The sequence below is a fragment of the Sander vitreus genome, chromosome 1 (assembly GCF_031162955.1).
Source record: "Sander vitreus isolate 19-12246 chromosome 1, sanVit1, whole genome shotgun sequence".
NCBI lineage: Eukaryota > Metazoa > Chordata > Actinopteri > Perciformes > Percidae > Sander > Sander vitreus.
The window spans coordinates 20,566,490-20,638,578 of NC_135855.1; the positions used below are offsets into that span (position 1 = coordinate 20,566,490).

At 39.7% G+C, this 72,089-nt stretch overlaps 3 protein-coding genes across 5 annotated transcripts; all 3 read right to left on the reverse strand.

The window, feature by feature from the left end:
* Nucleotides 1-4,265: 4,265 nt before the first annotated feature.
* On the reverse strand, nucleotides 4,266-17,644 carry ctdspl2b (CTD (carboxy-terminal domain, RNA polymerase II, polypeptide A) small phosphatase like 2b). Its single transcript, XM_078247507.1, has 13 exons — nucleotides 17,447-17,644; nucleotides 12,878-13,068; nucleotides 9,025-9,163; nucleotides 8,783-8,932; nucleotides 8,378-8,626; nucleotides 8,165-8,261; nucleotides 6,598-6,709; nucleotides 6,377-6,463; nucleotides 6,054-6,116; nucleotides 5,800-5,879; nucleotides 5,433-5,559; nucleotides 4,625-4,720; nucleotides 4,266-4,494 (listed from the first exon to the last, which is right to left on the reverse strand). Exons 2-13 carry the CDS (start codon nucleotides 13,043-13,045, stop codon nucleotides 4,429-4,431), a joined length of 1,434 nt encoding a protein of 477 aa, XP_078103633.1. The 5' UTR covers nucleotides 13,046-13,068; nucleotides 17,447-17,644; the 3' UTR covers nucleotides 4,266-4,428.
* A 581-nt stretch (nucleotides 17,645-18,225) lies between these two features.
* Nucleotides 18,226-31,159, reverse strand: golm2 (golgi membrane protein 2). Of its 3 annotated transcripts, none has more exons than XM_078247526.1 (10): nucleotides 30,042-31,159; nucleotides 25,375-25,429; nucleotides 24,648-24,750; nucleotides 24,202-24,292; nucleotides 23,804-23,927; nucleotides 23,471-23,554; nucleotides 22,751-23,029; nucleotides 22,201-22,338; nucleotides 20,600-20,686; nucleotides 18,226-19,287 (listed from the first exon to the last, which is right to left on the reverse strand). In XM_078247526.1, the coding sequence occupies exons 1-10, from the start codon at nucleotides 30,366-30,368 to the stop codon at nucleotides 19,214-19,216; spliced, it is 1,362 nt and encodes a 453-aa protein (XP_078103652.1). In that variant the 5' UTR covers nucleotides 30,369-31,159; the 3' UTR covers nucleotides 18,226-19,213. The 3 variants fall into 3 exon arrangements, with proteins under 3 accessions (XP_078103652.1, XP_078103645.1, XP_078103659.1); XM_078247519.1 differs by having other exon boundaries at nucleotides 20,519-20,686; XM_078247533.1 differs by lacking the exon at nucleotides 20,600-20,686 and having other exon boundaries at nucleotides 30,042-31,158.
* Nucleotides 31,160-41,055: 9,896 nt separating this feature from the next.
* Nucleotides 41,056-60,408, reverse strand: fam189a1 (family with sequence similarity 189 member A1). Its single transcript, XM_078257349.1, has 10 exons — nucleotides 60,298-60,408; nucleotides 56,888-57,052; nucleotides 50,186-50,293; nucleotides 47,623-47,783; nucleotides 45,475-45,610; nucleotides 43,731-43,809; nucleotides 42,865-43,623; nucleotides 42,317-42,388; nucleotides 41,510-41,832; nucleotides 41,056-41,253 (listed from the first exon to the last, which is right to left on the reverse strand). The coding sequence occupies exons 1-10, from the start codon at nucleotides 60,394-60,396 to the stop codon at nucleotides 41,056-41,058; spliced, it is 2,100 nt and encodes a 699-aa protein (XP_078113475.1). The 5' UTR covers nucleotides 60,397-60,408.
* Nucleotides 60,409-72,089: the final 11,681 nt, after the last annotated feature.

Consider the following 72,089-nt stretch of genomic DNA (forward strand, 5'->3'; position numbering starts at 1 on the left):
AGGCTAATATTGCCATCTCAGTGGAAATGTTCTGTATTACCACATTTCTTATTTAGACAATACAGCCTGAAAGTTTTCTGAAATATTATTTTGTAGCCTACTTACCAAACAGGATGCACATGCATGCAGCTGGTGTCGACCACATTTTAAGTGCCCTCAATCAAATGGAAGCAGGCAACCACTCCAGATAATAATAGAAGTAATAAAATACAATACAATAATCCACGTTGTTTTATCCTGTGGCTATAGTAGTGATGTTCAGCTGAGGCAGAAGAACTGGGTTGAGGACAGGCTTCATATTGGTGAACTGTACGGAGTCAGGATTCAACAAGCTGTCGCTCATCCTTCTAACTTCATGGTCGCTCGGCAGGCTGAGGTGATGCCACTCTGCTCTCAGAGGCCGTGGAGCTCCGTGTCTGCCTGCAACTCTACACCTGCTCTTAGAGCAGCGTCATTACGGACACCGGTAAAGGGGGAAAAGTAGGTGCGAAATGAGGGCTGTGAAACGCAGAAGGGATTTCGGCAACAAGCCCGGCCATCGGTGCTGAATTATTAATGGAGTGTGTTGATCAACTCCTGCGAATGAAAGCTGAGTCCTCTCGGAGGAGTCAGAAGATACCAAACTAACTGCTGGAGGACTTACAAGACATCTGCTGCAAATACTATTGTGGACTACTTACAGTCACCCACTTACAGAGCCTGATGGTGCTGTGAGGTGGCTCAGATTGTCAAAGAGCGTTTATTTACTCAAGACGAAGGTCATAGCAAACAAAACATATTGGAACCCCCCCCAACGATAACTCCTTTAAATAGCATAATCAGTTGAAATTAAATGAATAATTAAAACATAGTAATTCCTTTTAATGGTTACCTTTCCTACATATTAAGATATTAAGTTTTTAAACAAATAACATTTACACCTTAAATGAAAATATCTAATTATTCTAATCCCTTTAACAAAAGTTACACATTCAGGACTAAGTGTTTTTCTTCCGAACCTCATTAAAATACAATCAATTAATAAAATCATTATCATTGGAAGAAGTTGATGCTAGGAGTCAAAATTATAAAATACTATTAATACAAATTATACAGTATGAACCCTGGTGAAATGAATACTTATCAGTTAAGGGCCTTTTAATGCTACAATTGATAAAGTGACCCTGTGTCTATTATTTTAGGAAAAGATGGGGACATAGATTCTACAAATATCTCTTTACTCATAAGCATAAAGTGTACCACTAAACTATAACATTCCTCTTTTATCGCATGAATTGTCCCACATCGTCAGCATCATCTCAGACAAGAGAAATAAAAACAAAGGGCATGCAAGAGGTTTTTAACTTTAAAAACTTTGTTTCAGAAATTCAATGTAACTGTATATATACACTTTACAATAGCATATAGCCTGACGGCTAACAAAGATGTCTTAAAACATGTTTTAATACATCTAAAGCACAAATAGCAATTCTTGCAAGTAAAATGGCTTGATGGATATTGGAGAAAAAAATAAATCATTAACACGATTGCTCTTTTCTGCAGAAAAAGTGCCATGATTAAAATTTAATTCAGGACTTTCCCACAAAGCAAGCGGTATTCTCTACATGCTAAATTTAACAGTTCAGTGACATTGCGCTAAACTAAACATACAGATATTTGTAAGAAAAAAAAAACACTCCATCTGATGTAAAGTTAAATCTTCATTAATACATTTAAAAAGTAGATACGACATGCCTTTTGAAATCAAAAATACAAAAGATTTTCCTTACTTTAAGGATTTTTTTTTTTTTTTAAACATGAAGCTGCATGTATTGTACAACACTCAAGTGTACAATAAACTGGTAATGCACACAAAAAGGAGCTTGATGAAAAGTATCAAATGCCTCCCACCGACCCTTCAGACACAAGCAATGACTGATAACTATAATCACACTGAGGGGATGAGCCCACCTGGGCTACATCACACACTCAAGATTAGGCTTGGAGACGGTAGTCAGGGTGGTGAGAGCTCATAGGGGTAGGGAGGGGGCTACCATGGTGGGACCTCAAGACATGTTTCCTCTTCCGTGCACATTGTTCTTGCCTCCTCTCTAACATGTGAACGGTAGATACGAGCTACCATCCCTCCCTCATCGGTTTGCTTTAGTTGAGGAAAGAACAAAACAAGGAATTGGGAAAGACACTTAAGACTTCACCCCCATGTACAATTTACATTCATAGTCTGGACATGTGTACCCATAACATTATGTCTGAGCAAACACCATTGTGCCCTGTAACAAACTTGAATACAAACTAATCCTAATTTCTGGAGAGCTACTAACTTTTGGGTGAAAAAAAAAAAAAAAAAAGAGGCAAAGACAGACAGGCGCTGAAAAGATGGAAACCATCTCTGATGCACAACCTGCATTAAGTGAGCAGCAGGGATTGTTTGGGCAGGGCACAGCAGGATTCACCTGGCAACTTAACTCATGGGGGGGGGGGGGAAACCGAGGTACAACTCAATGGAATCACAGTACGCAATACATACAGCACACCGGAAAAAAAAAAAAAAAAAAGTCTGGGTGTCTCCAGGTATCTGCAAAGCTTTGAGGTCTGATTGTCTCTTTCCATCTAAGCATTTTAGGGGTGAGAGTGTAGGAAATGCTATTTTGGGGGGGGGGGGGGGCGAGATTTCTAAGGAGGGGAATCGTATGGCACTGTACAGGCAACCCAGACAAATCCAAACACTCATATTTGCTTTAACATAAAATGCACTTTGATTTAAACTGAACAAGAACTGAAAAAGGTTCAACAGTGCATACCAAATTCAGGCAGAGATTCAAGTCAACTCTCGAGGGTTTGGGCAATGACAGAAGACAGTCAGGCATTTGAGCTTTCGGTCTTTATCACCCAGGTTTAGGCTTGTAAGGATGCAAACAAAAACATCTACATTTCTGCCTACTGTTTGTCTCCATTAAATAAATTAAGTTGAAACAACAGAGGAGTAAAATGTCAGTTTGGCTTGAGTGTCCAGGCTGATGTCAGGCAGAAACACATTCATAGAGTTACCATTCTTAAACACGTTTTAAACTGCACTAAACATAAAAAATAAAGTATGTAAGTAAAAAAATATGAAACGGGTAGAGTAGCAGTCAGTGAAGCTGACTGTTAAAACAGTATGTTGCTGGTGCCAGATATGGCTGATACAGGGTCTGGCCATAGGTTTCTACCATGGGTAGACTTTATGACACACTGGCAGAGATGTGCTACATTAGTCATAATGCTACTGCCATCACATTACAACTAAAAGAAAGAGCTCTGATTTTAGCCAGAATACTTGATTAGGAGTAAAAGACAATACTGATTATAGACAAATCAAATACTATTATTAAAGAAAGGTTAACATTGACACATATCACTTTGAAAATGAATAACCCTCAAACCTTTACAATATGTCAGATTTACAGGTAAGGAGATTTTTGATCCTAACATTTAAATAAGGAGCCATGTGTCCACAGTGAAGCCAACACATCGATTTAAACCTCTATTTGTTAGAACAAGAACAAACTATACTTTAAGTCCTGGAGTAATTCCATTTCGTTTGACTATGCAGTGGACTGTCATTAATATGCACCCATGTTCTCCTAATAGAAAAAAAGGATTACAATAAAATCTTACACGACCCCTTTTAAAACATTATATCTTACAAACAGAAGTAAAACATTTTGAAACGCTATCTTTTTTTTTCCTTTTCTTTTTTTAAACAATGAAACACCAGTTTTACCAGAAAAAAAAAAAAAAAAAACTGCAACCAACAATAGAAACTTGACTCAGCTACGGAGGAATGCATATGATTTTAAAGGCTACAGATTGTAGGTTTGCCAAACACCAAATCAGTGTGTGTGTGTGTGTGTGTGTGTGTGTGTGTGTGTGTGTGTGTGGCTAGGAGTAAACATACACACATGCACAGATTGATTTACAGGCCAGTCATTCCCGCTGAAAATGGTCTGTAGCCACAGAGCATAGTTATTCTTCAGCGCCAACAGCGTGAGCACCAGGGGTTGGTTTGGGCTCAGGGACTCGGCCGGGCTGGAGCTCCTCTTTACCAGGCGGCTTTTCTATAGCCACTAAACCAGCACCAAGACGTTAGAATTTATGGTGGAGGAGATATATCCGGTTCCACAGCTTGAGAGTCAGTCAAAAAGAGGAGTTCACCTGGGCTTGTTCATAGCGTGTGTAATTTTATCTATACATTTAGAAAATTTCACCCAGATCTTTAAAAAATGTTTTTAAAAGCAACGGTGGATTTAAAAACAAAAAAAATTAGAAAAAAAGGCTAAAATTTTAACAGTAATGGCAATGTAGTTTGTAATCCAAAGAGGGGCTTTTTACACGCATGTTCTTTTCAGTCATTTCATGTTGTCCCGTTCTGAGAGTCTGTGGTCAAGTTCAATCAGGGGGCAACAAGTCGTGAAGCCGGAACCTCTCCCGAACGTGCGGCCGCACATCCTCATTCTGACGAGTTCAGCAGGCAAGTGAACCATGAAAGGAAGGGATTAAAAGATCAAATTAAACTTACATTTACAAAAATATTACTTTGATGTAGCCGTTCCCACAATAGCTGTAGAACAGTAGGACATCTTACCATCTCAACCAACTTCTCCAGGAAGGGCACCAGCTTCAGCAGTTCATTGTCATTCTTGTCCATGAACCAGCTTTCTATGGGAATACCATTGGACAACTGTAGGGAAAAAAAAAAAAAAAAGAAGTCAATTGCAATCAAATCAGTAACGTCTTTGTATTTTTTAACCGACCTCACGTGTCTCTCAAATGTAACAAGAGAGCTGACATCAAAACCCCTGTGGGTTTCCCACACTAATGTCACAAGACATTCTTACACTTTAATGAACTATAGTATTAAGCTTCAGGGAAAACAAGCCAAGGAGCTGCCACATGTCTAATGAGTGAGGCCATTGGTTAGACAGTAATCTGGTAATTAAATGATTAAATCACTAGATGTGTCAGAATCTGTCCTTTTCAGCTCAGCAGGTTGCAATGATTAATCATGTCCTACTTTTGCTTCCTGGTAATTAATCAGAGCAGCACATGGAAATGTCGGGGATTTCCAATGGGGAAAAAGTCAGTCCCCGCAGGTTGGGGGTGTTTGAGAAAAAACACGTTTTCCAGTCAGATACCAGACTAAAGTCAGTTTAATAATCACTACCACACATAGTACACATGTGGGGCACGCATTTTACCCAATCAAAACCATATTGAGTTTTAAGTTTGTTGTAGCCAGGTGTATTTGTTTAGAAGCTCCATGTTGTTTGCATCAACGACTTAGGAGTTATTTAAAAAAAGAGCTGGTTGACTTTGGTGACAATTACTGATGCCTGTCGATAACCAGATGACACAAAACCCCCCAGTGATCCATTTTGTTTAGGTGTTCACACCTGATATGCAAAGGCTTGCGGTGAATTGTCGATAATGATGGTCTTTGACAGATCTCTGCCCAAGATGTTGAGGTCCTTGATGTAGTTTCCCTGGACACAGACACAATGCTCACGAAACAACCTGTGTCTACAGTTACAGTAGGGAATGAAAGGAAAGAGGGAGAGAAAAAAAAAAGAAAAGCAATCAATGACAAGGTCAGAGCAATCAATTATTTAGAAAAACCACAACACTGACACCACAACGAAAGCACATGTCAACACCGGTGCTGCACACAGCTTTTGGAGCGCCGCCTCTTTTCATACAGGCTCTTATCAGCTTTTTAGTTTATCGTGCAATTATAACAGACTAATACAAAACATACCGTACCTCACAAGCTGCTTTTTAGGATCCAAGATGTTGAGCAGTTTGTCTGCATATACCTTTTTAGAGGCTGTAAAAAGGATGATCTGGGAAAGGGAGACATTTTAAAAAAGGTAAAGTTATTCATTTAATTATATAATATATATATATATATATATATATATATATATATATATATATATATATACATACATACACACACACATTTTTTTCTGATGCAGTAATTGGATAAATTAACAGAGTCAAGAGGTTACATTTACCTCATAGATTTGAGACATGCGTTCCAGAAACTCTCTAAAGAACGGCCTCAGGCGCACATACACCTGCATATGACAACAGACATAAGCAAACATTTAAGATCAACACAGACAATGTTTACTGCAGGTCAACATACGTTTTATCAAAATAGTATTTATTTAGGCTTGTCTATTGAATTGGATAGTTCTCCAATTGTATGACAAGTTTGTCTATTTTTGCAAGTATACCATCCTCAAAGTAAGGCTTTTTACAAATGCCACTTCATCCCCCTCTAGTGGCATGATGAAATACACCTAGAGAAACATTCCTGTAAGACAGCACTCACCTGGTAAATGACATCTTGAAAGAGGACAGGGAAGGTAAGTGCTGCGTCCTCCAGCTCATTTAAACTGCAGTGAACTAACGTTTCATCCTAATGAACATAACAGAGAAAATACTAGGAAACTCTTCTCAATCTTATGATATTTCAAAATTTCTATAGAGCTTTAAAAAAAAATAAAAAAAAAATCAACGAATAAATTATTTGTTGTTGCAACTATAACTGACCAGGTCGAGGACCAGAGAGAATTCAGGCGTGCTGCGTGTCTTCAGTGGCAAGGCTGGCTTACGAGTGAGCTGCTCTTCTGTGAGAGGAGGGACGTGCTTGATGAAGAAATACCTACAAATCAAAACATCACACATACTTTTAGATAATTAAAACCACAATATTCTAACAAAAGTGGAATACTTTGTTGGCTCAAACTGTCAGTTCTGCTGCTGGCTTTATTACTTTGTTGTAGGTTAGGGGATCAGGTTGGTGGTCTGGATATCATTTACCTTAAAGGTGATCTATTATATAGCATTTTCAGGTTTATACTTGTATTTTGTGTTTGTACTATAACATGCTTTAATTTAAAAAAATAACCCCACTATTTTTACCATACTGCCCATGGCTGCTGCACCTGTATTTACCCTCTATCTGAGACGCTCTGTTGGAGCGTCTGTCTCTTTAAGCCACCTCTCGAAAAAGCCTAGTCTGCTCTGATTGGTCAGCAGTCAGCATCTCGTTCCTGTTGTTGTCGCCGTACAGTCGGTGTCCAGCTTCAACAAGTATACAGCAGGACTTTGTACCATAAAAACACCTATAAAAGGCTTAGAAACCAAATACGACACAACCGGACACGTTTCAGCAGCTGTGCGACCCGAAATTGAGCAGAAATTAACAACATTGGCAGCCAAGATTACAGGTTTCCCTGGCGTTAGCACGCAGCTACTATAGCTAGCAGTGCACAGCAATAGAATATAGCAAAACTTTCTTTCTACCTGGTTCCTGGTAGCTTAAAAAAAACAACACTCCAGTCCTGCCTACCTGGATCAGATGACCAATCATAGAAGGCCGGAGAAGGCCGGCTCAGTGTCACGTAAAGGCCGATTTATGCTTCTGCGGAGGCTCCATGCAAAGATTTCGCTGTAGCCTACATAAGTGGCCTGAAGTTTATGCGTTGGTGTGCGCGCCGATGTCTTTAAGAGAATAGCAGTGATTAGCTTCGGTGCGAGTACCAACTCCAGAGTCATAGTGGGAGAAATAAAGTGTCTCCCCTGTGCTTTCTGACCACGGTCGGAAAGCTGTAGCAGGAAAAGTTAACCCTCTCATTGATTTCACGTTGTTTATGGAGAAGGAGAACAAGGAAATGAGTAGGGGGAAATGTGACGCTACGCTACCAAGCCACGGCCAAGCAGACCAATCACAGCTGTTGCGGTCTGAACAGTGGGAAATCGTTTTAGCTCATGGGGATTTCTCTGAAATACGTTTACCTCATTATTTGAAGCTCTGGCCACGCTTAACATGAAAATCTGACATAACATTATTGATATGACAGAAAATACAGAAAAGCATAATAGTTCACCTTTAATTGTGACTTGGACAAATCAAATGTCTCCCCATGCTACAAACAATGCTCCCATTTGCAGAGAATAACGTTTGTCCCACACCTTTGCTTACCCCTCATGCTTGTTTAAACTATCCCACTACCCCTTGCTTTCCAAATACAGGAATTCTGGTTTTGTTGTAAATGCTGTTCAATGGGGTCTGGCTATTGGACTACGCATTTTATGAGTGCAGTGTTTTACTCACGGATCAAAGACTTCCCAGTCTTCCTCATAGGTTGCCTCTGGTGGTACTGCGGTGGGAGGAGCGTCCACATATGCCATATCTGGACTGGAGCCTGGAGCTTGGACCACAACAGGAACAAAATTAGAAACACAAACACAAAGTAGCAAGATATTATTACCTCAACATGAATTAAAACATGTTTCAGGACCACGTGTTCCTAGCTGCAGTATCTACCTGTGAGGGGTGGAAGGTCAGCATCAGCACAGAGCTCTCCATCCCTTGCTGTGGGAGATACCTCGGGGATGTGTGGAGGTCGCATAGGTGGCAGCTGTGATACACTAGAGTAGAAGTTAGTGGTGGCACACAGTTCCTGTGTAGAAGTGGCTGTGCTGGTGGGCGTCTCCACAGCTTGCTCTATGTCCAGCTGCTTGACTATCTCCTCGGCCTCTAATGCCTGGTCTGGGGAGTCTGAGCCAGAGGAGGCTAAAAAACACATACAAAGAGTTTGAGCTGCGTACTAACCTGACACAAAAGACATACATCACCAGTATGATGCCAACATTTTTGAGTACAGATATGCTATAGGTTTGAGCATGATGCTAGCCATGAATCAAACAGGCCGCCTCAGGATCTGCTTACCATTTTTAGCTGGTGAGAAGAAGTTGAAAACAGGGGAGAAGATGGTCCCAAGAAGGGTGGTTCTGGGAGGGCTGGTGGGTAGCTCAACAGCCGTCGTCTCCTCCAGACTGCCATTGGGCTTCTCCTTACTCCTGTCGTGATTGGTTGCTTCTGCAGAGGAGAAGTGACAGGTTTAGGAGAGTTAACGGAGAAAAGTGGAAAATAAAGACTGTGATTGGTGGTGTTCTTTGAGAGCCACTCACGTCCATTAAGGGAGCCTCTCCTGCCAACCCTGCTGATAGGCCGGCTGGGGGTGTTGGTGTTCGGGGTTGTAGAGGTGATCAGGTTGTTGTCCACATCACAGTGGATGCGTGTCTTCTTGGCTGGGCTCTCCTGCTGCACCTTAAGGAGACAGGACATCATGCACAGGGTTTTTGCAGGTTTCACCAAGTCAAATCTGAGACTTTTTAAGACCATTATGAATGAAATGTAAGACCTATATCACAACATAAAAAAACATGAGATGTCAGAGTCCGGAAAAATCTTCTGATACAATTCCCCGATTTCCTCATTCGCATTATAGGACTGGTGTCTAGTCACCGTGTGGAGGACCCAGCTCTTAGTGTTGGCTCTGATCCAAAAGCGATACAGGAGGTCGCTTACGGGAGTTGTGGAGCAGCTGTGTGGGTCTGGCCCAGGCAGCGTGGAGGTAGTGCTGCAATCAGGGCTGTCGTCTGCTGGAGACCCCTCACAGCAGCTAGATGTTAAACATTCTAAAGCACTGCGGGAGCATTATAATGACCATTAGCATCACCATCCAGTTTGACAAGTTCAGCCTTTTGTTAAGCCTACCTGTCGCTATTATGACTACAAACGGGTAAAAAAAGGGGAAGCTGTTTAGATTAAATGACTGCCATGGTTGTTATTTACTAGCAATTTTAAAACAAATGAATCCCTTTTGTGAGTAGGAATGGCATATTTCACGTATCTCCATCATTAATGCAAACACTTGAGTTCAGTCCAAAATGGCGGCGGCGCGGCGACTGCCTGCAGATGTTGTATTGGAGTGTCGCCTCTTATTATATAACCTCTTTTCCTCTGTTCATGTTGCTAGCAGCTAATATAAGTGTCGGGGCGGAACTCTCGCTTGTGAACTTTGGTTCCACATTACCTGCACCAATCTACGTACAAAATAAAAAATGCTAAATCGGCGACTAGAAAGAATTATTGTCAATCTCCCGATCGCATATTTTTTACTGAATATCGGCCGATAACGATCTGTGGGCGATTAATCATTTTTAGTAGAGATGCAACGATTGACCGGCCGGTGACCGGAATTGGCCGATTTTCACGTCACCGGCCATGACGGGCGACCTGCCGGTCAGTCTGACATATGCCGCTTTTATGCCGGTCAAATTCACTCAGGTGCCGTGTAATTTACATCACGCAACATCAGCGCCACACGTGCACATGCAGGGTTTCCGCTATATGCATGTAGCAGCGGCGCACTGCCGCTCAATCAGCCGTTTATGAAATGTCATAAAGTCGTAATTGTACACGGCTCTGCTGATCTCAGGTGAACAGTACGGCTGGGCGATATGGCCTAAAAATAAAATCCCAGATTTAAAAAAAATTCCGATTTAAATCGATTTTTCTCCCCCTACTTAAAATCAATCTGCAGATGACAAAGAAATTGTTCAAAACAAGTTTTAACTTTATTTAGTTTTGACACACACACAATGTATACCATTAGGATTATTCATGCCAATTTTGTGGAAATATAAATTGGTTTGAGTGTTTTCCCTACCATTGTTTGTTTTTTGGAGGGGGGAGGGGGCTATATATTCAACAACAACAACAACAAAACGGATGCGTGAGATAAAGCTGTTTTCACACATACAGGTAATTAACTTCTCCTTCCTCGCTAAAAGTTCAAGTCATTTTAACGTTATTGCGCATTAATGCGCAACCTTGTCCCTGTTTTCACCTGTTGCCGAGTAACGTACATTAACATCCCATGGTCTCTTGAATGTAGCATACCTGTAGCAAGCTCCTTCATAGTAGCTAACAAGCGGTAAAAAACAAACGTCGAAGAGGAGCTCCGTGCTACAGATCGGCGACTGCTAGTTGTTTAAGCCGCTACAGACCTCCGTCACAGCTCGGTCGTATCAGCGGCATTTAGTAGATGTGTTGAGCCGCAAAAGAGTTCCTCAACACCGCCTCTGGTGCCCTTGCATGGTGCTCCTTCAGGTCAGCGGTAGCTGGTGGTTCAGTTATCCGAGAATAGGTGACTCTCAACCAGGGACAGAGCACCGCAAGCTGCCGGTCTTTTCGGCGGAGATTACGGATAAGTAAGTAATGAAACGACTAGTTACGAAAAGAATTAATGTTAGTCCCTGTCGCTGCCATGTTGTTTGTGTATCTCTATGGCAAACTTGCGGGGGGAGGGCTGAGCCCGTTCGAAGCTACGGGAGCGTCGGCGGATGTTAAGGAGAAAATCGATTTTCATTTAAACAAATCGACGTTAACTACACATTCGAGTTAATCGATAAAATTGATGCATCTCCCAGCCCTAGTTCTCGTTCTCTCTCTCAAACTGCACTCGGGTCCCGTGAAATATGACAGCTAGTTTATCGGAAAATAGCGTCGGGCACACTGACTTTGATGAATTTACTGTTTATCAGACGACCCCAGATGAGACAAGAAGCTAACGTTAGCAAACACTGTGGTCCCTTTGATGCCCCGCTGGCCGCTGTAGGAGATGCTGTGTGTGTGTGTGTGTGTGTGTGTGTGTGTGTGTGTGTGTGTGTGTGTGTATATATATATATATATATATATATATATATAAAAAAAAAAGGGAGACGCTGTATTAATGTTACTGTTTAAAACGATTTCCAGGTTAGTGGGGATGCATACCGCTCAAAACAAACATTAAAAACGTAGTAATCGTCCCTCTGTGTTTAGTTTTGTTGCTAAACTGTGTGTAAAATGAGCGGTGACGTTAAATCATCTGTTTCAGGTAACGGCACTCTAGGGTACCGTCTATTTCTTTGATTGTTCTGAGGTAACAGTCGGTAGCTAACGTTAGCAGATAAGCCTGTTGACAGCAACGGTAGTGTTCATATTTATGCACAATGACACATAAAAAAAATAAATAATAATAATAAAAAAAAAAGAACTACACGCTGTTTTCAGTTAACGTTACTGTTGACGTTCAAACAGGCCTGTGTGTGTTTTGAGAAATATCTTTATACTGCAAGGCTATATTTATTTTATATTTGTTATTTATATATTATTTTATTGCCATTACCAGTTTTCATACAAACAGAAGTATAGTTTAATAAATATATATCACATTTTTTTATTTGGATATTGGATGTGAAAAGAAGGAAATGGTTCTTCCATAACATTGCACTTTAGATGTGTGTGAATTTCCAACACCAGGAGTAATTTATATAGTTCTATTTTATAGCGATCGATTATCTATTCAAAAAATGTTCTATGCAAAATGTAAAATTTTCTATTAAAGAAAACATAGAAAATAAATATTTGTGTGTGTTTAAAGTGGTTAGAAAACAATGAAATCAGAATTGGCTAAAATCAGTATCGTATCGATAAAATTGTAATCGGTGCATCTCTAAATTTTAGTAGATTAGTAATATGCTACAAGTCTTAATTTAGGAATTATGAGGAAATGCAGGGAGGACCATGAAAACATCTCAAAGCCCCTGTCTCTTTCTAGAGGAAAAGCCTCTTTTACCCAGGTTGAATTTTCCACTTGTTACAGCCTCCTGTTCCTGCACACCAACTCTGCGAGCCAGAAGCTAAAATTAGAACCAAGTCCGAGTTCTCAGACAAGCTGCTGCATTCCTCCAGACATTTCCTGGGAAACATGACACTCTGCATTAAGAAACACTGTATTTAACTCTGCGACCTGGAGAGCACATTGCTACATGCAGTTTTTTTAAACAGAAGTGCCTTAGGTAGCACTGTAAAAACCAAACACACGGAGAGGAGGACCATTTTTCAATGCTTCCAGAAGGGGCACCACACTCATATTTGCATTGAAGTCAACTACAAAGCAGAGTCATTTGATGTGATCAATGATGTAGTTACCTTAACAGCATTTCCTCTGATGAACTTCTTGATGGTGGAGAATATGCCCCTCCCTCCACTAGTAGGAGTGTCCTCTTCTACTTCTGAATGCCTCCGCTTGGTACGGGATGGGCGGCTTGCCAGACTGGGGTTTGGCTGCTGAGACGCCTTACGCATTCTCAGCCTCATTGTTTTAGCAGTCACATGTAAGGCTGTTTTTCAGAACATCAGACACAGGAAAAGATGGCAGAGGGAGGAAATCAATACGACAGTACAGTCAAGGAAACTCATTTAAGCAAATACTCAAGTGTTAAGATGGACAAACGGGTTGTTCCAACAGTCTAAACGGTTTTCCATTTTAAAATGTCCAAGTCTGTGGGGTATATCTATCTGTAGTGGTGGTGCATTTTCTGCTAACATCTGGATGCATTCAAGATCCCATTTCACTTACATCACAGTGGATCACGGCAGCCACAGCTAGCTTGCCTTCCATTCGTACAGTAAAAAAAGAAAAAAAGAAAAAAAAAGAACACTGCCCAGGAACACACACACACGAAGTAGAGACAACAAAATACAGTAACTGAAAAACTGTAAACATAGACAAAGGTTTTTAAATGTACCTAATCTGAGGTGAAACCTATTTGAAGAAGACTCCTTATTCTCTTAAACTGAGGGATTTAATTGGTCAGTATTGTCCTCCACAATGCACGAGGAAAACTTAAGAACTATTCGCAGTGAACATGAATTGTCTGTCAGTCAAGCATGCCAGCATCTTGTGCTTATGTAACAGCAGCTGGCTGAAAATGTGTCTGGACATATCCACAACCTGTCAGGGACCCTAAACACACAATAGCACCCTCAATACACATTGTAAATCGTACATACTGTAAATGTCCTTCTCTACATCTGCTTTGCATTTACACAGGGGTGTATCCATGAACACACCAGAGGTGCATGCACGAAAACACCAACGGGCGATTCAACAGCTTCAGAGTACATGGTAACATTAAAGTAACAGGCAGGCAGGAAAAGTGGGGCAAGCCTGAAAGTGAATTTACCTGAATGTCAATGTACTAGTTTGAGACGAAAACACACTGATATTATAGCACCCAACATTGTCCTCAAATAAAAAGTTTTTGATTGGAGGGGTGCTACTGAAAAACGTCAGCTACACCAAAAAAAAAAAATCTATCTAGGAGATTGTTTGAGGGCTGTCCCAAATACAGTTTTTTTTGGGCTTAAAAATGTGTGGCTGATCTGGACTCAGGGCACGTTCAGACCAACAAAAGCGAACGGGGCAGGGTTGTGCGGCAGTGCGAGTGTCACTTTAATGGCTCATTTGTGTGATGTCCTGTTGTAGTATTTACCCCCCCCAAATGTAGCATAAGTAAACTTTATATTTCACCATTTTTGTTTTCCGTCAGATCGTTTATAAATCTCGACATTTTGGACCACAATTGAAGGCAGCTTGATTCCACAGAGAAAGAGAAAAGAGACGGAGCACTGTGCTTTGTTGTTGCATGAACAGGCAGCTGTTAAACCAACTACTGGGCAGTCCAATGCACGAGTTTAATTTTTTTAACCTCAGTGTTTTAAAACTTCCTTGTGGCAAAAAGAGGCAGTGATGCTTCCCGTTTACTGTACGGAACTCTCACACCTCCTCAAAACGGACTGACAAGTCTGATCGCCGGTTACATGACCATACTTGGCCACCGCAGCATGACGCCGGGTTGCATTTCTCCAAAGGTTTTTTTCTGTCTCAGCTTTATTACAGTATCGAAGGAAAAAACAAAACAAAAAACGAATATTTGAATCCCAAAACTTAAAACTGAACAGCTACCTAACAAACAGATATCCGAATATTCGGATCCAGCCCGAGAAAGTTGGGGGGAAAAAATGATAATCTAATAAAATTTAAGATTCTCGGAGATCATTTTAGAAAATACAAACGGTGCACGTGTACTTTTGCGAGTCAAGAAACTGATGTTTTTGCCGTGTTTTTTTTATTATTTTTTTTAGATCAAGTTCACAGACAAACTTGTGAGTACAACTTTGGGCTTTTATTGTATTTATTTTGCCATGCAATAAAATTGTTATACTATAATAGAAGAGGGTAGAAATGAGTTCCCTCTTCCCGGTCACAGTATTCTGACTTGACAGAAAACTACACAAAGTATTGCCAGTTGATTTAACATCCCATTAAATCATCCATCAACCTGTTATTTTGGATCGGCTGACTATAAGTTATAACATTGTTTAAAACTATGTTTTACACAATGTCTTTAGGGCTTCTATTCTTAAGCCACTGTGGTAGAGGACCTCTCTTGATGCCTTTGTGATTTTGGAAATGATTTAACCCTTAAGCAAAACCATTTACAATTTGGATAAAGACATAACAGTACTGACACGGTCCTTCATATATTTTCTATAAAATTATATATATAAAAAGTAACTAGCAAGATCATAATACTTCTGCAGTTCAGTGCTGTATTACTCACAGTACTATTTTACAGACCAGACAACAGTTCCTTGTCAAATCAGTAATTGGTTCAAAACCAACTTGAAAAATGACTTTGCCCTACTAAATCTCTTCCTGCTCCTATTATATTATGAAAGCCTAGTAAAAAAATAAAATAAAATAAAAAGTAAATATGTCGATGAACCTCGTGTTTGTTTTTGTGAAGCGGTCAGAGGTATTGCTGAACTAATTGGATATTTTAGGCTCCGTATTAAGTTATGTTGAGCAAAAATATCCCCCAGGTTGTCTTAAATCAGTATTGCTGATGGTCTCTGTATGACCACTGCTTGTCTTTGCAGGTGCAATGTTTGTATTTGATTGGTGAATATCATCATTTTTTTAAACTTAAAAACAGTTTTTTGTAACTGATGCCTCAACAATTCAAACTAATTATTTGAACTCCTTTGCATTTCTCTGAAAGCTCATGGGTCAAAACTGACAGATTCTCAGGCATTCTAACTGTGAATGTGATTAACTTAAGTCTATTATAAACATTTTTACAGATGTTCACAGAAATACTACTACAGTAATGAAACTCTTCGTATGTTCCGTCTTTCCTGTGCTGCTTTTGTACATTGCATAAGTTAGTATATACAACACACACGTTTATTTCTGTTTCTGCTAAATAAAAAAAATAAAGTGCCTGATATTTACTATGTGCTTTAATCTCTCCATGGCTTGCATGGCAACAACACCGTGGCTGCTAGACGTCCACCTCTCTAGGAAGTCACCCACTAAACAAGGATCATGCACATAACTAGGTACGAGCAAGTGAGCGGGAAATAAGAACATGCATGCCACTGAGCCTGCATGAGCGAGCTAGCAAACGGAGAAACAAGCAGGGCCTCGCTTGCTCGACAACTCGTTCCCTCTGCAAAAATTACTCAGACGCTAATGTTAGCTAACTGGCTCAAGAAGTGGCTAAATCATATATACTAGCTAACTGTAAACAAAATATTTAGGCAGATGACACATTTAGTCCAGATGCATAACTCGTGCCTAAATCAACGTTTGTAAAAGTTGTCCGAAATCACGACTATCAAGCTTTTGCACTGCTGCGCTTAACTTACCTAAACTAACTAACGTTACGAGAGGTCGTGTGTTACGAGTCTGGGTTATGAAGGTGTGCAACATAGCTGTGTATAACGTTACATGTAGTTTCTTTTAACAGTCAGATTTAACAAGTGGCGCCTATAGGCAACGCTACACTGTTAATACAACTCGGTAATGTTAGCATTTCACCAGAGTGATGCATTTCACCAAGGCGAGACCCAATAGGCTAACTTGGCGTAAGTAAGCCAGTGCGGTACCTTAAATTGAACCAAAAAAACGTTAAAATGATTAACTAAAGTAAGGAACATTAACTTAGGTCACTGGCGTTAAGTGTGCTGAGCGGGTTGACTCAAGGTTATCCTTTGAGTTTCATGGGAGTGAAATTCGTCAGACATCGTTAATCAAAACAGCTAACGGTAGTTAGCTAGCTAGCTAACACAGTAACGTTATCTAGCTAAATCATCTGTCGATCCCGTCGACGTTATCTTTAGCTAACAATGCAGTTGATGAGATTTCAGTCATCAATTGCGGGGACATTACACGAGCACTTCTAGCTCAACATTCACTAGAAGGATATTAAAATAGAAAAGACAGTGTTAGCTAGCTATGTAAACCTAGCGTTAACACAGTTCAGTTGCGGAATGCTACTTAACATTCTTGGTTTTAACAAGATGAAAACAGTTAACGTTGTACCTAATATGATTAACGTTAATATGCTAGCGAATATTTAGTGAATGGCGTTAGCTTGAGCCCAAATAATCTAAAACGTCGAGTCGACCAGGGGTTAGCCAGGTCCGTGGTAGGCCGTGTTTTAGCTGCCCTTAGCTGTGTAACGTTAACTTAGCTTAGCACCGCTAGCTTAGCGTTAACCCTACCTAGCATTCTTGAAAACTGCTTCGGGCTAACAGATGTGCACAGGCAGGGAAAGAAAACATTTATCCTGGTTAGCCAACGTTACATTAACCGCAAGCCAAAGAAGACAGATGAACGAACAATGTTGGTTAACGTTACCGACTTACTTTACAGTGATCCGCAGTGTCTGGCGATAACGACTCAAGACCGATTGACCATCACAACAGAGGCAGTGGTTGTTTTCGTGATCTGAGCCGACTTTTTCTGTAGATCTACTCAAGGGCCGTCTTCGAAACGACACATCGTTGTGTTACCAGGCGCCATTTCCCGCCTCTGCTCAGTCTCTCCGAGGCAGATACCCGTATGGGACACAGACACACCCCCTTACCTCTGAAAAACACCAGCCAGTCTACAGCGAACACTACCACTTGCCTTTTTTTTTATACAGGTTTCATTAAGGCTGGGAGCCAACGTCCGCCAATGTGACTAAAAAAAAAGAATTTAATTCATCATGAGAATCTCTCGAAAAACAATGACTTAGTATCTCAAAATAATGAGAAACTTTCTCAAAATTAGTTAGTATCTCAAAAATAATTACTTAGAATATTTTGAGAGAAACTTCGTTATTTTGAGAGTTTCTCATGACTGGATCTTTTTTCCAACAAAATAGCAGAAATGGGCTTCCATACCTGTTTTTGTGGTAGTAAATAACTAAATATTGAAAAGGTCATTTATGCATTTCTTGCTGAATATACTCAACATGTTTATCACAACTGAAAAGAAAAGCACAGGATATTACAATTATAAACTAAAGACATGCAGGCGCTAACCATCCAATCACCTTTGCGATTAGATTAAAACAGCTAACCAACATTAAAAACTTGAGTTATCCACTCACTACTGATGACAAACATCTGCATTGACTCTCAAGCACATAACTGACAAATGACGAAGCATCACCTTTAATAAAATTAAATTACATTCAATGTGCCATCCCATGAGATATTTTCCTGGTTGCACAAACAGAACGGATTTCATTTTCACGGATTTTCCTAAAAGATGAGGCATTAGGTTTCCTCAGTACAAATGGTAACAGTTCAACTACTTTATGTACAAGAGACCTCATTAATGGAAGCATGTGTACAGTATGTCAGTTCTATATATGCTTGGTTATTCTTTGCACACTGTGGAGGATACCTACGTCGCTCTAAGTATTGCTTAAGCATCAGTATTTTGCTGTTTGATTAATAAAAAGTTTCAAATGCATGCAATGGCATTATTTAAAAAAACAAAAACCAGAACGAGGAGCACTTTCGAGTGTCTGTCACAAAGAAAGAAAATGATTTAATAGGCCATAAGCAAAGTCCTTGGCATTGGCAATCTATTCCAACTCCTGTAAATGAAAAAATGTCCTCCAATGTCTTCCATGTAAAAGTCCCAAAATTATGTTAGAAAGAAGAATGCTGAATAAGTCTCATTGATAAACATCTCAGACAAAGAGTTTGTTTAAATCAAGCAACAGCAACCTGAAAAGAAAAGTAGAAAAAAACAAAACAGTTCGACCTTGTAGTTCAGCTGTGAGTCAACAGGGCTCGTTCAGATCACTCCATTACGAACTGAGGCAAGTATCAAATAACAAAACCCGACAGTCAGTGTACAGTATATCATCTCTACTGCCATAACTTAGAATCATTAGCAAATCAACAGCAGCTCTGGACAATGCCATGATTATTTTCTTCTTTGTGATATTGTACATTATTCAGAATGAATTCATTAGTTGCAATGTCTGTTTTTCAAAATAGTCCATGACATTGAGGATGCACTCTATAAATTCTTAAACATACTGATGTTCAAACTATTTTCTCAAGAAAAGACCTCGGCTGTAGAGTAAGGTCTGAATATTTTTGATGAGTTATGATTGTGTGAGTTCCCATTCAAAGAATGTCAATGGCTTGATGTCTTTTCCCATAATCTACAGCCCGGTCTGCCTGCATTTCTCGATCATCATCTGGTGAAAAAAAGAAGAAAAAAAACACAAAACATTAGAGATTACATAATAGACAATACACTTAATAAAGTGCTGTAACAATACTCCATTGTCAGATAAGAAAACTGATATTTTTGCATTAAGTTATATGAATTATCTTAACTATGTCCTCCTTATCAGTCCAATCACACCAATAGCTTGATTCCAAACTGTTACAGTGTACATCCATAAAAGAAATATTCACATACAGTGCAGTCAGGAAGTATTAGTTGTTAAGTATATTTTGGATATACTTCAGCACACTGGATATGAAATTAAACAATGACTCCAGGTTAAAGTGCTGACTTTCAGCTTTCAAAGGTGTTCGAGGATGTTCATGTCCATTTTGCGTGAACAGTGTAGGAGTCACAGCCCTTTTTGTACAAAATTGGCCTGATTTTGCATCAATGTAGAAGAAATGTATTGAGAGGACACATCTAATTTTGGTAGGAATGCTTCCTACATCCAGCATATTATTAGCTTCCTTGTTGGTCATTATAATAAACAAGGACATCCAAGATTTTTATTGAAATCAGACTGTACACAAACTAAACCGTTTAACGCAGATAAACATTACAAATCACAGCCCAAAAAACAAAATAGTATTCTACAAATGTAGTATTGTTACACTCTTTCAAATCCAGTAGGCAATCAGGAATTAATGGCAGGAAACAAAAACAAAGAAAAAAACATGTACATGCATTTCAATATTTCAAGGAGAACACAGACACATGAACAAACACAGTGAGCTATATTTATCTACTGGTCTAGATGTGGGTCAGATGTTTGGTGAGCACAGACAGGTGGTATAGCTAAAAAGAAACAGGCAGGAGAGAAAATACTAGATGGCAACTCAATTACTCTCACAGAACCGTAAGTTCCTGGGTCAAGTTTTCCCCATACATAGGAGAATAAGGTGCAAAGGTTGTTTACTGTGCCTACACAGTAAACAATGCCTGACACAATTCAGTTACTCATCCTGAGCTGCATACATAGCAGTCCTGCTTTGACCCAGAAGGTGTTTTGATCAGGATTCTTAGTTATCTGTAGTTTATAGTGGATTCAAGGACCAAACTCAGGGTACTGTGAGCTACTCTAAACTGTCGGGACAAATGCAGGGGGGCGGCAGCAGGACAGGGGTGGAGGGAGGGAGCAAGGGAGGAATGGTGGATACACATCTGGACAGGCAGTCCAGTCCCCCGGCCTGGCTCACCTTGAACGTCTTCCTCCCCACCATCACCATCCTCTTCCTCATTGTAGGCCAGCTCGGCCTGCTTGTCGGCCTCATACTCACCCACGTTACCATCATCCCCATTGTAGTCCGCTAGCTTAGAGCCGTGTTGCGGATCTACTGGGGACTCGTTCTCATCAAAGAACCGGCCTGCAGGAGGCAGAAAAGGGCCTCATCAGGAAGGGAGGGAAGCGGAGGCAGTTGTAGGAAGACAGGGAGGAATGGGTGAAATACTGCATAATGAATGCATGAAGGAATAAGTGATTGCATGAAGAGGATGAGGTGAATGGATACATACATGTTACTGAAGAGTAAAGGAAAGTCAATCATGGACTTGAAAGCAGAGCGCCAAGTGGAAACAAATGTAGTTCCCTTTGTAATAATGGACTGGTTAAAGTCTGGAGAGCACCGAGTTCTTATTGAGTTACCGCTTTAATCATCTTTATAATCCAATCAATCAAATTCAATAGCCCTGCAGTAAATACTATCTTGTGTTTAGCTTTTGTTGGTACTGTGAGAAGTGTTGATTCAACTCAAGGGTCATTTTTAAGCCACTTAAGGCCGAAGATACAGTGTGGTGTGTTTTTTTTAACTCCATTTAAGTTTTTCTAACATGTAGCTTCAGATACAGAGGCCTGTTTTGTATGGCCAGTTTAACCTTGTTAAACATGTTTGTTTTTTTTTGTTGTTTTTTTTAAATTACTTGTTTGATTGGAGGTTTCTAAAATTGCCAATCAGAAAAAAACTGATCATAAAATATGCACAATGCATAAATAAACTTAACTCAAATGTGTTTTTGTCCTCTGATCTATACTGCCTGCCCAATCTCTATCACACAGGCATCTGAAGCAGTTTATGTTCCTATCGGATTTCAGATGGCACTGTTGATCACAACAGCACTGGGTGGGACACGAGATTCTGAGTCAGGCAGTGTCTTCGAGCTGCAAGTGTCTAGTGAGCACCAGGCACTGCCAAAAACGAGACATCTGGTGGGTGTTAATTTGCCATAAAAGGATGCATAGTATAATGAAATCAAAAGGCAGAAAATTAAAAGAAAAACGGAACGAAGACGTGAACGGAATGCATTCAGTGTTTTGAGCTACAGGATGGGAGGTGCATGTATGTAAGGGAGATGAAAGAATAGAACATATGAAAACAGGGGGAGGAGGGAGAAAAGGCAGCAGAGCAGGAGCCAGGCAGCAAGAATAGGATCATCTGGGAGCCAGGTGTGTGTCATGTGTCTCCTCTCCTCTGCAACTGAGCCCTCTCTCTCCTCCCTTATAGTGCTCCTAGCCATTTTCAAACATGACTTACATTCAATTAACTTCCATGAAAGTTAGGTAGAAATGTGTGGGTGTAACAAGTTAGTAATGGGCAAAATTCACACAAGATGGCATGACTCCAAATTGTATTTTACTCTGTGTTGACACACATCACAGAGAGCTGGCAGGCAGCAGCTAAGCACAAGGGCAGAGCTAACAAGAATAGCTGTGATTGTACTTTTTCATGTGTAATGTTTTTTTCCCCCACTCCTTCACAAATCAACAAGTTAATAATAATAATAATAATAATAATAATAATAATAATAGAAAAAACACCTCCTACCAGAACCTCTCTTGCAAATTACAGTATTATCTTTTTCAAAGTGTTGAGGAGGAACTCACTTTGGCGGTGGTGTACTGGCTCTGCTGGAATTTGGTCTTTGGCGTGGTGAGGCTGGATGGGGTTGGGCACCTGGGCAGGGTTGGGGGGCAGAGGAATCCCCTTCAAGTGTTCGCTCTCACCCTTGACATTATCAGGAGCTGACAATAAGAGAGGGTTAGGTTGTTGTAAACCACCTCCTCACCTGCTATGTCTAAATCTCCTGAGCTACAACACGACTACTTCACAAACAAGGGCAAATTAATGCCTTTTTATAATCGCTATTATTTATAAAGCACGGTGTGGTAAACCTAATATATTTGTGTTCTTTAACACCTGAAGTTTTTAAAAGATGTTACACAAGACTTTCAATAACTGCTAAAAAAGTGTACCAAGATAACAGTGCTCTGCTCTTGCCTTCACTTGACTACACATATATACTAGACAATAATAAACATACTTGAAAGAATTAAGTTTGAATGAATCCTGATAATGAATTATCGCATGCCTAAAGGCTCAAAAGACAGACTATCATAAATAATACCAATTAAATAAATGTGGTGCATTCTGTACCTTGAAGTTGTCTTTGCTGTTCTCCCAGTTCGTCTGCCTTGATAGCCGCCTTGTTGTCTTCTTCAAACACTATGGGTTTGTCTGCCTGTTTGATGACAGCTGGAGGGGCAACCACTGCTGCTTGGCCCTCCACTCGGTCCTGCTGGAGCCTGGGTTGGTCCAGGGACAGGCCCTGGCCCCCGGGGCCATCCGCTGCCCCGACTCCAGGTCCCGCACCAGCTCCCACAACCACGTCGGGGGCCTCATCATGCTTCTGAGTGATGGCTGGTTTCTTCAAGGCTGTAGATAAATGGAGTGGCAAAGTGAGAAAGCTTGGAAAGTAAGAATGTTTGTGTTTAACTTGCCACAAGGACAGAAAAGCTCTTTTTTTTAGACATCACATTCAGTGACATACAAGCGAGTGGACCCAGTTTTTAAACGGTAAACTCATGTGTTTGAACAGGCTGACTTTTATTCTCTCACTCTTAGCAGTTTGTAGTCTTCTCAACAAGTCACAGATTCAAAATCATAAGGCAGCCAATGAGTCCATCTTTAAAACCAAATCAATCTACACTGGCATTGGGAACATCTTTATTACGGTTTTAGTTTACCTTATTCTGTCAATACTGCCTTAAGAAATGCCACAGTAAATGTATATTCCTTCTACATAATTTTCGCCACTCATTACATCACTGGGTTTGCCAACCGAACAATTACTCACTTATAAGGGCTACTGCTTACCAAATTGCACATCATCGATTTTTCCCACCTCACTGTCTTCAATACCAGGCATGCCAGCATCACTGCCGGGCTTACCCATCTCTTCTGTAACAGAGCAAAGGGAAAGTGATTTGAGCAGTGGGTTGATGGGTTACAATTGTTTTGACAGGTTCCCTTTTACACAATAACAGGAATAACATACACAGGAAACTGACAGATTGAATTATGATATCAATTAAATTCTTGAAAGATTTATATGAGCAACTGGTGCATTTTCTGCTAGCAATCAAATACTACATTTAGCGTAGCTAAGGCAGTATAAACCTTTGGTTGACATGGTCACGTCCACTGTACCTTTTAAATCTGGACTGTCATGCCGTTGAGTGGCCACTGTATGGCGCTCTCTAACCATCTCCACCCCAGGTGCTCCCTCTGCATGTCTACCTGCCACTGCACCTTTTTGGCCATCCATTACACTCTGAAGAATTAAAAGGTGAATTAGAAAAAGGAGCATATGGGAAATGGAGAGAAGAAGAGCTTTAACAGGAAAAGACACACAGAGGACAATTAAATGAGTTTGACTGCTACTGTCAGTACATCTGTGTTAAAAAATCTGGGAGTACTGAATAAATGCTTCAGTGCTGAATAAAGGCAATGCGTACCGGAGGGCAGGGGCCACAACCTTTCACCATTTACTAAAGAGTCACAACAATGATCACTATCTTGTTTGTTGAGATTGTATCAATACTGACCTGTCTTAGCTTTGATGCTTCTTCCTCCAGCGTCTTTTTTGTTTCTTCATACTCGTCTTTCAGTTGTGCAATTTGACGTCCACACTGTAAACTAGTTATAGGACATATTCCTTGTTAGTTTCAAAACTGAGCTAAGTAAAAAAATCTATTCTAAAAACCTTATGACACCCAATATAAGTGAAACATCACTGGGATCAGATCAGCCTTATAACAAGGCAAGTAAACAGGAAATTAAGAATAGAACCAATGACCTAATATATATATATATATATCACCAAATATTAGTGAATATTCCATTCAAAAACCATATCATAATAATGGATAATTAGAAGCACAAGTTCATATTTTGAGAAGTGTTTCAGACATCATGTCACAGATCCTTGAAGTAGGGAAAACCCCAAGGGCAATCACTAAGGCTGACAAGAAATTGTAAAGATTTAACATACCTCTCATACTCCAGTTTTCTTTCCAAGGTAGTGCTATTTTTCTTCACTTCTCTTAGCTGCTCTTCCTGTTTCATGAACTCCTGCTTCAGCTCCTTAAGCTGCTCTGTTTGCAGCAACACAAACACGTATACACAATATTTTAGAGACTCAGTTAACGTCTGTTAAATCAGGGGTCTTCAACATTTTTTAGCCAAGGACCCCTTATCTGAAAGAGAGATGGAGCAGGGACCCCCTACTAAATATATTGTATAGAATTAAGTTGCATATTAAACTGGGCCTACAATAACTTGTAGGGCGGCCTAAAGCCTCTATACATGCGTTTTTTGCATAGAACACTAAGCTATTCAAATAGCTTAATACCTAATAATTGTTGGCTTGATTTTTTAAATCATGGTTTAATGTTAAACATACATGTGGCAAACATCTGTGGATGGCCTTAGTGACTATCTTGACTATAGGCCAGTAAGCAGTGGGGATTTGTATTTGCTAACAATATGTTGGATTCATGTTAAGACTTTTTACATTTTTGAAAAAACTTTCAAAAATTAACAATAATTTTGAGGCCCCCCTGCATTGACTCTGAGGGGCCCCTAGAGGTCCCGGACCCCCTGTTGAAGATCCCTGTGTTAAATGAAATGTTTCCAGAAGACACTTTCTATGATTACAAATCCTCTATGGAGGGATTTTGTGTTGGAGAGTGCCCTCTGCTGGTCAGACAGGCTCGTACCTTTCAGGCGCTGGATTTCTGTCATTTGGGCTGTGACATCACCCTGCACCTTCATCTGTACAGAAGAGAAAGAAAAAGGAGTTTTATTATCTGAAGAGCTACATACATTTGAATTCTTCTACACCTTAAAACAACAAAAGCCTACTAAGAGTAGGGTTGGGCATCGTTTTGATTTTAACGATTCTGATTCCGATTCTTCCTTTCGATTCCGGTTCTTATCGATTCCGATTTTTTGAGGGGTGGAGTTTAAACGGGTCACATGCTTATTTTCACAAATAAGAGGAAAGTTTTATTTTGAGTCAGTGGTGGTTTGCAGTTTTACCGCTTTTTCAACGTAAAATAATGCCCCACTAGAGCGCTGCTTACTGTGTTCCATTGTGATTCAGATGAAATCGTAATTTTTGAAACGATTCCAAGTAGGAATCGGTTCTTGATGCCCAACCCTAACTAAGAGTTTCCCTTCCCAGGTTATGTAATTAGTAGTGCTGTCAAACGATTAAAATATTTAATGTCATAGTTAACTCGCAATTAATTGCACATTTTTATCTATTCTAAATGTCCCTAGATTTCTTTTTGTCCAATTATTTTGTTCTCGTTTTAATGCTCTTATCAACACGGAAAAGTGTTCGCATCTAGCTGTGTGCTTGGCCATCAAGTGGTATTTCAGACTGGACATGCTGCGATGATAGCTCAGTTCACAACGACAAAACACACAGATCACTTTGGTCTTGTCAATGGAACCATTTGGCAACTTTTTAAAAGTAAACTTTCCATTCAGAATCTTTTTGGCATCCATTTCGGCGTCTCGCGCTCGCCATCCACTCAAAACGTAACGTTAGCCTACTACTCTTTGGCCGGCTCGCAAGCCCAAAAGTGTGTGTGCGGCGTGCCTGTTGTTTTGTTTCCAGTCTAGCTAGATCCAGTGTGGTGTTGTAGTTTTTCTAACGTTACTAGTTGTTGCAACAGCATGTGAAAAAAACTACAACGTTTGCTAGGCCAAAAAGAACGTTAATCTCGCGATAAAAAACATGTACGCCGTTAAAATGGGTTTGCGTTAACGCCGTTAATAACGCCCTTAACTGACAGCACTAGTAATTAGTTGACAGTGCAATGAAAACAAGGGGGCACAGGTTTGTCTTGTTTTTCTGTGTAACGAGTAGGGATGTAATGATACAATAATACTTTTAACAGAATGTAGCGACTGAAGAATATTCCTTTATTTATATAAACTGTGCAAAACAGCAGATGTGTCCTCTTATCAAAAGAACAACTTAAATAGTATTTTATCTTAAATAAAAAAAATGTAAAAATAAAGATTAGAGAAAGGCTTGTTTATTGCTATGGCCATATGGTTAAATGTAAATTATTTATTTAAAATGTAACAACAATAACTTCTAACAACATCTTTTTTTATTACCAGTCGTTTGCTGTTAAACGACAAAAAGAAAAAACACTAGATGGCTGAAGGGGTTACGGAGTCGGACCCAAACGCAACATTACAGTCCCGTCACTGTTTATCCATATGAAGTTTAGTTTCTGTATTATAGTCTATATCCTTGACGTTCCACTTCCGGGATTGCTCCGGTGCTGCAGGAAATTCCACCGGATGCATGCATTTTCCGTTTCCTTCTGCTTTCTTTGTGTTTGGTGGATTAATGAGGACCATTAACTGCTCCTCAGATCTCTGCAGGGTAAATTGAGACAGCTAGCTAGACTATCTGTCCAATCTGAGTTTTCTCTCGCACTACAATTTTGCACCGACTCTTTGCGGAGCTTAGCACCGCCCATGACGATTCTGATTGATTTAAAGAAATACCAATAAACCAGAACACGTTTTCCTCCCATCCCCGAATGCTGTGTGGAGTAGCCAGACCCTCCTTCAGCGCGCTTTGGAGGAGGGTCTGGCAAAGCGAGACTACTATAACTGCTTTATTTTACTTTTCACGTTTGCCTATAGGAGTTTTGTTACGTTACTGCTGATGAAGACCTAACATTTCCTGATTTAGCTGGTTCACAATAAAAGCATTTAAATAAAATAACGGGGGACTTTTATTGTGAAGAACTTATAGGAAATTAAACCGTTGGCCGTTCAGCCGCTGCTTTGACCCCTCAGTTTGCAGCTTACTCCAGCCAGTGCTGTGTAGCTCTCGTAATGCAAGGCTAATAAATTACAGAAGGAGACGACACAAGAGCAGGAAGTTTTGTAGTAATAGCCTACATAATGATGAATTCAGAAACTAAAAATAACGTGCTTTCTTTTTAAGGCAACAGTGCTGCAGAGAGCTCTGACAGCCAAGAGTAGGCAGCACCCAGCAGGGGGGGAGAGTACCACAGAAAAAACAGTGCATTTAGCCATATTTTGGTAAAACAATGACTAACATACTGAACATATCAATGGACAATGGTGAAGTAAGCTGTGCCACAGGAGGGGTTTAAGAGATTTCTATGAATCCAATATGATTTTTTTTTCTTCCCTTTTCCCAAAAACCTGTCACTTTTGGAGTCCATTAGGATTGTCTGTAGTTCTTGAAAGAGTTCTAATTGACTGAGACGGGAGGCAGCGGGCAAAGAGCAGACAGGAAATGTGGTTAACAGCTTCACCCTGCAGCCTGCTGACATTGGCTGTATAGACGACAACACGACCAGACTGTTTACAGACTGTATGAAGAACTATAAGCTGACATGATGCATTCTTGCACCTAATAGATACAAGGCTGTATATAGCCTACTGTACTGTATCGAAGCCATTAAAGACTCAACTGTCCCTATTTTGTCTGCATTGCAGGCCTCTCACTGTATAGCATGTATCTAACAGGGTTAGTCTTGTCTGTTGAAACGGGGTTGGGCTGTTGACAAAAGAAAGGAGTGGTGCAACTGCTATTAAACACCTACCCTTATCCTGATTACGGAAACAGGGAGCCGGATACTAAAGTTACCACCAAGAAGCTTCTTTATTCCACCAATGACCATCTATACTCACCTCAACAACAAGAAAAAAATTGTTGTATCTCTTACACAAACAGCGTAACAGTGTTTAACTATTTAGATGCCAAAATGGATTTTAGCGTCACAAATGATGAATACATTTTTGGAATACAAACGTGAAATGGTCTGTGGCTCACAAACACAGTGTGTGATGGTGAGCAGAAGAAACGATTCGGTATGAAAGTTTTCCTTATTAGGTAGGCTGATGACACTTGTTGATTTAGCCATCCAATATTATTTTGTACTAATGGATGTTCTTTGGTGTTCACTGGCTGGTTTTAATTTCAGAACTTGTTTGCTGAGCATGTATAACCATTATGTATGTGTGTGGTTCATTATAAGCAGCATTATCTCCCTGGTCACAAAGTAACTACCTCCACTCAAAAAGATGGGAGGAAGCTTGATGTGTCGTAGTCAAGGACAGCTTGTCAGCTGATGTTGAGCAAAACAAAGTGTTTATTAAGTGTACAACTCATTATCAATGGGTAGTGATACGTTTGTCTATTCAGGATCTAACCTTTTCTCACATTTAGCCAGTAATCTTGCAGAAAGTCATAAAGTCACCTTCTGCTTTTAGTCAAAATGATGTCTTATGTGTCCTAGTTTAGGTCTACTGGATGGACATTGCAGAGCAGCAGTGGTTTGACTGTTACACAACACCACACATAGGATAACCATAAATTAAACAAATGTAAGCCTGTCCAAGAGAAATAAGCAAGTCAGACTGAACGCAAATAACAGGAAACCCTCCGCCTCCATCTGTTGTCTGATTGTCTCCCAGGGCAGCTGGACACACAGTTCAGAGGGTGCTGGGACACAAAACATAGCGAATTGCTGGTTGGTCTACTGCACAGAACAGGAGGTGGGAATAGCCTTGTAGAGCAGAAACTTGTATAACTTGTACAGACATGCCACACTTAAATACATTAAGTGGCTTAGAGGCATAGGCACAGTGAAATAACACTATTAACCTTTTTTTCTTCAAAAAACCTAAAGGGATATATATTAAAACACTTGGGAGAGATATGAGGTACTAAAGAAAAGAAGTTGGTGGCGCAGAACTCAGGTTCTGAGACGAATGAATGACTCTCAGCCAAGAACGAGTTGATGTATCTGCCTTGGTACCATGTACTACTGGAGACCAACCATTGCCCTCTTTATATCATGAGTTATCCAGGTTTCCACGTACATGCTCCATCTGATATAGAGTGGGGAGATCACAGCAACGTAATGTAGATATTGTGACAAGACTAAATGTGGTGTGATGATTTAGGTTATTGTAATATGTGATCAGTTATGTGATACTTGTATTAACTTAACTGAAATGAGCAATGAACCTGCTTTGTCTCCACATATCCATTACTATTTGTGCACCCCACCACCCACCCCTATATTACATATTGTTTGAGAGCATTAACCCTTTACAGTCATAACCGAAATATAGACACACGATTGATACAGAGCTAGAGTCTAAAAACCCACTATGATGCTTGACTTTGCTACTGTGTTATTGTCACCTAGCTTTACCTGAGAATAGTTTAGTCAGAGGTCTTATCCCAGTCTGTGAAACCGTTTCTACGTGTAGCATAACGTGTAGCCTCTGATCATTCTCCTACTACTAGATTTCAGTTAATACAGTATCAGTGAAATAAAACCGGGGTTGGGATCAGCTGCTACTCTACCTTTTCATCAGTGCACTTTTTGATGAACGCCTCCCGGGCCTGCAGCTTGCCCTCCAGGACGCTGTAGTCTCCATCCTTTTGGTCGATCTGCTTCCTGTTCGTGTCCACCTGCATCATCAGCTCAGAGTTCCGCTTCTCCAGGCGGTTCCGCGCCGCGTCCGTGCGCTTCACCTGCGTTTGTACCTCCGCCAGCTCATCCAGCAAGTGGCTGTGCTTGTTGGACACCGTCCAGTAGTTGAAAGACAGTATGGCGATGATCAACATCAAGAAGATGAGGATGAAGGACGGGAGGCGGCCTCCCCGTCGGTTTGCACCAAACCCAACCATTTCAAAATCAAAGTGCAACGTTACTTCAGGTTGTTACCGCAACCTACAGAGCTCAATGAGAGTAGTCTCCCGCTGTAAAACACATCCGTCTACGTGACATGCCGTGTATATGCGGCAACCAGTCGAAAAAGCAAACACTACACAGACAGTCAGTCGTGAATGTGAATGAAGACTTTTCACATTTCTACTGATCTTTACACTCCTTCCTCCTTCCGCACTCTAGACATCTTCTCTGCAATTCGTCCAATGTTAGTAGGTTAGATGAAATACGCCCGCAGGGACGTGGCCTAGCTCAGCTGGCAACGTTCAACACAGCAGACTACACTCGACGTGGACAGCTACACGGCACCGTGGCAGTGAGGAGTGCAAATACAAACCATACAGCTAGTAGCTAACGTTATATAGCCTAACGTTGGCCTTCAGCTAGTAATTTGTCATGGTCCTCTGGTAAGCCGCCGTAGGGTTGCATATACTGACGTTTGGAGCTATTTTGATCATATAATCGCCGTCAAACAAGACGACTGATGATTTTCGATTCCGACCTGACGTTAACGTTAGCTCCTATTGATGTTAAAACGCTGTCCAGCTAACCACTTCACACTAGCTAGCAAGAACGGTAGATGCGAGAACACAATTAGCGACTGTCAGACAAAGGTATTGTCTCCTCTTGCGGAGAATGGATGTAATTATTGTAATATAACTAACCACATCCTAACAAACTAAGGACACAGGCTTTGTACTCTCCACCTTTCGCTGCCTATCAAACATGATTTATGCGTTGTGTGAAGCTAGCTGCAATCCGTCTGCGCAGCTTCCGCTCTCTGCTATCAAAGCGCAAATACATTTCAAAACAAAGGTCCGAATCGAGCGTAGCAGTACAAAGAAAGCGTGTTATTCATCTCTTGGTTGCATTGCCTTTACAGGTGCTGGTCATATAATTAGAATATCATGAAAAAGTTGGTTTATTTCAGTAATTCCATTCAAAAAGTGAAACTTGTATAATGTATACATTAATTCCACACAGACTGATATATTTCAAGTGTTTTTTAATTTTGATGATTAGAACTGACAACTAATGAAAACCCCAAATTCAGTATCTCAGAAAATTAGAATATTAAGACCAATACAATACAATTTTGCCTGAATTACTGCAGCAATGCGGCGTGGCATGGAGTGGATCAGTCTGTGGCACTGCTCAGGTGTTATGAGAGCCCAGGTTGCTCTGATAGTGGCCTTCAGCTCTTCTGCATTGTTGGGTCTGGCGCATCGCATCTTCACAATACCCCCATAGATTTTCTATAGGGTTAAGGTCAGGCGAGTTTGCTGGCCAATTAAGAACAGGGATGCCATGGTCCTTAAACCAGGTACTGGTAGCTTTGGCACTGTGTGCAGGTGCCAAGTCCTGTTGGAAAATGAAATCTGCATCTCCATAAAGTTGGTCAGCAGCAGGAAGCATGAAGTGCTCTAAAACTTCCTGGTAGACGGCTGCGTTGACCTTGGACCTCAGAAAACACAGTGGACCAACACCAGCAGATGACATGGCACCCCAAACCATCACTGACTGTGGAAACTTTACACTGGACTTCAAGCAACGTGGATTATGTGCCTCTCCTGTCTTCCTCCAGACTCTGGGACCTTGATTTCCAAAGGAAAAGCAAAATGTACTTTCATCAGAACATAATTTTGGACCACTCAGCAGCAGTCCAGTCCTTTTTGTCTTTAGCCCAGGCGAGACGCTTCTGACGCCGTGTCTTGTTCAGGAGTGGCTTGACACAAGGAATGGGACAGCTGAAACCCATGTCTTGCTTACGTCTGTGCGTGGTGGTTCTTGAAGCACTGACTCCAGCTGCAGTCCACTCTTTGTGAATCTCCCCCACATTTTTGAATGGGTTTTGTTTCACAATCCTCTCCAGGGTGCGGTTATCCCTATTGCTTGTACACTTTTTTTCTACCACATCTTTTCCTTCCCTTCGCCTCTCTCTAATGTGCTTGGACACAGAGCTCTGTGAACAGCCAGCCTCTTTAGCAATGACCTTTTGTGTCTTGCCCTCCTTGTGCAAAGTATCAATGGTCGTCTTTTGGACAGCTGTCAAGTCAGCAGTCTTCCCCATGATTGTGTAGCCTACAGAACTAGACTGAGAGACCAATTAAAGGCCTTTGCAGGTGTTTTGAGTTAATTAGCTGATTAGAGTGTGACACCAGGTCAATATTCAATATTGAACCTTGTCACAATATTCTAATTTTCTGAGATACTGAATTTGGGGTTTTCATTAGTTGTCAGTTCTAATCATCAAAAGTAAAAGAAATAAACACTTGAAATATATCAGTCTGTGTGGAATGACTGTATACATTATACAATTTTCACTTTTTGAATGGAATTACTGAAATAAATCAACTTTTTCATGATATTCTAATTATATGACCAGCACCTGTATAACGTTCCGTTACATGTTCTGATCAGTTTCCCCCCTGCCAAAACGTCTTCCTGACCTTGTCACACGTTTGTCTCACCAGTGAAGTTTGGTTGCCATAGATATATATGGGGCACCGCCGATCCTTCATCGGCTTCCAAGCCGGTGTTGCACCGACAGCTGTGACCCATCAGAAACTGTGACCGCAGAGGGCGCTGTTGCACATCGTCTGCTCGTGCGTGCCAGACAATGGAGGGCGAAGAACAGCGCCAACGCAAACGGCGTAAACATTAATACATTACATCCACGGATGCAAGCTGTATGATTATTCGCGATTTGTTATAGCTTCCTAAGGACAAAGAGTAAACCGCTGGTGACCATATTCCAACTCAGGCACAGTAACATATGTTTATCTGAAAGTAAATAAAATATATTAAGATACATTTTCTCTGAAATGTTTCTAAACATGTATTTCTTTGTGACCGCATGCACAAGTTACATTTGTAATAACCTACCTAAAAATAATATTGTACTGTTAAGAAAAGAAAGAACTAAATATTTAATGGATCAGCACATTTGGGTAAATTGTCAGAATGTGTGACCCCATTGTAACTGCTTAATAAAGGAGTTAAACTTCAAAATATTGTTTGGGGTAGTTATTTCATCTCTTCACACTAATGTGGACACATGTTTTCTTATTTATAGTCATCACAGAGCCAGTACCTCAGAGGTCACCACATATTAGCCGTCAGAATGTGTGACCTCACTGTAACTGCTGAATTAATGAGTCGAACTTCAAAATATTGTTTGGGGTAGTTATTTCATCTCGAAACACCAGCTTCAAGCACTACGCCACCTCCTGCCACCTTTTCTGGACTTGCTGCCACCTCATCCAATCCTGAAAAATGTAATGTTGTATTATTATAAGTAGAGCAGCCGTCAGAATGTGTGACCCCACTGTAACTGCTGAATTAATGAGTCAAACTTCAAAATATTGTTTTCTGGAGTTTTAAATATTTACAATAAACCCAAATTAAGCACAATTGTAAAACTATGCACAAAAATTTAAAAAAAACACTACACTTTTAAAAATGTAACTATTTACAATAACTTAAAATATTTACAATACATTTTTTGTTTGGCAATGCTGTTTACAGAGGCATTTACATTATTGTTCAGGGATGCATGCCGGACAGCTGTACATTGCACCACCACCATCTTGGAATCCAACGCAGCTGTTGTGGTACCAGCGCTCACAACCGTCACACTGGATCTGAAACAAGGTCATATTGAATGGGACAAAGGTTAGAGAGATAGATAAATATATATTTGTCACTGTAAGAATAGATACATATATATTTGTCACTGTAAGAATACATGGGCTCCTTAGCAAGTCAGATTTCAGATTTAAATCTTTGATTCAATAAAGTATGCTAAGTTGCAAGACGGAAACTACTAAATGTATGGGTAGCAACATTAGGAAGGTCCAGTACAAATATATAAAGACTGATTTAAGTTTCAAATCAACATTGACCATACTTTTGCTTTAATACAATGCCTTTTAACACGTTTTAAGGATCTGTGTGAAACCTTTGTACAGCAGCTGTTTAAAATTAAGACTCAAAAAACATAGTTCACAGAAATTTAGACTGCTCTCAGTTGCCATTGTTTACGGTCTAACCTCTGTCTAATATCTGAGCCTTGAACTCAAGCTCTGCCTGAGCTCTCAATGCAAAAACCTAAAACCCTTATCCTAACATCTTACCCAGTCAGTGTTGGTGTTTGGTAAGCCCCCCTCTCTCTCCTCTATCACTTCTTTCAATCCGTAATAGAAGCAGAGCTCACTGAGATCATCTGGTTAAGATATGGTGGGGTACCAAGACATAATGTAAGCTTCTACAGTATGTTGTAATAAATAGAATAAACTTTATAAATTCACACATTCTGTAAAAATGTTATCAAATGTCCTGCCTGTTTATATATCAATACATGTTACAGACATGTTAACTAAGTACACTCCTGCCATGTCTCTCAAATCTGGTAGATTTGGCTGTTATTACAGCCCAGTGAAGCAGTTAAAAATAAAAAAGGGAATGGTGACCATAACATTTTATCAATTTATTACATAATGAAATCCAAGGGGTGTAATAGACACCATAGCCATTGCTTTTAAAGGAATAGAAGATATAATTATGCATCAAGAAGGGACAACAAGGCCTTTCACTGCACAACATACAGTATATGTAATTTCCAGCTATCCTCATACCATGAGTGCAATATACTAACACAATTTAAATTCCCTTTGATTTGTAATAATACACACATTCTTAGGATATTAGAAAATCCTCATTATGTTAAGAGAAAGCTTTAAAAGTGTAAACATACCAGTCTCATTCAGCAATGTGACAGCCACCTCCTTTCTGTAGGCCTCCACTGCCTTGGCTGAGTTGACAAAGACTGGAGCCTTCTCTGCCAGGATTTTTTCAGCATACTAAGAATATTTCAAACAATGGTAAAAAGAAAAAAGTACAACTTTATCAAAGTTGGCATTAATGTAAATCCATAGTTGGAATAAACCATGTTTAAAATCATCCATGTTGAAGTAAAATGCAATGCAATCTTTCAGAGTGGAAGTACACTTACTTTCAAGACAAATATTCCACAAGATGTGGCATCTTTCTGAAGGCTGTGTTTTACTGTGTTTGCTGTCCACCTAGACACATTGAACCCCTTCAGTCTCATGAATGACCTTAGAAGACAGAAAGTAGTATTTATTTTATGCACGTACAGAAGCTTTAACTTGGAGTTCATAATGAGACAAACCGGACATCATGTAACACAAGAGTTACCTTGTGGACTTCAAACACTGTTTTACTTTGGATGCTGCGTTGCCAAGTGAGTCAAGCACAAGGCTCCGCCGTTCCAATGGGAAAATGGCCTATAAATGTTATAGGAAATCATAGTGCATTTATTGCATATGTTAAACCAGGAGTGTGCCTTGAAAAATATAAAACAAACATGATAAAATAAAAAATGTGCCTCACTGGAAATATCCAATGGCCTGGCTCATGAACTGCTCCAAGAATGATCCATAATGATGATCTTGGATTAAACTTAAAATAAAAAAACAGTAAAATATTTTACATTAGATAAGCAAACCACAATCAACTTGGTTTAATGATCAGTAAAAAAAAAAAAAAAATAAAATATTTTACATTAGATAAGCAAACCACAATCAACTTGGTTTAATGATCAGTAAAAAAAAAAAAAAAAAAAACTCTCCTACTTTCAATCATGTTGTTTTACAGTTCCAAATGTTTGTCATTGGGTATGAGTCAATGAACATTGCCTGCTTCCATCCTTTCTTATTGTGTTTGGTGACAAGTTGGTAGAGGTATGCATTCATCACCCAAGGTTAAGCAAGTGAACTGTTGGTCTAGATTTTGGATGCTTACAAGTTAACCAGAAGTGTTCATGCGTACCTCACTCTCAAGTTCCTGATTGGGACTTGTCCTCCTAATGTCCCAATAGAACAATTTGTACTGCCCAATTCTTGACAGCAGTACATGGACATCTTTGCCTTCCCAAGCCTCAGTCACATCTACAACAAGGAAAAAAAATATCAAATTAATATGGTAATTCCACTATCCACTACAGTGCATTTTGTGGAGAGGATTAAGATGTAAAATAAGACATAACAATTTAATATGTAAAATATAAATACTATATATATATATATATATAAATTAGAATTTTCAAAAATCTTGAAGATCTTCCACTGACTTCCAAAAACACTTACAACTGTATTAAATCTGAAGTGTGGTTCATTACAATGTCTAAGTAAGAAAAAGTGCTGTAATGATTGTAATTTATATTTTGGATTACTTTTTAAATAGACAAATAAAATACAATATCATTGTGTGCCTTTTGTTCTTACATTTTTCAGGATTGGATGAGGTGGCAGCAAGTCCAGAAAAGGTGGCAGGAGGTGGCGTGGCGCTTGAAGCTGGTGTTTCGAGATGAAATAACTACCCCAAACAATATTTTGGTCACCATTCCCTTTTTTATTTTTAACTGCTTCACTGGGCTGTAATAACAGCCAAATCTACCAGATTTGAGAGACATGGCAGGAGTGTACTTAGTTAACATGTCTGTAACATGTATTGATATATAAACAGGCAGGACATTTGATAACATTTTTACAGAATGTGTGAATTTATAAAGTTTATTCTATTTATTACAACATACTGTAGAAGCTTACATTATGTCTTGGTACCCCACCATATCTTAACCAGATGATCTCAGTGAGCTCTGCTTCTATTACGGATTGAAAGAAGTGATAGAGGAGAGAGAGGGGGGCTTACCAAACACCAACACTGACTGGGTAAGATGTTAGGATAAGGGTTTTAGGTTTTTGCATTGAGAGCTCAGGCAGAGCTTGAGTTCAAGGCTCAGATATTAGACAGAGGTTAGACCGTAAACAATGGCAACTGAGAGCAGTCTAAATTTCTGTGAACTATGTTTTTTGAGTCTTAATTTTAAACAGCTGCTGTACAAAGGTTTCACACAGATCCTTAAAACGTGTTAAAAGGCATTGTATTAAAGCAAAAGTATGGTCAATATTGATTTGAAACTTAAATCAGTCTTTATATATTTGTACTGGACCTTCCTAATGTTGCTACCCATACATTTAGTAGTTTCCGTCTTGCAACTTAGCATACTTTATTGAATCAAAGATTTAAATCTGAAATCTGACTTGCTAAGGAGCCCATGTATTCTTACAGTGACAAATATATATGTATCTATTCTTACAGTGACAAATATATATTTATCTATCTCTCTAACCTTTGTCCCATTCAATATGACCTTGTTTCAGATCCAGTGTGACGGTTGTGAGCGCTGGTACCACAACAGCTGCGTTGGATTCCAAGATGGTGGTGGTGCAATGTACAGCTGTCCGGCATGCATCCCTGAACAATAATGTAAATGCCTCTGTAAACAGTATTACCAAACAAAAAATGTATTGTAAATATTTTAAGTTATTGTAAATAGTTACATTTTTAAAAGTGTAGTGTTTTTTTTAAATTTTTGTGCATAGTTTTACAATTGTGCTTAATTTGGGTTTATTGTAAATATTTAAAACTCCAGAAAACAATATTTTGAAGTTTGACTCATTAATTCAGCAGTTACAGTGGGGTCACACATTCTGACGGCTGCTCTACTTATAATAATACAACATTACATTTTTCAGGATTGGATGAGGTGGCAGCAAGTCCAGAAAAGGTGGCAGGAGGTGGCGTAGTGCTTGAAGCTGGTGTTTCGAGATGAAATAACTACCCCAAACAATATTTTGAAGTTCGACTCATTAATTCAGCAGTTACAGTGAGGTCACACATTCTGACGGCTAATATGTGGTGACCTCTGAGGTACTGGCTCTGTGATGACTATAAATAAGAAAACATGTGTCCACATTAGTGTGAAGAGATGAAATAACTACCCCAAACAATATTTTGAAGTTTAACTCCTTTATTAAGCAGTTACAATGGGGTCACACATTCTGACAATTTACCCAAATGTGCTGATCCATTAAATATTTAGTTCTTTCTTTTCTTAACAGTACAATATTATTTTTAGGTAGGTTATTACAAATGTAACTTGTGCATGCGGTCACAAAGAAATACATGTTTAGAAACATTTCAGAGAAAATGTATCTTAATATATTTTATTTACTTTCAGATAAACATATGTTACTGTGCCTGAGTTGGAATATGGTCACCAGCGGTTTACTCTTTGTCCTTAGGAAGCTATAACAAATCGCGAATAATCATACAGCTTGCATCCGTGGATGTAATGTATTAATGTTTACGCCGTTTGCGTTGGCGCTGTTCTTCGCCCTCCATTGTCTGGCACGCACGAGCAGACGATGTGCAACAGCGCCCTCTGCGGTCACAGTTTCTGATGGGTCACAGCTGTCGGTGCAACACCGGCTCCGGTGCTCCAGAGCCCGGGCGCAGCGCCGCTGACCCTCAGTACAGCCTCCGGTAAAAGTGAAAATGAAAATGTTTGTTTTTTATTATTCCCGTTTTTAAATCATACTTGCCATCTATTTCTCTCCACAGCGTCGTTTACTTCTCCGCTAGGCTGCGTAAGACGCGTTCATATCTTATTTATTTGGCTGGACCTCTTCACATCCACCTCCCCATTTCCGCTGCTTCACACACTTCATTTGCTTACGCTCCCATGGTTAAAGGAAATAAAACCGTCTTAAAATACATCCATGAATAAAACCAACCGCATTCCGATTCTAACAACATATTTCCGTTTTATGCTGGTTAGGTTAGGAACTTTTTTTTAAAGCCAATCCTTGTTTGTGGTCGTGGACAGTATGGATACTGTCCAAGCTCAGCACCCTTTGTAAATCACGGGTCGCTAGACACAGTGCCCTCACTGAAGGTGCAAACTAACGAACTAACCAACTTTTTTTTCTATTAGCATATTACCATTGAAAATGGTAATTTGCAAATAGTATTAAGAGAATAAATCTGTTGCAAGTACTTTTACTTTTTATACTTAAAGTACATTTAAAAGCAGGTACTTTTTACTTTTACTTAAGTAAATATGTCTCTGGTTATTTGTACTTATACTTAAGTACTGAGATTCAGTACTTCCTCCACCACTGCAACTGTCTGCCACTAAAGCTATGAGCTAAAAGACACAAACTGCCTGCTTGCCAAGCCAACTACTTTAAAAAGTTAGCATTGAGCCCTGTTAATTAAACAACACTACCAACTACAACATCACAAACTTGAATTAACAGAAACAAACACATTAGCGTCACCAAATTGATATTTATGGAAAGGCATTTGTCCAATGTTTCTATTATTTTGGTCGTGTTTGAGGTGACCAAATTTTAAAATGCTAACGCACACAGACCAACATACATGATCCAGAAACATTCACTGAAATAAGAACACAAACCACAAGATACAAACTCATATTTTATTGTAACACTGATAAGAATTGTAACACAATGAGGTAAAGTTAAACAATCCACATCTGTGATGTTCTTGAACCAGCGGCATCACAAAATATTCACCACCACCACCCTATCAGTAACAGTTCCACAAAGTCTGCAAACAATGGCTAGTAATGACCAGTCCGTTCAGTTCACAGTTTAATACAAACATATTTATTTCTGTTTCTTATGAGGGCAAGAAGAATACTGATAACACAATATCCTTTTTCTTTGAGTCTCAGATCCAAACTTACTTGTTTCTTTTTTTACAAGATGAAACTCAGTAGAAAAGATCAGATCCCCTGAGGGAGAAACATTCTTTTGTTTTTCTGATGAGAAAGAAGCCACTACAGACACTGGCAGGCTCAGTTTGAGTTTGCTACCATTTCTGCTGATGACTTGGCACGGTCTCAAAGGGCACTAGGGATACTGTTATGGGCAGCTCTCTCTCTCCGCCCTGTTTTCGGTGTTTTTGTTCTCTGTTTGTCTGTGTGTATCTGTGTTTTCCACCTGGAGTGCTGGAGGTGTGTTCAGAGGAAAGTACGTCAAGGAGCGTGGCCGAATCGACACTGCACAGCCGTTCCTCACAGCTGCAGCTCATCTACAAGATTCATTCCAGCAATACTTAAACCCGGGCTGATCGCCTCTTCGGCGCCAGTTCGTTATCTACACCCATGTGGTAACTTGGCTCTGAGTTCTCAGTTTATTCAAGTTGTGTCCGTGTTGTCTTGTGCACCCTAGCTTTTGTCTTTGTTCTCCTGAGCTCATACTTACTCTGTGTTTCTGTCCAGTGACCGGTCAGACCTGCTGCCTCCCCCACTGTGCCTACAAGCTTCCAGCCTCACCGTCCAGCCTTACCCTCCACCTGTGGTCTTCCCTGCCTGTCCGCCTCGAGTCTCGTACGACCTGGATCTTTCCCCCTCGGCTTGCCTCGGTACTCGGACCAGCCAGGAGATTCCCCGCTCAGACAAAATCCACACTGTATTTCTGAGTACCATTTTATTCATTAAAACCTTTACAAACTGCTTTCATTGTCTGTGTGTGAAATCTCTGCGTTCTGGGTCAGAACAAGCCCCTAACAGATACAGTATGCGGCCATTTCAGTTTGCCTGTGCTGCAGTCACACTGTGAAAATAAATGATCTTCCAATGCTGGAAGAGTCATCCATTACTCTACAGACATCTACTGCACAGCGTGGCTGCAACACCAGCACCCTGAAATGCCCTCAGAGTTTTGACCCAAGTCCTTGTTGCGAGAGTGGTCAAAGAATAGTTTCTTTGCACTCAAGGATTTGTTCAGAGGAGGGGGAGTCCAGTGGGTTGGTGGAGCCGCTGGTTGTTTGTGGGAGGTGTTTTGGACGGCGCATGGAAGGGGACGAACTCAAAGCACCGCAGCTCTGAAGGTGAAGATCCTCGTGGCCACGCTTCCTAGGACTGCCAATGATGCGCTGGGTCATCACCTGTGCAACAAAACATATTAGCCGAGAATGAAAGCGAGACCCACGTTGCTAGTTGTCTATTTTGTTTGTTTTTAACATAATGATGTGATTGAACCATCCATTTTCATCCATCATGATTGTTTTCTGGTGTAATTACTGCCTCGCAGGGCTCTTAGCCTGATGTCTACTTATAGACTTGTACGTTGATGCTCACCAATAAAACCAGAAACTTGCCTTAAACTATCACTGAACATTATACACTGTCTAATTCAGTTACCTGATCTATGACATTGGCACTAAAAATGGCCTCCTCCATGTGTTTCTCATCCGACTTGATGACACACTTGATGTTGTTGACAACTTGCTGGACTTCAGGAGGTAGACTGCAGCTCGAATGCTCCAGGAACTTGGCCACCAGTACTTTGGTGTCTTTGTACATCTTAAAGTCAGCCAGGGAGTGTGGGCGTTCGTGGGAGGAGTGTGTGTGCAGGGCACGGGGTTTAAGGTGGATGTCAACTTTCCTGCCCTCCTTTTGCTGCTTCCTGACACTTGTGTGACTGGGTTTAGCTCCAACTACGCCTGATGTAACGTCTGCTGGCTCTGAAGACGAAAAACAGAGAAGAAAAACACATTAAGTCCCATATAATTCTTAAAATCAAGGCTAATACCTGTGGATTTAGTGCTTTGGCTAAAGTGAAATCACAGTTTTCTGTGTCACTGACGTAACACATTTTCATTATCAGCTCATTTATAATTGGTTTAGGATTTCATTTGTTTCCAGCTTTTTAATAATGCATTTTTTTTAGATAATCTAATTGGCCCAATGGGGGTTTAAATTATGTATTTAAGGAATGTTTAGTCCTTCAATTTATCAAAAAACTGAACATCACCCAATTTGGAGATACTTAATGTTTTCACAGGACAGTGACGATAACTAACATTTGTTTTAATAAAGTTTGTTAAATTAGCTCTCAACGCTGCCAGTATTTTCTTCAGGTCTAATTGTTTTACGAAATAGGATGTGAATGCTTTTTAGTAGCAGATGTCCCAACATTACATGAATTTACAGTTTCTATGATGGTACCTTGCTCTGGTGAAGTGTGAGTTGAATCTTCAGCAGCAGGGTTATTTGAAGAGGCGCAGCCACAATTTTCTCCTGTAGAGGGAGACAAAAAACTTAGTGTGGACTCAACAAAGCAGGCACAAGCAGTTTAGTGATACACCATTGCTTACAGACAATGAAAGGCTGTAGGGCTGCCACTAATGATTAGTTTAATTATCAATGAATCTGCTGATAATTTTTTTCCTATAAATTCATTGTTTAGTCCATAAACTGTCAAGTTCTCAGAGTCCAAGGTGATGTCTTCAAATGTCTTGTTTTGTCCACTCAACAGTCAAAAACCCAGTGATATTCAGTTTACAATGATATAAAACAGAAAAAAGTAGCAAATGCTCACATTAAAGGATCTGGAACCAAAGAATGTTTGGATATTTTTGCACAAAATATGACTCAAGAATGATGGATTAGTTGGCTAATCATTTAAGCTCTAAAAGGCTGATCACTCTCGTCATATTTAGATGGAGTATTTAAGCTGTAGTATAAATTATGCGTAACATTCTTGCTGCACTCACTTCTTATCGTAGAGGTGCAGGAGATAGGATCACTGGTGGAACGGACTATGCGTGCCAGTTTTCGGTACCTCCTGGCTGCTCGGAGCACCCGGGGCCTCTCTGAGGGCGAGTTACCGCTTTGGGCTGAGGTAGAGGGCGGTTGCGATGTGGAGGAGGGTGACCAAACACTGAAACACAGCCTGGGGCCGCGTGGCCTGCTAGGAGGAGAAGGGGAAGGAGAAGGAGCCATAGGGCTGATGCCTGAAATTCCACCAGAGGAGGCCACAGAGGTGGGGGAGCAGGGCTGAGGTGGTGGGGGGAGAGTGACAGGGAGGGTGAGCTTCCGGCTCATCATTCGTGCCTTAATGAGGGAGTGTGTTGATGCTTTAGGTGGCTCCTCTGGTAAATGTTTGGCTGATGCAAGTTCGTCATATATGTGATTTGCAGCTCTGAGTTCCTCACATGGATGTGTGTTGTCTGTGGAATCCTCCAGATTGCTAAAGTTTTCTGAGGACCAGTCTGGAGAGCGCTCCAGAGACTCCTGGGTGTGTGAGGACTCACTGTAACCTGTATCACTGGGGCGAGCATCAGGCAGGCCACGATGGACACGTGTACAAAGTTCCAGGCTGGGGCATCTTCCGTCGATGGGGGCAGTGTGGGGCATGCCATATGGAGAGGAGTCAGAGCCCTGGACCTCCAGGGAGCACAAGTCTTCTGAGGAACAAGTCTGGTCCGGATCAGCCACCTCTGACACCATCAGTGACGCACTGTCCACTGAGGCTGAGAACATGGGGAAAAAGTATAAGTCACCATGACTACTATAAGTATATAGATAAAGACATATGACTATCCTCTGCAATGTGCACTGCAGTCTTAGCTGTCTTTACCCTGAGTGCTGAGTCCTGCAGTCGTGTTTCTTTCACACAGACTGGATTCAGTGGCCTGCTGCTCTATGCTGGTGGTGACCTGTGAAGAGGAAATTATTAGTTGAGATGGACAACATACCAGCACTCTTTGCATAAAATGAATTGAGCGGATAAAGAAAATGCTGATATTTTGTATGTACTGTATGTATTGCATAAAAGCAGTGGTGTATCACCTAACCATCAACACCACAGTTGGTCTGTAGAGGGCTCTATGAGACCACAACACTAACAGAAAAAAAATTCTCACTCTATAGGAAACTACTGTATAATTTAGAGTTGAATAAGAAGCTTCAATAAGATGTACTGATGTGCTTTTAAAGGTACAGTATATAATACATATACGTTTATATAACATTACATCATGCAGGGTATTTAGCCTGAAATCATCAGCTGAGTTTCTTCTGCCCAATGACTGTTCTCGCATACAATCAATTGATCACTGCCCGCTTCCATTAGTTATTCACAGCAACCCCTGTTAATCTATTGCAGGTGGGGAAACCCTTTGCTGATTCCTACTTGAAGGACACTGTGGAGATAAGCATGGATTAAACATGTACAATGGAAATAGGAAATTGAAAGCCTCAGGTGTAAAAGTATGTTGCGAATATAATGGAAGATAAAAGGATTTGCTGACATTAGACCGTTATTTTTAGCTGTGAACAATGAGAAGCAGTGAAGCCTCAGCCTGAAAATAGCTGTGATCAGTTCAACAAGGGAGACCGCCTCAGTAAATCTGAAACAGCAAATAAATACTCGGATGAAACTGACAGGCAACATTTTAAAATGCAGACACAAGATTAACACAGTAGCAGGCCAGCCATTAGGAATTTTTTCTCTCCAAATTGGGCCCCTCATCCATTCCCACTCCAGCACCATAGACCTTTGCATTGCCCGATCCTGGGCCTTGGGCCAGGGTCATCTCTGTACCCTTTGACCTAGGTGGGCCTGCACAGTAGCAATAACATTTTGACACAAGTAAAGAAAAAAGCCATTTCAAGAAAAACATCTGACAAGTTGGTCGAGTTGGTTAATTACCTTTTATATTAAGACCTCTGCCCTCTCTCTCTCTCTCACTCTGTCACCCTCTTTACTATCAAATAATGGCAAAATGCCAAAAGTTACATTTAAAATAATGGTTTTAGGGGATGGTAATGTTGGTCCATCAGTTGGTCCATCACCTTTGGTCCATATGGAAATATCTCAACCACTACTGGATAGATTGCCATGACATTTTGTGCAGACAATCATGGTCCCCAAAGGATAAATCCTAATGACATATATCTCCTGACTTTTCCTCTAGCACCACTGTAAAGTTGACATTAAGGTTTTGAGTAAAGTGTCTCAAAAACTATTGTTATTATCATGAAATTTGGTATGTTACCCTAGGGGATGATTTGTAATCACTTTGGTGATCCACTTTTCATCTAGTGACATCATCAGGTCAAATTTCCCCAGGATTTTGAAGATACTGTTATACAATAGTTGCTTTCCAAATGTCTTAGAATGCGCAAATTTAGGTCAGGCTAGAATGTCTGTAGACTCTTAGTATTGTTACTGCTACTGCACATATGTAAAATGTATTAATGTTTTAGATTAAAGAAGGTAATTGACCTTGGCCTGGTCCCTCTTGAAACAAAGAAATTAATGTACAGTTAAGTCCAAGACGATCTGGAGACAGTGTTGTTTAAGGGCCGATTGTTCTCACCTGGCTGGCAGGGGTCTGGCCCACAACAGACTCATATGGAGGTGGCAGGTCAGTTGGGTACAGTGTCCCTGGGCTGTTGATGGGCACGCCATAGATGGCACTGAAGGGAGAATGGGGAAAATCCAGGTGCAGGCCTCTGTCAGGGGCATGACATCAGAGTTTCAATCAAACAGTAAAAAAATTTAATTCCTATCTCGAATAACTGGAATACAAAGATTGGCGAGTTCTCTGAGCCAGTCACACAGTGAAAAATGTTTAAGAAACTGGCACAGCAAGTCTGAATCCATCCTATCAAAATATATTCTTGTAATATTGTCTAATAAAAACATTAAGAAAGAAAGGATGAAAAATATCCTCGTCCCTAACACTCCAATCCAAACGATACATATGGGTATAGTATTATTCTATGTGCACCACCACTGTTTCATGTGGTGCCAATTAAGAATAAGCAACCATGCGTGCAGTCATATCTTTTAATTACAACCCCATTCTCCTTTAAAGTGGCGGAGCATGAAATACAACCTGAGAGTTTCCACTAATCATCCGAGGCATGATGATGTCATGACACATCCCTGGCCCTGGGCAGGGACACCATAAATGCTTCCTCTGCCTTGTTTATATTTATGGCATAATTGACAAACAGATGTGGCTTCCTGCCAAATGGCTACAGCAGCAGCACTCTCTCTGGCAAGACTGAGAAAATGGAGAGAATGATAAGGGAGGGGTCCACCGATCTTTTACAACAGCTGAGCATAACATATGTCACCGCTGCTCTGAGCTGACCATGGATGATAATACCACGTGTGCTGGTCACAGTCAGACACATGCCACAGCTGCTTAATATGATGGATTTGGATTTGTCTTTGCATGCAAATTTTCCTTTGGCATCTCATAAAAGATTCTGGCGTGGTCTACATGAAATAAAAAGCAGTTTTTATTTGACAAAACTGCTTAACTGACAGTTACTGTACTAAACCAACAAAAATATATAATAAACTTCATTCTCTCAGCTCCTCCCAAAGTAAATGTCTTCTATCCTTTTTTTGTTGTGTCCTAGGGGACTTTGAGCCCCCCAAAACTTCCCCTTCAGTACCTGACCTATCAGATCTATAATACATTTTTACCATTTTTTGATTAACGTTGCACTCATTGCTGCTCCTTTTTCCAATTATGACCACTTTTACATTACGTATGGATCTCAAATATCTGATTTATATCAGGTGTCTGTGGAGGAGCAGGTAGGAATGTACAGCTATAGGCTACAAAAAATGAATCCCGGAGAATCTTAAATATACAGTATGTGTGCTAATATGTGTGGAGGGAGGGGGCACTGAGTCAGGTACAGTAACCTGAACTACTGATCACTTGCAGTAACCAGCAGAATTCTAGTTTCAATAAATATTGCAGAACCTTTTGAGATGGGTCTCTGCAATGCAACATTGGATTTTTCAATAAATTCTTAAAATCAATTTAATAAAAACAAAATCCCAGAAAGAATGCCCAATGTATTTTGGAGAACATGCAGCGCCTTGATACCCAATTTCAATTGCTTTTATCTGGGATATATCTTTTTTTTATCTTTTATTTATTTATTTATTTATTTAAACATTGATTTCTACTGCAATCAGTAACTTATACTCACTGCAATTAACCTGTAGTTAGGGTTTCACTTGATATAACAAATGTTAGGATTTTCTGGATTGCCCTGCACTTTGCATATCATTGATAGTTGTTTGAATCTGATGTCACAAATGTTTTATAGGATGTCATTAATGTGTCAATTTCCACCTTGTTGGACAAAACAGCTGTATTGTATTGTTTTGTAGTGTAATAAACAGCAACAACCAGAGTGTTCCACTAAGTAGGCTAAATTAAATGATACAGTGTCAATTGTCATTGAAAATTTAACAAATAATTATAGAATTGGCCAAAGTATTTGGGCTACAAGGCATTTATTACAAGTAGAATATTGTGTATAATTACAGTGTCTTGTAAATTTTGTTAGCAAATTACAATTTGTATTGTGTATTCCCTGAAAGTATCCACATATCCCAGAATATACATCGGTACCAGAGTTTGGGGAGCACTGAGCACTTTGTGTTAGAGAAGAGAAGATGTGATGCTGATGAGTAGTAGTCTGCCTCTCACCTCTGTCCATCCATTGAGGGGGTGCAGGTGTACTCCGGGGGGTAGTATGGTGGTGGTGGAATGGGAGGAATAAACTCATCAAAGTCCAGTGTTTGGTGGAGGATGGTTCCATGGGGGGTCATACAGTCAGCATTTAGAGCTCGCGCCCTGTGAGGCATGAACTGAAACACAACATAAAAACAACCATTATCAGGCTTTTCTTACACATGGTGCTGAGTTATTAGTTGTTTATTCATTATTTTAGACCATAATGTATCCATGCATGGCTGAACAGATTTTCACAGCACCTCTCTGCTCTCTGCTGTTATTTCAAGCAGTTATTCCCATCTCTGGTTGTTGATCACTGAACAAGCTTCACTACAGCTTGAGTCAAGTGCCTTGCTCAGGGGTACCTCAACAGCAGCTCTGATAGTGCTGCTCATTTATTTTCCTCATTCAAAGGTTTCTAAGTGGGACAACTATCCAGTCACAGCCAGCCTGGTTTTCTAATCTCCAGGCTGCCACTGTTACTATTGACTTGACTAAATTTACTGAGCTAAATAAAAGGTTAACACCTCTTGTGTAAATTGGAAAACGAGGCCACTCTTGGAAACTCTGCGCGACTGTTGGAGATAAGACACAATGCGGTTGTTCTTTGTCTTTGACTTATTCTGCTGTTTGATTTGTCGTATTCTATTTTAGCTTGTTTTCACCTTCTATTCTATTTTGTTTTACTCGTTTATTTTTATATATTGCCTCATGTTTCTTTTATATTTTTTTTAATGTCTCTCTGTCTTGTGTAAAGCATTTTGAATTGCCTTGATGTTGATAGGTGCTATACAAAAAAAACTTGCCTTGCCTTTTCTCTCTGTGAATCAATAGTCAGATGCCACCACGTTCAGCCACTTCAATTTATAGAAGTTGCTGGTGTGCATGTCTGCTTTGGTGTACTATCATTTTTTACTTTCATACATTCATGTAGTGTCTGCAAGGCATGCAATTACAGATAAACATAAAATACAACAAACATGAACAATAACTGCCCCTAAATCATTGATCAATATCATTAATTAACAGATCTCCACAGGTCTAGACAGTAAGATGCTTTGAGAACAATGTGTCCACAGCTTTGATCATCTGAAATTGGGCCAATGAAGCAAGAACGACAGGGAATTAAGTCCTTATGTCAACGTGAGAATGATGTTTCAGTACCATTTTTAATTGCTGTATAATTTAAAAAGCTTTGGATGTATTTATTTTTATCATCTGTCTGTCTCTTCTTAAATAGTCACAGATATAAAAGAGTAACAGCATTATATCTATGGTCCTGTCCCACGGATCTAAAAAGTATTCATCTATGTAGTTATAATTGTTTAAATCTCCTGAGTTCTTGCCAACCGTGGGCAGAAACAAGATATAAACACAACACAGACATATCATAATCACATTGTAAAGTTAATATGTACACATCCAGCAGACATGGAGTAACATTATCATTCATTTGGAGTCCTGTTTCTAAACACCAGGTGAAGGTAAGTCGATATTAAGTCTCCTTTTAGCTCTGTTTTGGTCTCCACCAACTCCTGAGGGAAATATCTGGCTCTTTAACAGCTAAATGCTTCACTATATTCACCAGCTGGTCACTAACTTTGTCTGTCTGCTGTTTTGTGCTGGGCAGGTACTCATATAACAATAGGTTTGTCAGATAACCGTCTGAGGCTACGCTGATGAAAGCGGTCAGAGTGAACCAAAACAATGAGCAGAAAGATTTAAAAAAGCACCATAGAGCTGAGAGGAACTGCAGATTCTGTGGATAATTATCTGTAAGTTCATCACCACGAGCAGGTCTGATTTGAATATGGGTTTTTATGGTCTATTGACTTACATGGAGATGAAACTAATGTAACGTCTGTTTGCTGTACTCTGAGTTATACTTAATTTATTTTACTAGCTAAGTAAACAACATTTACAGCATAGTTTATAAAATGTGTAAATGGTTCTTGAATCAAATATTATTGCGAAGCTATTTGTGGTATCCAGTTGGAAGTGTTGCTCTACATTTCCAGTTGCTGATGTGTTTAGAGCCATGAAATAACTTTTGTTGTGAAAAAACAAAGGGAGCTTGGCCATGCTAATTTCCCTCGTGACTGAAAGCATTTAGCTGTTGGTAATATTTTCACTGTTCCACATACAATGACAAAAGAGGGTCACAGTGAGGACGGTGTACCTTTAAGGAAAAGAATCCAGTGGTATGTTAAACAGTTATCTTCAAATCCAAAATGTTTTTTTGGGATGCAGGTGGACACTGAGAGAGCTCCTGTGACAATTGACCTTCACTTCGTGTTTTTACATTCACTTTAGAATTTACCAAACAGCAGGATGATTCAACATGATTCAAAAACTCAATCATTACTCTCCACTATCTTAAAGGGAGGAAAAGGTTGGCACGTCATTCCTGAGCTGTGTGTGATTATCTAACCTGATGATATTGATCTTCAGACTAAAAAGATTTGGATTTTGGCAGGGGGGTCACTGAAAAGAAAATTAAGTCAGCCATTGTTGTCTGTGCTTCCATCACACTCACCATCTGAAGCACATCAGTCGAGACCATCTGCATACAGCACATGGCAGTCGCTAGAGCACACACAATGGTGGAGATGACGTTAAGGGCACATACGCTGAACAGCAGCTCCTAAAGGAGAGGGGGAGGGAGAGGAGGAGAGCAGTTAGAGGAACAAAAGGAGAGGAGGAAGAAAAATAAGAGAAATGACAAGGGTGTAGGAAAGAAGGGGAGGAAGAGGAAGAGGGAAGTTAACATTATAGAAACAGCACTTACATTAACATTAAAGATGTGTAATATGAGAACAAAAAGAGGCGAATGTGGAAAAAAAATAATTAGACACAGATAGGACAGAAGGTGACACAAACAACGACGTCACCAGTAAAGTAACCAAGTTTAGAAAAGCACAGCAGGGTGGCACTGTAGTGGGAGAACACTGCTACAAACATGCAGTTTTAAATAAATAAAATGTAAAAGGTTAAAGACTGATACAAAGAATTAGAATGTCTCTGCGTACATGGAGGCCTAGCAAACAAATTCAATAACAGGAAAAACAACCTCATAAACACCTGAGGTTAAGCACGAGCATATACATAAACACATTTACACTCAATGACAATGCAGTGAAAAGCAAGGGGACACAAGTATTGAATCTGTCAGCAGAAATAAATGTGCATGCTGGTGAAATACTAGCCCAGCACCCTGAATCAGAGAAAAGACTTCTGACTGCAGTCCCATTAGGCTGCCGTTTGTGCTATTTTTCTAAAATGTAAAAAATAATCATTCTAAAGTGGCTCCATTTTTAAAACCATATTGAGTTCTGTACATCCTAACAAATGAACCTATAATGATATATAATAACTGCACTGTATAAATTAATTTACTGAAAAAGAGAACAGGAACAGTAATAGCACCTGCATGGTAATTGGGAGAATAGCAACTGTCTAGCATAGAGCATGTTGAGAGGAGAGATGATGATAGCAGCTTACAGTATATTGCTGTTTCAAAATGAGAAAAAGTATATGTAATTTATATATGTGTAGGTCTAGGTGAGCTGCATGTTTGATTCAATTACAAACTATATGCTTCTATATAAGGTTTTCATGGTTCATCTGTCACAATAAACTCACGTACACAATCACTATAACACTTCTATCAGGATTATTATTATTAAACAGTGTAAGACTGTGAACAGATGATAGGGAGGAGGAGGAGGGAAGGCAGAAAAAGGTGTGAATATATGGCAGAGATTTTGACTATGGATGTTTTAATTCAAATAGCTCAAAACAAGAGGAAGTAAAACAAATTATCCAGCTCATACATCTACAACCCCAACCTATACTGTACATCCACACAGGAGAACAAAAACACAATGATATCAGCACATTCAACATGACAAATATTGAACACAGCTGCCCCAAAATGTATATGAATATGACAATTTCATTTCTTAAAGACAAGGACAGGAGAGACTTTTAGCACTGGAATGAAAACCTCACAACACCTTTTCTATTCGTTACGGACTCAAGGTCATGAATGAAGCTCCACAGTTACCACACAGTGTTTTCCAGCCTGTCACTCAGATTATTCAGGAAGCACATAATTACCAGTGACATTACAGAACTCCACTTGTATTAGGCTGTTGATAATCTGCAGAGAGGACAGCCGCCTCCCCCACTCAGGTACCTTCACTTTTTAAAGGAGGAGCAGGCAGCAATTTTTTGCCAACCACATCCCATTATTCACTTTCATATCGTTTGAAGTTTGTGATATAAAATTAATCAGCTGCCAGCCCTGCAACTTATTCAAACATGTTTGATATCCAGGAACTAGTTGCCAAAAATCAAGTCTGTGTAAGATGGAAGTTAAAGCAGAGCTGATACCAGTTGGAACCAGAGAAGTTCAAGTTGTTCAACTAATACAGTCCCTTTGGAGCTAACCGTTTTGGAGCATGTTTTGTGTTGAAGAAGTCTGTCTGACATTTGAAACATGAGACATCACAACCAGTCTTTAGAGATTTTAACTGCTTATAGCTTAGGAATAATTACAGTAGTTTACATAGTTAAAAGGGAGTAAAGAACTAACAAAGCTAAGTGATGTAAAACGTCCATGTGGTGCAGTGTTAAAGGTTAATATCACTGTTTTTACTCCATTTAATTAAATTAATAATAATAAAATGTGAACGTAATAAAATTACGTTCACTTTACATTACAGCTAACCTTTTTCCAAAGTGTGTCATGGTGTCATGGCTGATTTTGTGTCTCAGATTGACATGAGGTGTGAAGACTGACATGAGTGAAGTAAAGATTCAACATTTTTACATGTTTTTACAAATGTTGTTTTACAATTACAACATTACAGTGGCAGATTGTATAGCAGTCTGAGCCTTACAGGGGGCTTAATTGGGTTTTCACATCACTGATACTCAACTGTTGTCTCTTGAACCGTGAACATCTTGACCAAGCTGACACAAGCTACACACATGCCTCCACTAGCTGCTCCCTCTAATGTATGACAGGCTCTCAGTAGCAAAGGGCAGCCCCCTGCATTTCTCCAGCCAACATGGAGTTTCTGTTGATAGTCTCAGCTAACGTCCAAGCAGCTCTTTACAGCATCTGGCATAAAACGCAGCACTTCCCTCAGAAAGCCCTGCAGCAGTTTCAGGGAGGCCAGTCCAGACAGTTAGCCAAGCCCTTCAGAGATTTTCTAATCTCCAATGATAGGAAGCAGCAGATGTTGTAGCTCTGTAATGCCACTTAATGCACGTAGTAAAGGAAAAGCTTTTCTCATACCTAGAGTCTTGACCCTTCACACAAGTTCATGTCAGACCTACAGAGCTTCAGAGAACATCACAACAATTATAGAACATGCACAAGTGATCTATTTTCCTCTTTTGTCACAGCCTGGAGCTAAAGAGATTATGCCCTGTGGTCCAGGTGGACTGTCCTCCTAGATGAACAGGTCACCCAGTGACTTTGTAATCAAAAGAAATCCTAGTGTTTCGTTATTGAAGGCTAAAGAGTTGAGAGTGAGACCCATCCCTTTTGACTCAGGTACACAGCTTAATCAGTCTTACAGGGCCCTGGCAGACCATCCAACCTTGCTGACAGACCAACAAAAGATACCAGCAAGACATTCTCACGTCGTTCACTGTGACTCTGACTAACGTCTCGACATTTGCTCAGAATACAAATTGAGAATATGTCTGAGAATATGGCCATCCTTTCCCGTGGAAGGATGTCGTCAGTCTGTAGTCTTAATTTACTTGGAAGATGATGAGGCAGAGGAGAAAAAATAGCAGAAAATGCAATGAATGGGGGAAATCACTGATTCTTGAGGTTGAATGACCAGTAAGATAGTTTTCTCTCACAGATTCAACAAAACCAATAGCTGATTTGGGACAAGTAGAGTAATCTGTGCCAAACATTTGACAAAAACTAGTGTGTCTAGTCTGTATCTCTGTCGCATGGCAGTTTGTGAAATGGTCACGTTATTTAATCTATTGATTTGTGTACACAGACACGTTTATCTCGTTTATTTCGTGGTGGTGTGCACATTTTTTAAACTAATGTATTTCAATGGGAAGCATCTTTCGTGATCACAGCACGACTACGGTAGCGAGTAGTATGAAAAGCGGAGGTTGGTTGGGGTGGTGGATAGGCCAAACAACACAGGACTTTCACCCCAGAGACTGGGTTTTGTGGCCCGCATGTGGTGTTTCGTTTCTCCGTTGTTGTTTTCCTAAACCCAACCGTCCCTTTGTTGTTGTGCGTCCCCTGTTGTTGTTGCGCATCCCCTGTTGTTGTTGCGCGTCCCACAGAGGCCGCGGATCGTGATCCGCGTGTGGCGTTTCCTTTCCCCGTTCTTCTTTTCCTAAACACAACCGTCCCGTTGTTGTCGCGTGTCCCCCAGAGACCGTGGATTGTGTCCCGACATGTCCTTTCCCCGTTGTTCTTTTCCTAAACCCAACCTCTGAATAGATGCTTCCCATTACGTGCTGACCACCACGAAATAAACAAGATAATCGTGTTCGTGTACACGAATCAATAGATTAAAAATAACGTGACCATTTCACAAACTGCTGTGAGTAGTTTTCCCAAGTTGAACTGCGAGCATGTAGTAGGCTAAGACAAGAAATAGCTTTATCTGAGCTCATTTTTGATATGGTAATGCATCTGCCATACAGATGTGAGCCGGTGCATTACGGTGATTTCCCCTGTGATCACAATGCACATAATGACATAATAAAACCTGCCAGGCAAAGAAATGTAACACCTCTAAAGAAAGTGTTTAACATGCCTGATCACAATGATATTTAACCTCTAGAAGATACCTTGCCTCTAGCCAAACAGGTGAGTGAGTTACACAGCAATGTTACACATCCGCCCCTTACAGGAAATCACAAATTATCTTAATACTCCTTCCCACTGATGATTTATGGCCCCAGGCAGTGTAAGGAAAATAAAAACTGGATGGCAATGAAATGTGTGTGCAAAGAGTGAATGGCACATATTAGCAGCAGAGAAGATAGTGCTGAGCGTTTTTTAAACAAAACTTTTAAACAGAGAAGAACTAGTCCTAAGAAATGAACGTTTAAGGTGGTTTAAAACTCAGTCTGTCTGCTGTGATAACTGATAGCATCCTCTTAGACATAACTCAACACACCTGACTTCTTTGGCACTGAATAAAGGTTTATGGCACCAGTTCCCATATCTCTTTTAATGAGCTATGATAAAAATGACAAATGTGCTTGATCCTTCCTCTTTTCATAAGCATGCTTCATCCTACGAAGTCTTTTATTTGGTTATCAATGTTTTATAATCAATCAGGGTCATAAAAAGCACGGATTTGATTTTCGTTCTCCAATAAAGGCACAGTAGCACATACTGTACATCATTGCTGCAGACACTCTGTGTCAAGATAATCTACCGAGATCATGCACTTACAAACTACAGCCAGCCCAGGCTGGATACACACTGCATACTAAGAGGTCTGCCTCTTGGGGAAAGACAAATGCTGTTGCCATTCTCCACTTCCTTCCCAATTAATCTGAGACTGAACGCTCTTGGTGTTTTGTATTTTACGTCATTTGGCTGTTCTCACATAGGATATGTTACCCAGTGAGAAAGGAAAATTGGAGAAATCAGTTTAGACATGATGATTTTAGCAATTTAAAGGCAATTATTTTCAAACGACTACTGACTGTTACTCAAGTTAACGGTATCATTTTGATTAGAGATGTAACGAGACTAGAGTGGTAGAGTCTATAGCCATGTTAGCGGCTCTGTGAGGCTGTGCATATATCAGTGCTTTGAGCTAGATGCTAAAGTCAGCATGCTAATATTCTCACAATGACTATTCTATGTTTAGCAGGTATAATGTTTACCTAGTTAATCATCCTCATTTAGTGTGTTAGCATACTAACATTTGCTTATTGACACTGAACTTTTACTTACTGTATTACAACCTGTTGACATCTCTGTATATTTAGGCTATATTTATGACTCTCATTACAAATACATTTACTACATTCCTGTTTACATTCAGTTTATTCATTTTGCAATTACTGTACACCTGTCTACCATAAATATATATTGTTTTATTTTATATGTTATACTTTACCCCAATATTTTAATTCTTAGATTCTCTACTTTTTTACTTGCGTGATTTTATGCAAAATAATGAGCATTGTTGAAAGGGAGGCTGAGACTGAGATATAAGATTTTCATTGCCAACGACTGCTTCTCTGTAATTGTTGTGTATATGACAATATATAACTTGTAATTAAACACAAAGTAAAGCTGAGGCTAAACGGGGTGTCATGTTTTGCAGGTATTTAAACAAAAGAAATAGATTTTATGATTAGATGCAATTTATCCTTAGGGGAACATGAAATGAATTGAGTTCGGGAAAAACTGCTTTTTGTTACAGTGCTCCAACTTCATGGAATGAGTTACAAAATCAGCTAAAATTGCAGGTTTTTATTTCACATACTGAATTCAAGTCCTGCCTACATCAAATATATCAACATGTTTGCGCTTGTTTTAAAAAGTGATTTTCTGTTTTTATTTCTTATTTCTTATTGCTGTCCATCCCTGTCTGTCTGTTATTTGTTGTATGTTAAAGTGTATTTTTATGTGCTGCCTTCTTGGCCAGGGCTCACTTGTAAAAGAGATTTTAATCTCAATGTGATTTTTTTCCCTGGTAAAATAAAGGTTAAAAAAAAAAAAAAAATGTCTGAACCATATAGATATTTCAATAAAAAACACAAGTTAGCCTCATGGTGGTGCTAGCGGAAAAGCCAGGGGATCACTAAAACAGTAGACTTTATCATCTGGGGACCATGAATGTCTGTACAATATTTCATGGCAGTCTATCCAACAGAAGTTGAGATATTTCAGTCCGAACCAAAGTGGTTGACTGACTGACTGACTGACATTGGCATCCCTAGAGCCGTGCTGCTTGGCTAAAAACAGAGAAACGTCTGCAGATAAAAATCAAGTGGCTTGAAGTTGGGCAAAATTTAATTTGTTTCCCACATCTAGACTTTCATCTCTGGATTGCAAAAAACAAATAAGTAAATAAATAAATAGATGAAATTTAATTTACCTGCAGTCTCAACACAGTCTAACTTATATAGAATATTTGTTAACATATGAAAACTCATAAAAAATCATCAGCTCTCACCATCAGCACAATACAAACACATGCTGGCTTCCACCGACCTTGAGACGTAGGCGTATGGTGTTGCAGTCCCTCAGTGGATTCAGCTTCAGCGTCTCTCCCAGGTTGTTGCAGCTCGAACTCTGATGCTGCAGCTCGCAGCATACACACACTCCATCGCTATCAAACTTTAGCTGGGGGGGAGGAGGGGAGAAAACACATCCACACTCATGCATGCCCGCCACATACACATACACATACACACACACACACACACACACACACACACACACACACACACACACACACACACACACACACAAAAGCACATGCAAAGACACACACAAAAGCACATGCAAAGACACACGCACAGATCAGACCTGAGCTTGGTGTTCTGATGTATTGTTCTTAAATGTTCAGGATTACTCCTGACATGAACTAATTGTTAAGAGGCAAGTGAAAACAGTAAAAAATAATATAATACAATATTGTGATAGAGAAAAAGCAGCTTCACATGGCTAAAGTGTACAAGAAAAGAAGAGAGTCTGTGAGACATGTGGAGTTACCCAGGGAGGGATGGAGGTAGAGCATACCTCTGCTATGTGTCCCAGATTGAGAGAAAGCAGGACGTGAACCCAACAAGTATGGGTTAATTACATTGGGGAGAGGAGATGAGGAATGTCGCATTTCAGTCACGACTGGGGGAAGGGTCTCTCGGGAGCTACATAAAGCAGTAAAGTTGGTCTACTCGACTGGTCCAATTTTTGTAAAGAGAAAAGCTGTTTCTAATGTGGAAGTGGTAGGGTTAGTGGGTGGGTGCTGGATGAATCACAAAGGACTTCTTCAGTCACGAAAAAAGAAGAGACCCTGGCGCTATAAGTTCCGCTAAAAAATCTGCTTAGCATCTCATTATGAAAATGTGAAGACTGAATGTTCTGTGTCCAACTGCTTCTGATCTCCAGCTGCAAGGAGGAAAAGCTTAATACACTTATTTTGAAGTGTGCTCTCCTGTTTTCCATGTAGTAGCACATTGGAGCCATTGGAAATGCCAGGGTGTAGAGAGCTGCTGGGTACCTCTTCTGATTTTTTTTTTTTTAAATATTAAGCACCATTTAAAGGGGAATCTCACACAGGTGAGTTCTGCTCAGCTTGTGAAAACAGTTGTATTTTATACTTTTGTGGCTGTGGAGGAGCTCTATCATATGAAAACAACCTAAATGATGTGGACTTTGGCTCGGTGACTATGAATCTTTAACAGAAAGCCTGTATTTCAAAATGGGGTTATGGAGTTTGCGATACAGGACTACTCAGAAACACCATCAAGTGTCATGTCAGTGGTACCATACTTATTTTAGAACGCTTTTAATAAAAAATAATTACATACATATACATAATTTGAAAGTGTTTTGTTGTTGTGGATGGTTTTGAACATACAGCAACTATTTATATATGAATGGATGTATAGGAGAGTGCCAGTGTTCCAGGGATATAAGAATTATGTTGATGGGGCACTCTGAGCCTTAATAAAGGCACAAATATTCAAAAAAAAATTCTTTTTTAGCCTTGATTTCATTACATTTTGGCAAATCTGTACCACCTAAAGTCAAGTCTGAGATACTGGTAGCACTGGAAAGTGTAAGTTGACCTGATTCCAACTATTATTGTATAATGTCTGTGTGTGTTATTACTCAGAAGAAGTGGTGTGATTTCAATTGCATATTTCATCAGGTTTTGACATATAATTCAAGAAAATGTATATATATACACAGTGGGGAAAAAAAGTATTTAGTCAGCCACCAATTGTGCAAGTTCTCCCACTTAAAAAGATGAGAGAGGCCTGTAATTTTCATCATAGGTACACTTCAACTATGAGAGACAAAATGAGAAAAGAAAATACAGAAAATCACATTGTAGGATTTTTAATGAATTTATTTGCAAATTCCTCGGGAAAAAAAGTATTTGGTCACCTACAAACAAGCAATATTTCTGGCTCTCACAGACCTGTAACTTCTTCTTTAAGAGGCTCCTCTGTCCTCCACTCATTACCTGTATTAATGGCACCTGTTTGAACTTATTATCAGTATAAAAGACACCTGTCCACAACCTCAAACAGTCACACTCCAAACTCCACTATGGCCAAGACCAAAGAGCTGTCAAAGGACACCAGAAACAAAATTGTAGACCTGCACCAGGCTGGGAAGACTGAATCTGCAATATGTAAGCAGCTTGGTGTGAAGAAATCAACTGTGGGAGAAATTATAAGAAAATGGAAGACATACAAGACCACTAATAATCTCCCTCGATCCGGGGCTCCACGCAAGATCTCACCCCGTGGGGTCAAAATGATCACAAAAACGGTGAGCAAAAATCCCAGAACCTTCGGGGGGACCTAATGAATGACCTGCAGAGAGCTGGGACCAAAGTAACAAAGGCTACCATCAGTAACACACTACGCTACTGCCAGGGACTCAAATCCTGCAGTGCCAGACGTGTCCCCCTGCTTAAGCCAGTACATGTCCAGGCCCATCTGGAGTTTGCTAGAGAGCATTTGGATGATCCAGAAGAGGATTGGGAGAATGTCATATGGTCAGATGAAACCAAAATAGAACTTTTTGGTAAAAACTCAACTCGTCGTGTTTGGAGGGGAAAGAATGCTGAGTTGCATCCAAAGAACACCATACCTACTGTGAAGCATGGGGGTGGAAACATCATGCTTTGGGGCTGTTTTTCTGCAAAGGGACCAGGACGACTGATCCGTGTAAAGGAAAGAATGAATGGGGCCATGTATCGTGAGATTTTGAGTGAAAACCTCCTTCCATCAGCAAGGGCATTGAAGATGAAATGTGGCTGGATCTTTCAGCATGACAACGATCCCAAACACACCGCCCGGGCAACGAAGGAGTGGCTTCGTAAGAAGCATTTCAAGGTCCTGGAGTGACCTAGCCAGTCTCCAGATCTCAACCCCATAAAAAATCTTTGGAGGGAGTTGAAAGTCTGTGTTGCCCAGCGACAGCCCCAAAACATCACTGCTCTAGAGGAGATCTACAGGGAGGAATGGGCCAAAATACCAGCAACAGTGTGTGAAAACCTTGTGAAGACTTACAGGAAACGTTTGACCTCTGTCATTGCCAACAAAGGGTATATAACAAAGTATTGAGATGAACTTTTGTTATTGACCAAATACTTATTTTCCACCATAATTTGCAAATAAATTCATTAAAAATCCTACAATGTGATTTTCTGTGTTTTGTTTTTCTCATTTTGTCTCTCATAGTTGAAGTGTACCTATGATGAAAATTACAGGCCTCTCTCATCTTTTTAAGTGGGAGAACTTGCACAATTGGTGGCTGACTAAATACTTTTTTGCCCCACTGTATATGCCAAGTCAGAGAGATATGTTTTCAAGCCTAAACAATTGAAAAGCAGATTAAATGACTGGAGAGTGAGTGAGTTAAGGTCCAGTTGGTCTCACCAGCTGACAGTCCTCCAAAGAGTTGACCAGCTGAGCGTTCTGGCAGGAGAGGATGGAGCCCGCCAGGTTGAGCATTACACACACAGCTGACAGCAGCATGAAGAATGTAATCTGTGACAGAGAAAGAAATGGAGAAAAAGGACAACATAACGTCAAAAATCGTACTGCTTACTAACATTAATTCAACACTAACAACTTTCTGATATTGTGATTTCAACAGAGCACCAAAGAGGAAATCAGCACTAATGTCAGGAGAAATCAATAACCTGTTTCTCCTCAGACCTCCAGAGTCTGACAGTGAGAAAAACCATAATCACAGAGAAGCTTTTCACCCATTGACATAATTTATTTGTTTCACACATATAAATGCAAATCACATTGAAGAAATAAATAAATACATAACATGTGAGGGTGTGGTGGAAACTTGTAATGGCTTATATAAAAATCCACACCCAAAGGACATAGCAAAGGTAAAATGTAAACATACAAAATCACCAGTACATTTTAAGTACCAGTGTTATATAGTTTCATGTTAAATAAGTTTAGAATTATATTGAAGAAGTAAAAAAGAAGACAAAATTGCAGAGAAACTTTCAGTATAAACAACTGTTTCTAAGAGTGATCATTTTTTTTCTCCAAATCAAATGTTTTTGATAGCAGGGCATTTCTAAGTCTAGTTTTGTACATAGACAATGACAGAGGAATCCATTAAATTTACATTTTCATTCCACCAGATAACTCCAATTCAAATCCAACGAAATTTGATAAAAAACTGACTACGGAATGTTTTATACAAAGTAAGATGAAGATTCTTAGCTTAGTCTGGTTGTCTGTTCTTAGTCTGTTTGGATAATTATGGAAATGTGAAACATAACAAACAGGCTTGTTGTCAGATGGAAATTCTCGACTCACAGCAAGCTATTTCTATCTTTCTCGACATCTGAAAGGTGTTGTAGCTAATGTCTTTCAGTCAGTACTAGACACAAACACACATGCACATACACTAACACCAGTCTCAACAGAGCTAATATTTCTCTATGCTCAAAGCTGATAGAGCTGGCAGTTTAGGTCTAATGTACTTTCACACCAAAGGCCTACTTGGTCCCTTTTCCTCGAGGTAAAGGCTTCTTTTTATTTCCTAGCTGACAGCCCCGTGGATGTCAAGCCCGTTAGCAGAATTATGGCTACCATTTCTGGCACTTCAAGTTATGGGTCAAGCGTAACAGAGAGAGTGTTAAAGCTGACAATAGACAAGCTCTCTGTTCAGGAAATTGGAAACCAGGCACCAGCATTTTGATTGACTCTACAATCCCCGGTTTTGTGGAAACATGATGACTGAGTTTCACAAGCTCATATGTGATGAATTTATTTACAAATCACAATAATAGCCTATTTTGCTTTTTACAAAGAAAAAACCCTAGAACAGTGTTGGTGGAGGACAGAAAGGGCACTAGCAGGAGGAGTTTGACTGCTATAAAGGTTCTTGAGAACACACACACAGATGGAGAGGAGGAGAGAGGCACCAGGGGCGGAGAAGGGAAGGAACTGGAGGTGGCATGTAATAAACAGATGGAGCGATACATTTAAGTGCTTTTCACTGTGGCAGAAAATTGAAAGATTGAGAGGCTGATGGGCAAGCTTGCAAAGCACCTCTTTGGATGGAAAATCAGAAGAAGAGAAATGAGAATCGTAAAATGAAAACAAAAGTTAAAACAAAAGGAACAAGACAATAATTCACAGTCACAGACAAGAATAGAAGACAGACAGAACAAGACTTGGTTGCCCCATGGTTCACTGGTGGTGATGATGTATAGATCGAATTTATTAGCATTTCCTTTTAATGTCTGGTTCTCTGGTTGATCAGCTGCACGGGAATGTAATCAAGGAGGCACATTGGTGGTTTTGTATAGTGGCCACAGTCAAAACTGCAGACTTCTTAAATAAATAAATAAATAAATATATATATATATATATATATATATATATATATATATATATATATATATATATATATATATATATATATATATATATATATATGAGCCACCAACATTTCTATCAACATATTCATTTTGTGCCAACAATGTTTCTGTATCTGTATGTATGTTTCTGAGCCTAAATGCAAAAGCCTGAAGAATGTTTTTTGGTGCATGCACCCAGTGATCAGTAGACCTTTCTCACAGCAGACATTAAGAACAGGTGTTACTAATAGCATTAACGATTCTGTTTAAGAGTCCCAGTGAGAGGGGCAGTGAGCCAGCATGCACAATACCAGGACCCTAAAATCCAAGCAGCTAAATGGAACTCAGCTATCATTATTTACACATGATGCTTTTCCTACTGTGTAAGGTCAAAATGTCTTCCGTGAAAAAGGATGGGTGACACATTGAAACAAATTATTCAGAAATAGAGTTATCTGGCAGTATTTTACATGAAAGTCCCCCGTGTTCTCCAACTGAATCACACAATGGGATTGCAACAGAGATTGATACAAGGTTGTTTCACCTAAATCAAACTTTACCAAACAAATAAGCAAAACCTAAACACAGTGTGATTCATTTAATTAAAGGTAATTAAACTTTAGTTGTTACTTTACTGTTAAACAATGAAATGAGGATTTTCTTATTATTTACTTATTAGTAATGTTATAGTTTAAGTTACTTCATCATTAGTTTAGTGTAATATAAAATAATTAGTTTATAAATATAGATAGATATTTCATATTTTGTCAATGGTTAATAATTGTTTTGTAAATCATCTATAAACATTATTTGGATGGCTATTATAAAGTTGCAACTGATGCTTATAATAATTAGATGATATAATAAGTGGTTTATAAAACATCAAGTAACATAAATTTGGCCCTAATAAATATTTTTGGTGATCTATAAAAGCGATGATTATTTGATTATTTATGCACTTATAATAGCTATCTAAATAATGTATTTATTAACCATTTACAAGGTATTATAATAATCAGTTAATAAAATAACATACATTATAGCATAACTAATAATTATAAATAATAATTTCATTGTTTGTTAACAGTAAAATAACTTAATTAAAGTTGTATTAACTATCAGTTTACAATTTATTAGTGATGGTTATTGTTAAGTGTTACCCTCACAATATTTATATATCACATGGGAGTGCAGGAGTGTTTAACGCGTAGTGGGTCATGACAATAACTATCACAACTAGGATCATGTAATGCACAAACCAGTGACAGTAAAAGCTCTCTCTCTCTCTCTCTCTCTCTCTCTCTCTCTCTCTCTGACACACAGGCCATAAGTTATATTTTAATAAAAGCTCTCCAGGTTTGCATTGTTGCCAGCTGAGCCAGTTGGATACAATGCTGAGCCTCAAACAATAACCAGCTGCAATTCCAACTCAAAGCTCCAGTGACTGCTTGCCATGATATCACGCTGCTTTAAAAGGATATTTAGTTGTTGGTTGCATGCATTTGCATAACTGTCAACGAAATTTGTGTCAGATCTTCCAATTACTCATTATTGTAATCTGCAGCTATAATAAAAAGTGTGCAACCATGAAACAACAGATGCCACCACTACTCTGCTGATTCAGACACACACTGGCTGAATTGTGTGTTTATATGGAACAATGGTGACAAAGTCCCACAAGACATCCTTAATATCCAAATAGTCTGCTCCAGGCCTGTGTGACCCAGGTATCACCTGTGCGTCCCCCATGGTTTCTCTCTGCTGAGCTGATTGTCACGCCTGGCCTCACACCAATGCCTTCTCATTACCATGTAGGATCACATAGCACCATTTAGCAACTAGTCATTAACTATTGCTGCGCTGCCCTCTGCATGTCACAGAGGTAAACACACACATACACACAGGAAAAGATACGCATGCGCCACTCGGTCGCTCTAACAGCCGAGGCAGATTTATGCTGCGTGTCATCATCTCATCGTTTAGCGTTCACTGCGGAGGACAATACACCACAATATAATCACCATTCATCTCCATGACACACACTCACAGATTACGATATAACACCCAAGGTTCAGGTGTTTCACTGTAATTCTCCATAACTGTCACTGAGGTGAAAATCTTGGATTTAGCTTCGCCTCTTCCTATCCGTCATCCAGCTGCAGTAGTTCTTCAAACTGCAGAGGAAGGGGATGATGTTTTAGATGGACCATATATGTGGTAAAAACTGCTGAGAGTTTTTTTTGTGCACTGAAAAGGTGTAGTTAGGTAGGCTGTAGCTAAAGGGGTATAATCTTAAAGGTACCCTTTAGAGTTTTTGACTGCTAGCATTTTGTTTGTTCTCATGCACAAGGACTAGGGCTGGGTACCGAATTCAATACATTTTAGGTACCGACCGGATTGCCTCTAAAGTATCGAGTATCGAAAAATGCCTCGTCATTCAATACCCAATTTCAATACCTAAGGAGTAAATCTTATCAGCGTCATTGAGCCAATAAGCATGCAGCATGCTTCTACCAAGATCTAATCATGTTTGTAATTGGCTGTTTAATGTTACATGTCGCAGAGGCAGGCAGGAAAAACTCTGCATTACACAGGCTCACATAGTAGGAGCTGAAAAATAAATAAAAAGATTAGTGCCATAATGTGTAATGTTGTAATTTATTTTTGTTTTATAAACTTGGTATCTAAAAAAGTATTGTTTAGGAACCGGTATCGAAGTCACGGTATTGGTATTGGTATCGGTACCGCTACCGTTATCGACTATTTTTCAACGACACCCAGCCTTAACAAGGACACATATGTGCAGAGGCACACAGGTGATGCGATACACATTCCTGCCACTGGTTTCACATTATTCTATTGATCCACAGGTGGTGGTAATGGGCAAAGCAATGTGTCAACAATGGCAGGGAAGAAGAAGACTGTTAATGGATGTAAACAATGCATGGTTTAAAATAATTAAAAAGCTTGGTAAATGTTTCATTAGAAAGGAATTGCATTCACTCTAAAAATCAGCATTAACAGTTCACCTTCAATACATTTGTCTAAATAACAACTCTCAGGCAAAATAGATGATTGCATAGCTGTAGTTCAAACACATCCTGTCTTTCTATTGTAAAGCTCTTCTCATCTATCTGTGCTGCCACCACCAACAAAAACCCAAGCTCATTCATCACCTGTTTATTTGTAGAAGCATGAATCAGAGATATGATAAGCATCTTAGTGCAGAAACTGGACTGATGCAGCAGCAAACAATAATAGGATTTTATTGATTAATTATGAGCCAATTAATAAGAAAAAACAAAGATATGTAATAGAAATAAGAACACGTGAAAGTGTGGGCTCATATATCATTAACTGACAATTTCAGCAGTATTTTAAGCAGCAATATATGCATATTTTATTAGGACTATATGCCCTGAAGCTTGCACATACTTATGCACAAAACTGCCATGTAGATGTATAACAGGTTATAACAAGACCTCATACACATTCATGTATATCTACAGTACATACAGGTGCAGAATGTGCAGATTAGGCCATGTGCATTACTATTTACTAGTTACAGTTATTTAACACATGTGGTGCAAGGTGAATGTGCAATTTTGTCTGCTAGTACTATCATGGCTGAAACATTCAGTAAAATACGAGGCAACAAATTAACCTTGTGCATAACCTGCAATAACCTCCAGGTGCTTCAAGTGACAAATGCATGGAAATCTATTTGTTAACTTAATGTTAGTGTCATAATATCTATTGAATATCAGGACCAAAAGAGTGTATTCTTACCTGAACTGAGAATCTAAAGGTAGAAGGAGTTGTATGCAGTACAGATCAAAAGGCTCTTAGGAGACACTTTGGCCACATTGTTTGTTGATGCTGCTGTTTGTCCTCACTAAGGTTGTCTTCAACATTTTGGTTCACTTATTGTGAAAGGCAAAGGCAATTTTTCATCATGTGGACAATAAACTACTTAATTAACTTAAAAGAAAGGTGTTCAACTCTAGAGCAAAAATGATTAATTGATTAGTCTATCCATAGAAAAATAATTGCCAGCTATTTTAATAATCAATTAAATTTTCAAGTCATTTTTGATGCAAAAAATTATTGAGAAGCTGGAACAGATAATCTTTTCATTGTCAAGCACATTTAGGTTTTGGACTGTTGGTCTGAAAAAACAAGGCATATTTCCTGACATTTTATCCCAGGTGCTTATAAAAGTGTACAAACTTTAAAAGAAATATTACTATAGTACTGTTCAAGGTTGTAAATATTATATTTATGCAAACAAATACAGCAGAAAAATATAAGAAATAAAACTATAATACGGTCTATTTACATGTCAAGTAGTTTTATCCCAACTTGCTTTCGTGCCTTTGTTATTTAAAGTCTACTGTATGCCTGTAAATCATTGAAATATTAATAATTCAAAGTCTTAACATTTTCTATTTAAAGAATTGTTTGACATGAATATGATACCTTGTCCTTGCCCCACATCAGCACTTTCAACTGGTTTTCTCAGATTGTTTCCTTTATATGAAACATGCTCATCGTACTCACCAATGAATAGGAATGGACTGCAAAATAATCTGTAGATTAATTAATAATGAAATCATTGGTAGATGAAGACCTATTCAACTGCGATCCTCCGAGATCTGGGTCCAATAGCTTTTTTGTTTCTTCTCTGCCAAACCTGGTGTCAAACAGGTGCAGACCGGTGTGGCTGAATAACAGCCATGGAAAAACAATACCTGCTCAACTGGCCATCTACAACCACAGTAGTAGATAATGCTAATGTGGTATGATATATAAGCTCATACTGTAGAGTTCCCAAGTAATAAACAGTGACCGTACTATGGGGTATGACAACATTCAAATCAGCCTCTTTAACGAGCCTAATGATGTACAGCAAGGGTTTAACCCTGTGAAAGTGATTAGAGAATGGACAGTTTTGATCAGATGGGAATTGTATAAAAGGAGTTTGAAACACTGTGAGCATCCTGTGACTGCAGCACAAATTAGTATTTAGTCTGCAGCAGCACTGCGACACAACACCATTTATTTTAAATTATCCCTGAGCCAGGAGAGCTGGAGGCAATGCTGTTTTGTTTTTGCTCCTGCTCAGCATGTCACAAATCCTCTGATTCAGTTTCCCTTTGACACTGTATATCAATCCACAAGCCCTGCAGAGCTCAGAAACATCTGTGAACAAAAAACCCTTTAAGGACAATAAGAGATTACATTACTGAATATTGATTAAGAGGAAACAGTGTCATTCATATATCGTTCTTTGCAACTTTCAGATCTCAAAGTAATGTAAAAAATATATATATATATATATATATATATATATATATATATATGTGTGTGTGTGTGTGCTAAAATACACACAATCTGGGGGTTAAGCCACAATCAGTAAAGAAAACAATGTGTGTGTCGCCCCCCCCCGACTTTACAAACACACAAGAGAAAGCAAATCCAGGGCTGCAACAGCTGGTTCTCATTAGTTACCAATGCTAACTGAGGTAACTTTTTATCTCCACAGAGGGCCGTGGTTTATATGCATGTGTGCGTATGTGTGCGTTTAGACCACATCACCAGGATCAGTTGTGATAGCAGTTGAGTGACCCCGAGTTCAGTCCCGTTCCAAACAAACAGTGGAGGTGTTGATACTAACTTTCAGCAGCAGAACCCACAGGACGTCACACTAAACCAGACGTAACGACTTCCACAGACCCCTAATCCTGCCAGGGAATAGTTTCATCACAGGAGGACAAATAGCTTTAAACCCCCATTCATGTAAGTATACATTTGCAGAAACTCTAATCCACCAAAAACACTGATGGGATTCTAAAGTTTTACCAGCAAGTATAGTGAGCAGAAAAACAGTTTTAGCCAAAATATAAACACAGTTTAACACAGCATATACATTTGTTTATAGAGGGCATGATAAAGTTACACCACAGTAAGATAATGAAAGTAAGATAGTGGACTCCTGCACACCAACAATAACAAGTGATGTTTCGACATAGACCCTTATCAGACAAACAACGCCATAAGATGTTTACAGCATTAAAACTAGTTTTTTTCTAGGTGGTCAGGAAAGATGTTTTTTTTCTATTTCAGTAGCTGTTGACTGTAAGAGTAAAAAAAAAAACACCTTGTCTCTTGACTGTAGGCTTTGATGTGCAGTCATGTTGACAGCATGTCATACTGCATATCCACAGGATGTGATGGATTAGTTCCTGTGGTTACAGACATCATGTGGAAGTTTCAGTCCAACACCTTTTATTGGCAGATGAGCAGTGAAACCAGCATCAAGCGTGCTGAACTACATCTTACATGTCAGAGTACTTTTTAATTTAACCTTTTGCCTGTTTAATAATGTGAATTCACCCACAATACTATTCACCCATAGTCCTCTACCTCCAAACATCCACATGAGAAGAGGATAGATAATAGATAATCCAACAGGCAGGTACTTGGATGTTTAGGGGTGCTCTGTATAGGGAGTTCATCTGTGCCAGTGCTCACACTTATTGATTAAAACAGACCATGAAAGACAGCATCACCCCATGGGTCAGTAGCTGATTAACCTCCACTTCTCAACATTTTAATCAACCACTGACCTCTAAAGAGCTAAAACAAGAAGGCTCTGCCTTCTCTGCTCCCCTCCAGGCTCTTGGTGGGGGGGGGGCTGCTGTAATGAGACAGGCCTATAATGAACCTGGTCCCAGCAGACCCTCACACCACACAGAAGTACATCAGGAACTTTGTAAAAGATGCTGCCTGCTTGAGGCGGTTCATTGAAAATCCAGGATAATGTCTCTATAAGTGAGTAATAGGATGTAAAACACTGAAATATGTTACATTACACACAAGGCTGTGATATGTGATTGGAAACAAACAGTCAGATCTTGGTTAAAAAAGATATATTAAATGTATACATTTAGGTTCCTTTGAACCTAAAATGTATATATCATTATTGAATCAAGTTTATAAAAATGTGAGGCACTTTTATAATACTAGTACAGTGCCCGTTGAAAATGTACCTGTTTGGAACGGGCCGATTGCTTAGCCTGGGATATTGCTGCTTCTCCAAAACCAAATTGTACCCCAAAATGACTTACAGAACCTCGAACCACTTAATATGCTCCACTGTAAAGCCTACTACTGACTTACAGTGTACTTCTACATCAGAGGAAGACATTGTACTACTATATTTACTTGACAGAGAACGTTGCAGATTCAGAATGTAATCACAAAACATCACAAAGAAAATGTGGAGTAATCAGACAGTTGCCTCATGGACTCATGGCAGTGTGCTACCCATCCGGCCCGTTAGAAAAGTTTGCTTGTTATAGCCAGCAATCATGTTACGTTAGAAGCAGCAAAAAGTGAACCACAGCCCCATCCTGTCAACAGTCTGTTGCGTGCTGCACCAGCAGTTTATTGTTCTGCCATTTATTTTTAATACCCATTATCTAATACTGTCCAAATTGCTCCAAAATCCAAACCCCAAGTTCATTGGGTACCCAGGAAACCAAGTGTGAAGTAGATTGGATGAACGGTTCATGAGATATTTCAAAGACAGACGCCGAGATGCAGAGACATACACACGCACACACGCACGCACACACACACACACACACACACGCACACACACACACACACACACACACACACACACACACACACACACACACACACACACACACACACACACACACACACACACACACACACACACACACACACACACACACACACACACAAAGGTTGTTTTGTTTTTTTAGCTATATAGCAGCATGGCACTGTTGGTTGGCCCACCACTTTCGCCCAGACTGCAATATCTCGACAGCTACTGAATGGATTGCCATGGCATTTTGTACAGACATCCATGGTCCCCAGATGATGAAGTCGACTAACTTTGGTGATCCCCTGACTTTTTTTCTAGCGCCGCCAGCAAGTTAACATTTCTGGTTGTGAAGGAAACAGATTGCCATCACATGTGGTACAGACATTAATGTCCCCCTCAGGAAGAATTGTAATATCCCGGGAAAATTTTCCTCCAGCTCCATCATCAGATAAAAATTTCAATTTGTCCCATACTTTTGTTTATGACTAAATACCTGCAAAACTAATGAAATTCCCACCAAAGTTTAGTGCTATAATAAGCAAATGTTAACATTCTAACACACTTAGCTAAACTAAGATGGTGTAGTGAACGTGATGAACCTGCTTGACGTCAGGATGCCAGCACTATCTTTGTATACTATCACTTTGTATACTGTATGTGTACTATCTTGTGTAAAGCTCCTCTGTGCCAAAGCACACCTTCACAGAGCCATCAGTCTCACTGTGGTTGTGTTTAGTGATAGACTAATAAAGAAAGATGGTTAAATGTATTACTGTAATAATCGTCGGAGCCAGCAGCTGCGGCACTAGTAAGATAGCAGTCTACTCTCTGTCAGTGGCATTTCTTGTGCTGCTCCTCATCTTTCAACATTTAAACATGTAAATAAGCTTTCCAGTATCACTAAATATTAATTAAAGGGCAAGAGACCCCTGTATTTTGCACACAGTTTTGAACGTTTTCCAATGAAATTGAAATATTAAATTTAGTCTTTTGTGGGTGAACGGTATCACAGGTACTTAAAGTACGTCTAAGCAGTCTTAGGTAATGTTTTTCTATTATGTTTTTCACCTATGATGATTTTATTTTAGGCTGAAAATGGTCATAATGACTACAGGAGAGCAACGTGATCTGAACTGTGACTATTTGCTCAAACACCTCTAATGCGGCTGCTGCCTGGATAATGCCACTCTCACTCCCATGAGCCATCAGATAAGGGGGTCTATCTAATTCATATTCTAATTAATATGGAGCCACACTTCCTGCTTCTCAGGGCCTTAGGGGAGGGCATCATTCATCTGGCATTATCTCGAGTCGAAAGGTTCCTGTTTACCAAGCCAACGGTTCTCTTTCACACTCTGCCCGACTTTCTCTCACACTCAATCCTTTGTCCGATCCCTTACCTGTCACTTCCTGTCATTTTACACACAATAAGAGCATGTGGAATATAAAAATAAAGAATCAAAGGTGACCATGTGTGTGTGCTTTTATATACTGCGAGAAGCAATGTGATATAAATGCAAAGGAGAAGAATTAAAGAGAAAAAATGAGACAGCAGGATTCAAAAAGCTTCCCATATTGCCTCAAGGGAGACATCTTTTAGTCTATGTGGGAAATAGCAGAGTTTCCCACATAGACATCATCATTTCTTTTCACAGCGTGGAGCAAACCACATTTCATATTGTTTCCTCTTATTCACATTCAATTCAGTTCCTGTAATGTCCTTGCATGAGTAGAATGACATAAATTTGAATGTGTCTGATGCAAAATAGATAGAAATAAACATAAAACAAAGTTAAAGCACAGTGATGACATGCACTTAAATATTACCCCCCAAAAAAGCTTTCTTATTGAAAAAGGTTTAAAACAAATTTAATCACATTAGTCAACCTGATCTCACAGAATTCCGTGAAATGATAACAAACTGTTAACACTGCATTACGTGGTGGTGGCACGGAAAAGAATGCCAATGTAAAGTCAATGAGAAGATGACGTAGCATTAAGAGGGACTACGGTAGCGAGTAGTATGAAAGCCCGAAAACCCGCGTAGGGAGGTTGGTCGGGGTGTTGGATGGGTCAAACACAGGACTTTCACCCAGGAGACCGAGGTTTGTGTCCCGCGTGTGACATTTCCGACTCAACCATCCCGTTCTTCTTTTCCTAAACTCAACCGTCCAGTAGTTGTCCTGCGTCCC

What these genes read in the sequence shown, in the direction of transcription:
- ctdspl2b (XM_078247507.1), bottom strand. Translation starts at nt 13,045, where the DNA reads ATGAGGCTGAGAATGCGTAAGGCGTCTCAGCAGCCAAACCCCAGTCTG. An exon ending in TGACCTTCCACCCCTCACAG is followed by an intron (nt 8,262 to 8,377) that starts GTAGATACTGCA and finishes TTGTGGTCCAAG; the next exon opens with CTCCAGGCTCCAGTCCAGAT. An exon ending in CCTAAAAAGCAGCTTGTGAG is followed by an intron (nt 5,560 to 5,799) that starts GTACGGTATGTT and finishes CTGTAACTGTAG; the next exon opens with ACACAGGTTGTTTCGTGAGC.
- golm2 (XM_078247519.1), bottom strand. Translation starts at nt 30,368, where the DNA reads ATGGTTGGGTTTGGTGCAAACCGACGGGGAGGCCGCCTCCCGTCCTTC. An exon ending in AATCGATGATGTGCAATTTG is followed by an intron (nt 23,030 to 23,470) that starts GTAAGCAGTAGC and finishes ATTTATCTACAG; the next exon opens with CCTTGAAGAAACCAGCCATC. An exon ending in TGGGGAGGAAGACGTTCAAG is followed by an intron (nt 19,288 to 20,518) that starts GTGAGCCAGGCC and finishes TTTTTTCACCAG; the next exon opens with ATGATGATCGAGAAATGCAG.
- fam189a1 (XM_078257349.1), bottom strand. Translation starts at nt 60,396, where the DNA reads ATGCTGCTGTCAGCTGTGTGTGTAATGCTCAACCTGGCGGGCTCCATC. An exon ending in GCCAGACCCCTGCCAGCCAG is followed by an intron (nt 43,810 to 45,474) that starts GTGAGAACAATC and finishes TCCTCTTCACAG; the next exon opens with GTCACCACCAGCATAGAGCA. An exon ending in TGCAGGACTCAGCACTCAGG is followed by an intron (nt 43,624 to 43,730) that starts GTAAAGACAGCT and finishes CCATGTTCTCAG; the next exon opens with CCTCAGTGGACAGTGCGTCA.